The 72089-nt window shown below is 42.3% G+C and overlaps 1 protein-coding gene across 1 annotated transcript; it reads left to right on the forward strand.

Annotated features, from left to right (window-relative positions):
* The first annotated feature begins 13680 nt into the window (after nt 1-13680).
* pdlim4 (PDZ and LIM domain 4) lies at nt 13681-54833 on the forward strand. Its single transcript, XM_084565113.1, has 7 exons — nt 13681-13912; nt 23467-23618; nt 33132-33213; nt 43865-44151; nt 45549-45706; nt 52277-52415; nt 54396-54833. Exons 1-7 carry the CDS (start codon nt 13820-13822, stop codon nt 54598-54600), a joined length of 1116 nt encoding a protein of 371 aa, XP_084421239.1. The 5' UTR covers nt 13681-13819; the 3' UTR covers nt 54601-54833.
* The last annotated feature ends 17256 nt before the right edge of the window (nt 54834-72089 follow it).

Genomic DNA, 72089 nt, shown 5'->3' on the forward strand with positions numbered 1-72089 from the left:
GACCAGGCACCCCCACCCCATAGCAATGACACTCCTTGATGACAGCAGCCATCCCCAGCAGGATGCACCCTGACACAGGCACACACACAACAACGGTTTAGGAACAACTCAAAAAAACATGAAGAACAGCACAAGGTGTTGACCTGGCCTCCAAATTCACTTGATCCCAAACTGATCAAGTATCAAGGCCCCTCCCTTCAACCCATAGTTCCCAAAAGCCCCCCACTAACAAAATCCTGTTGCCAGACACCACAGGACACCCTCAGAAGGCCCATGTCCATTCTCTGATGAGTCACAGCTGTTTTGGATTCACAAAGGAGACCTACATAATATTAGGAAGGTGGCTATAATGTTATGCCTGATCGGTGTATGTCTCACTCGAAGCCTGTAATGTGCTCATAGTGGCTCAGTCGTTAAAGTTCAGCTATTGGCAGGTTGGCTAAAATATTCTCTTTGTCTATTTCTGTTCATGTGTGGATTTCTGGATCCATCAGTTCCCCATTCTGTAAAAAAAACTCTTTGGGAAATAGATTTGACATGAAGAGAGTTGACCTAAATTTGAAGAGTTTCAGAGCTGTTGGGGAACGGTGCTACGGAAACACGCTGTTACTCTTGGCCGGTGCAGGTTACACCACAAAACCCAAACTCAGCTGACCCATTTTAGTCGCTGGCCGTGACTGACTTACTCATTCAAGCGGAAGGAAATCCTGCGGACTCTGTATGGAAGCAAAAGAAGCTCAGAAGAATTAGCATTTTAAAATTTAATAACAATTAAATACTCAATACAGTTTGAAATGCTAGCACAGGTAATTCACAAACTAAATAGTTTTAATTTCAAAATCATCCATTTATTTTTGATTTTTTTAAGTTCTGGTTTTTGTCAGGCATTTAAGATGGGGCAATAAATTCAGAAAAATAGATAAAAATTGCAAAATATTATCACAGTCCAAAGCCTTATTCACATGGGATTAGTATTGGGGCCACAGAGAGGTCCTGGGATAAGATATTTTCTTTGAGAATTTTTTTCTAGTATTGGAAAATATGATAATTAGGGTAATTTTTTCTTCACAAATTATGGACTTGGCAGAGCTGCATGGGACTGAGATCCCAGACAAATTCTTACAAATTACTAGAGGTCCCCAGGAAATACCAATCCTGAAAAAGAGGATGTAGTAATGTAGTAGAATTCTGAATTCAATTATTTATAAGAATTCACATCCTTATACAGCCACATGAACTACATTTTTTACTGGCATCCCTTAAATCCAGCTTGGATGGTTTGTTTAGGGTGATCCACCATGAAAATATCGCCAATAAAAGTTGTAAGCGCGTCTCTACACGGCCTCGCCGTTCTGCTCAGTCAAGCAGTTTTGTCTGAGGCATAAATCAGTCGAAGCCCTAAATCAGCGCCGTAAAAAGTGTGTCTCACAGAGGGATGAACTCAATGATGGACCCTGACAGGGGTATGCGGCATTAAAGGGAAGCAACACGCGATAGTCTGGAAGTCATTATGCAAAGGAGGTTAAACTCTCCCCTCTTTTAGTCTTCATAAAGCCACCAAAGTCCCTGAAGCCCCCAGTAGGCTGTAAACAGGTTCTAAGAGCATTCTTCGGGGATGTCTCAGCAATGTTCGGCTTCCCCTCGGCCAAACAATGCACACACAAATCCTCCAGACATGCAAAGGCTGAAGGTTTTAAAGCGTCCCGGAGAGCATCGGGGAAGTGGCACACAGATGTTAAAAAAGGTGAAGAGATAAGGGGATTTAATTTAGTTTGAGGATGAAAGGATGGTTTATTTTTTAGAGAAAGAATAGATTTAGTACTGTATCTGAATAAAAGTTGTTATTTTTTAGGTAAACCTGCATTGTTGGGGATTTGTGCAAGTGTCTATGGTGTTCTTGTGATTCCAAGATGATACTGTGTTCATCTGAAAACCTCAAATTACACAAAAATGTCTAATTTCTTCCCACACACACAGTTGTGGAGTCAAAATGAAGATGAAATGTCCAGCCCTGGAAACAATTTGTAGTACTGAACACTGATGTTATTTTGTTACCAGCTGAGCCAGTGATTGATTGGAAAGGTGCGCATGGCATCCTTCGCATGCTCGGTTCAGCCACTGGACCACTCGGCAGCCTGCTCTAGTTCAGGTAATGTTTTAGGTGCTTCAGGTAAACAGGCCTTCAAGAAATAAAATGAAACAAAAGCCAGACGCGGGGTCATTTCCTGAGTGTGTCTGTGTGTGAGTAGGCGGGGGTTCGTGAGTCCATGTGTGTGCCGTTTGATAGCCCCTTCTATTTTTCTTTTTTCTCACAACTGCTGTTTGACATTCCTGCACGACGATGAACTGAAGCATTTAAAAAGGATGAAGGGGGAAATGTGGAACTGATAGAAGGTAGAACTGTTTATTCTGTCATATTTACATGAAACTTGTTCGGCATTTGTTTTCTGAAACCTCAAAAATGATTCAATCTGGACATGTTTTTAGTCTGGATGTTTCCAATGGGAAGCCAAGGCTTCTTATCTAAACAAGAACTCCCTCAGTGTTTTTCACTCGCCTGCGCCTCGGAGTGTCTTGCCTCCCTGTCGAAGTGTGTGGTAAAGGTGGGTGTTTAAAAAGCAGCTGCTGACCAGTAGCTGTAATCCGTCCCATATTCCAGAACTCCCCAGGAACCAATACTGTGGTCTTATGATCTGGACGAAGCCCCCGCTAAACTGTTGACTGTATACATCTGTTAAAATCAGAGTTATTTATGAGCCTTGTGGGAAATGGTCTCGCTTCAGCCCAGTTTCCACTACACAACCAAAAAAGGTGAAGCCAGAGTTCAATTACAAACTGGAACGCACAGAGATAAACACACGCAACTACCATCAACAACAATTTAGAAGCAAATTATAATATATTATAAAAATACATTCACATATACTTCATATTGTGCAAAAAGGTGGTACAGTTATTAGCACTGCTGTCTAGCGTCTGGATTAGGATCTGCCAAGATCCTTCTGTATTGAGTTTGCATTTCGTCCTCGTGCTTGCATGTTTTGATTTTTTCTGGGCGCCCCACCTTACTCTTACACTCCAAAGACACGTGCACGTTAGGTCAACTGGCAAGTGTGAATGGTTGCCCAACTTCTCAACGGTGTGTCCCGCCCCAGCTGGGATAGACTCCACCCCCGTTCAACCCTCTGCGGAATAAGTCGTAATAGACGATGGTGGGATACTTTGTCAAAATTGTTTTGTACTTCCTATTGCAATGGATTTCTCATAAATAAATCATTTTGGTACTAAACTACATTCGGCCTGCACATTCAGTTTTATTCTGATTTACTACACTTGTTTACTGACAGATACACTATGAATCTTGGCAACCAGGAAATAGCTAACTATCGGTTACCCATGAAAAGCTCTGGGGTAGTGAGTTTCAAGCCACATAGGAATTCAGCAGTTCAGGAATTCATAAGCATTCAAGCATATCTGTAAGCTGACTGGTTTTTAAATGGTGAAAACCTTCATAAAACGACCAAATTTGGGAGTATAAGCACTGTTTTGGGTGATAGGCCATTGTTGCCATGCCTATGCCTTGAGGGAAACACAAATTGTGTGTGTGTGTTTGTGTGTGTGAACAATTGTCCCTGTAAAAGTCTCTCTCCTCCCTCCCGGTCTTGTTGTTAAGTCTACCATATAATTGCTCGTCTCAAACTCAAGACCAAACTTGTCCAACAAAAGCCTTGATGACCATGTCCTGCTTTGTATCATTTATACATTTTAAGCGCAGGTCAGTGTATTGTGGCGGGGGTTATGTGTCTGCAGAAGTTTGTATTGTACCTGTGTTGAAATCAGACTCTCCCAGTTTGAGCCACCGGATTATTAACCTATCAAGATCAAAAATACCAACTTATATGGTCATAAAATGAGGTTTACAGGGGAAGCTGGCCCAAATTTTGGAAGATGCAGGATCATTTTAGCTTTAAGACAGCTGGATGTCGCACTTTTGGTGTCTGGTACACTTGGATATGTGAGATTTTTCAACCGGTGCCTTGGAAATGCTAAATGGAACTACTCTTTAGCTAAAAACAGGTCGAAATCTCTCCACTTTCAACGTCTAAAGTTGGTGCTCATCCACTGCAGCAAGGCAAAACGTACTAATGATGCGTTTTGAAAAAATACTACAGGAAACACAAGTTTTCCTAGTTCACGTTATAGTAAACACAGTAAAAACATGGTACACTCATTTAGAATTAATTCCCCATGTTACAAGTCTAGCAGTTTTCCAGGCAAACAAGAATACCTTGTATACAGTACAAAGCTAAAGGGAGAACTTTGTAACATTGCCACAACCGACAAAGAAGTTTCCAATTACTTACCACAATTAACAGACGGAGGGATCACAGAGCACTGTGCTCATAAAAATCCCTTAAGACCCATTTACTGCCAGGCTTTGGAGGAACACACGGCTACTGTTAAATACCTCAGGCAATTACGCTTCCGCAGTATGAAATTGTCGAAGAAGTGCTCAAGTGAAGCCAGAAGTATAAATGAAAGTGAAAATTTTGCATTCAACATTTTGCTCGCGACTAATTATCAGATGTGTGCAAGGCTAGATAATACTAGGTAAAAGGGCAAATGCATAGTATTTTTGGTTGTTATTTGGGGGAATGGATAGGCCGTATCGGTAAAAGATCACTCATTTTACATATCTAAGATGTATGCTGTATTTTGGTATTCTATGATTCTATTCTATTGTTTAATGTTGAACTATGCAGTGGCCCATATTGTGTTTTCATTTGTAATATATTGGAGTCAAACGACAGTCTGTTAAAATCCATGTGCCATAATATTCTAATGTTGTAAAGACATCCATTTGATTGCATGATCACATTTTCCTTAAAGGGGAACTACTGTTTTTTACAACCTGGACCTTATTTCTGGCATAAAATACGGTCTTTTACTCACCAATATAACTTTTGTGTAATTTGTATTCCTTCGAGAGATAATTAGATCTGCGTATATCCATGTAGTGGGAGTGACTGGGGCGCCGAAACGCAGCCTCTAAATAATGCATTATCTGCCGCAAAACTCGTTCATTTCACCAATATTTTGTTATCATACGCTAGTGCTATTCCCCGTTGAGTCCGGAATTGGCTGTTATCATCATTCGGGTTCTGTAGATTGACCTACAGACCCCGAATGATGTCTTCTGACCTGGATGATGTCGTCTCTGAGCGACGGTTTGCTTGTTTACCTGTAGCAGTAGCAAATTACAGGTAACAGCTAATTCTGGACTAAACGGGGAATAGCACTAGCGTACGATAACAAAATATTGGTGAAATGAACGAGTTTCGTGGCAGATAATGCATTATTTAGAGACTGCGTTTCGGTGCCCCAGTCACTCCCACTACATGGATATACGCAGATCTAAATATTTCCCGAAGATTAAAATTATATGGGTAAACAACAAAATTTTATGCCAGAAATAAGGTCCAGGTTGTAAAATACAGTTGTTCCCCTTTAATGCTGTATGTGTTCAAATCTGGACAAAGACAGACAGGCAGTAACAGAGGCCAGCCAGACCATCTGGCGTCCACAGTAGTGGCCTTCAGCTCACTCAGTGTTGTATTGTGCACCGTAAATACAAACACAGCAATGAATGTGCTGAACTCGGTTTTGAACAGCTGTCACGTGTACTCGTGGGAAACATTTGTGTGACCTTCCCAGGTTAGAAACAACCAGAACAGAACAAAGAGTGCCTTGTTGTTGCGTTGATCTGCTGTAATATCTGTGTGAGGGGCATTCGGTATTGATTCAGTTAGATCAGGGGATTCCAGAGCCAAACAACAAGGCCTGAATCATCATTTCCATACATTCCAATTCCCTTCATGGCCACCAGCAGGGCTTCAGTTCGCGGTACTAGATGAATTTACTCTCAAAAGGTTTGCTCCTGAGGCAGTCACCTTCCAGATGGAACCAGATGATGACAATCATTTGAATGTCAACATCTGTGTGCATACCTTAATGCTGATTCAGGACTGCTCAGCTGAACTTTGTTCAAACATATCTAACATGGGACTGGTTGCATAAACACTCTGCTCCGACTTAGGTCTGACAAGTAGCCAAACTGCAGACAGAGTGTAGATCAGACTTAATCAGTTGCACTCTGCAGTATATTTTTGAGTGTGTAGGTATAGGGCTTATTCCGTGTTCAGGTAAATTAAGATCTAACTTTTTTAGTTTACTCACATCAGCAAAGTTCATGTTCCTGATTAGCATTGAGAGTCAGTTGCAACCCAATCTCAATGTTTATATACAACATGTTCCGAAGGAAAAGTGATGCCACCTGGATTGTGTTTTGATGTGAGAAACAAATGTAGCTTGTTAACATCTGGTTACTATTGTATGTAATGTATCAGTAACATGTTAATTTTTCCTCTGCAGCAACTTTACAAAGTTTGGCAAATAATTATTAGTTCATTTAACCAGAACTACAAGCAAACTCTTAAACCTGACTACATACGAAACCTGAACTCTATGAGGAGGAACAGTTCTCGGGACTAACTAAGGGTAATGAAACCCTGGGAAGCTTCCATGAGAACTACCCGCCTTCAAGGGCTTTTTTCTATTTCCATTTGCACTGCCAATAGGAACTCTGAGGTGACACAATAGTATAGAAAAATCACTTAATCCTGCTCGACATACAAGGTCCCATGGAGTGCCACGCCAACCAAAAGTAAAGTATTTAATAGACACTATGAAAACAATTTCAAAAACACACCTATGCCTACCAACCACCCTGACATCCCTGTCCAGTCCACCTTAGAACTCTGTTCACTCATTGGCAAAAGTAAAGCTGTGATTTTAAGCTCCAACAAAGGCACACGGTAAATTCCTACAACAACATGCATTGTATTTCATATTACATACAAGTTTGAATTCTCTAAATGCAAGCATCTTAATCTCAATATCCACATATTTCAAAATGTCTGCAGTCCAAACAAAAAAAACCTTGGCTGTTCCACCTGGTGCCTTTGCAAGCATTTATTGTATTTATGGCCATGTTTCTCTTTGTCTCATAGATGTCTCACACATTTGAAGGGAAAATCAATGAGCCCAAAGCACTGTTGAACCAGCCACTTGATAATTGTATTACTTCACAAAGTACCCACTCATTGCAAATTCCTAATGCCACTCCACTGCTGTAGACAAGTTCACTGACTATTCTTGTTACTGGACATGGATTGTTTACAAGAGAGAAGAGCACTGCTTGGGAATTGCTTCAGAACCCTGGTCACAGCATCAGGTTTGCTAATTCCGGTATAATTGCTTGGTGTCAATTAGGGTTTTTGTTTGTGACACTGGAGTGGAAACTATCTATAGCTCATTTGGGTTTCAGTGGGTGGGTTCGGTTGGAAAAGTTTGATGATTCATCCTGGTATGCTTAATTAGATACCCTGTGTGAGAAAAAGTGAGACTTAGAAGGAGATTGAAATGGTCAGAGCAAAGCAAGTGAAAAGAATGCAGAAGAAGTCCCAGTTTCCCCACGATTATATCTAAGTAGTGGAGAAAGTGATCTGATAAGCCACTCAAGAGTGCTTAGCCACATTTTAAGATCTCTAGATTGGCGTTTTTCCTACCAGCAACCCATTTATCGCTGCCTTCTGAAGTAGTTACAAATCATCGTTGAAGGGTAAGTCTGTTCATTAATTTACCATGAGATTTATTCATGTTCAGGCGCACTTGGCTGGGGTGAGGGAAAGGTTACTTCTTCTAAGCTCTATCTTGTCGTGGTTAAAGTAATAACTATTTGGCAAAGACAGGGGCCCACCACTGGTTTGGATAAATAAATAAAATACAACAGAAACACACAAGGGTCTGCTGATTTCGTTTACAACTCTATAAAAACACCACAGTATTGCCTACTCTGCTCTCCACAAGTTATGACTCCACTATGGGTGAATTAGAGACGTCGTTGCACTGCATAATTATCAGGATTATTCTTATTCAGAGAAACTGTGCCACACGTTATCATGTCTTTCAGTGCAACAAAGATGTCTAAACCTCTTGGTCATAGTCTAGCCCTGAGTACCAGTGTTTGTGTTAAAAGCACCTGTCACATCTCAAAGTGGGGATTCTGGGCTCCTAAAAATATATGACACATAGCAAAAAGGCAGCAATTATACTTTTTAAACATTAAAAAACTAACACAAGAATGTGCATGCTAACACTAAGATGGTGAACATGGCTAACATTATATCTGTTAAGCCATAGCACGTTAAACCGAGAATGTGTTAGTGTGCTAACACTAAGATGGTGAACATGGCTAACAGTATATCTAAGCCTTAGCATGTAAAACTGAGAATGTGTTAGCATGGTAACACTAAGATGGAGACCACAGCAATATATGGTTAGAGCACATAACTTTACAGAAGGTTTTGTTTTCAGCTCTGCAAGACGCCCAGTTTTATAGGCATACAAACAGCTTAAGAACGCATGTATCCACATACCATTTACTGTCCATATTCAACCTTCTCATTCATCCTTCTATCCACATGTTTGAAAATGTTGTCCCTCAGCAGTGTTTCATTAAGATCCTATCAAGTGATTGAAATGGTGCAGTGTGTGTATCTATGGCACAGTTTCAGGTAACCTTACACTTTTTTTTTTTTTACTGTTGTCAGTTTCTGGGAATGAAAGTCCAACAGTCCAGTAATAAATCACTTTATATTAAGGAATCAGAGCATACACTGTATTAGAAATAACTCGTAAATCATAATAAAACAGTGAGTGAAGTGATTATTTAACTGTATTTGAAGATCTATTCACATCTGTTTGTTATTCCAACAACGGTAACGGTGCAGCAACACATTATGTATTCACTGGCGGCATCTGGTCAGTGTGTATGTGTGTGGCCAGGGGATCGATAACTGCGGCTGGATGATGGATAATTGCGTTAAGTAAGATTTCTATTCTTTCAACAATTTTCTCACCAGCTTGGCGAAACTAAAGCCACAGCTCTAATGCAGCAATTACTTTGGTCAAAAAATGACTGATGTGAGAAATAAATACATTTGAGCTTAATCTTGATATTTCGTGTGCATACAGTAAACATTCTAGCCACAGTTAATCACATTTATACACAAATGCAAACACATGGTCGTTGGGTTAGGAGCTCACCTAAAAAATGTAAGGTTTTAGGAGTAACTGTGAAAGAAGGGGACTCATACTAGTCTTTGGATAAAGGTACAAGGTATCATCATTGCCATACGATAGCGTTGAGGCTGTGGTGGTCTTGTGCTATGAAATCATCTGTTTTTCATTTCTGACTCAGCAATATTCCAACCACATGAATTACACTTTGTGATTTCCCTACCATACTTTGCTTCCCCATGGGCCGCTCCAGGCACAGCACAGTAAGTGGCACCATTGTTGTGTCATTACCAAGAAACAACCATTTTCAATGTAGGGGAGATGAAGCTACCAAATGTTATGTGAGCTGGTAAACAGTGTACAGACATTGTTCTGTTAATGTAGCAAAAGGCTGTAACCAATCAAGAGCTACAGATTTACCTGCAGCAAATTCATGAACTTCACAAAAATATTAGGGTAGTGTTTCTAAACTCTGCAAATGTAATGAAATGACAAAGTTGTTTTTTTTGTTTGTTTTTAATAAGAATTCACTCATTCATTCATCTTCTGTAACCGCTTGTCCCGTGAAGGGTCGCAGGAGGGCTGTAGCCTATCCCAGCTGTCACTGGGCAAGAGGCGGGGTACACCCTGGACAGATCACCAGTCTATTGCCTACAGCCATTTTAGAATCACTTTAGAATAGATGGTGGCTATGAGCTACTGGCAGCTATGTGACGATGCAAATGTGTGAGCAATTGTGTGAACGAATGGGTATATGTGTCATTGTGACTGTAAAGCACTTTGAGAACCAATAGATAGAAAAACACTATATAAATTTAAGACCATTTACCAACATGCCAAATACCTAGCTAGCTACGCTACGCTTGGACTGCAGCTTATGTTTCCTCTTGGGTGCTCTCCTACTATGTGATATGGTTGGTTCATCTGATTGGAGGAAGTTAGCCCGTGATAGGTGCTGATAGGCAGATGGTTTGTACATTCACCTGCAAAATCTTTTTTCCTGCCATTTTCAAACTGTTTCCAAGGTGGCTCAGTGTAACAAACCATCTGGAGGGTCAGTTTAGCTGGAAACAGGGTTGATGACAACAATGAGAAAAATTAGCTGAAAGGGGCTAAAACGCTCCATAGAGTTAAACGGAACTGACATTTGGTTGTCAAGAAAAATCTCTTGCCCAACATTGAACATTGTGTTTAAAACCACATTTGTATCAGTAAATGTTTTTCCACCTATTACAGGATGTCGTCACTAGATTACTACTAGTGACTGTGAAATCAAGTCTTGTGCAACAAGATGACATAATACTGCCAAACAACAGACAGAAAACCAGACAGAGACAGAAAGCTGATGATTGCATCATTGCTTGTCTCACCTGCTCCACTGTGGTTCTTCTTGGTCACGTAATGCAAATTTAGAGCGCTGATAGATTTAAAAAAAAAAGAAAAAAGAAAAAAGGTAGACGTTGCTGAGTGTATGCCGAATAATGACCATTCAGGGAAAAAGAACAGAGACGGAACCTCTCTGTAGTTTGTCTGAGATTTATTGCAAACAGGCTTTGAAGAAGATGTCAGCCAGTGGATCTCCTCAATAAATCTTCCATGCAGACTATAGGCCTCTAAACCTTTCTTGTTCTTTGGTTAGTCATCCTTTTGATGTAAAGAGGGAAGCAAGTAAAGGAGCAGTCTGAACCTATTTGACCACACCTTCGTAAACATGATTCTTGTCATCGTCTCTAAGTACAAATTACTATTTTTTTGTTTTCTTGAACCTTGAACCTTGTTGTTGTTAAATAAAAGTCGAGCACAGAAGTGAACCACAATGGGATGAAACAAAAAAAAATACTGACAGCTGAGTATGACGTACAGTTTACCCCAAGTCAAATACAGTTTTGATTATTTATCAGTGAGTTTGTGCTTCTTTCTATTCAAAGATCTGAGAACAGATTTCTATGTTTGTGTACACAGAATAGATCCAACTTCTCCCCAGTGAGTATCGAGGGAGATTATCTTACTCATACACTTTCTCCTAAATGTTTTCTTTAGATAAAGCAATCACACCACTTGCATCATTAACAAGCGCATCAGCTCTTCCCAACCCTCTTGTGTGGCGTCCCAACAGCTTAGCCTATTGTGAAAAGTACATGGAAGACATCCAAATCGTTGTCACTCATCCAGTGACGACATACCCAACGCCAAAATCCTGTTCATACCCAGTAAATAGAATAAGTCTGTGTCTGACTCAAACTGACTCAGATTTTCAGACAGAGTTCCACATGTCTGCAGTTGTCTAAAAGACACGTTCCCAGGAATGTCTATGAGATCATCCCCTCTGCAGTAGAAACACTGTACTCTAGTTCACTGACTCACTCATTAACTGGCTGGGGAAATGAGAGAATCAAGAAGTGGATACTAGAATATCTACAGACAAATGGGAGACTTTTTTTTCCACCAGTGCGGCGTCCAAATGACAACACATCTCTGTTGTTACTCCATGATTTTGAAGACTTTGAACAGTGAGTCATTGACTGGCTTTAGTTTTAATCGCATGCCCAGAGTATCCTCCAAGGACCTAAAGGCAAGCACATTTTCTGAATGTCCCCCATCTACATCTATTATTGTTTCTAATTTTAGTCATGACAGTGTGGTTCTAGCAGTGTTCATTTGGTGGTTGACTGTTAACCATGAAATCTGATGAATTTAAAAAAAAAAATCTCACTGGCATGATCATGAATAAATAATTTTTCCATCATCCACACCTGTGCTTTCTGATTAGCGCTAAATGCTAGCATGCTAACACTTAAATAGTGAACACAGTCAACTTTATAACGTACTTTTTAAACATTAGCATGTAACACTGTTCGTTAACATTTGCTGCCTTTAAATGTGGCTGTGACCAGAGAACCTGTGAACGTTTTCCTCTTGTGGTTTTCACAACCTTGTAAGTAGAAATGTTTGGTAAGGTCAGAGGTCAGAAGTTGTGACGCCTTTGCAAACATTTTCAGAAATCATGATGAATGGCAAATTTATATATCACTTATTTAGTGCTATAGTTTACTTCATTATATAATATTACAAAAAATATTGATATTGATATTCTAAACTACCTAATCCATTAATTAGACTACGCCTTTACATTTCCCACATTAATTACCCAGTCGTTAAATTGCTAAACTATTAGCCTAAGTGGCCTGTAGATGACAACAGTCGCCTAGCACCAGTATTTTCTCACAACTTATGGCTAAAGTTGACCACTTGAACGGCAAGTCCTTCGGGTACATGACTTACCATGACGTAACCACAAGCTCAGAAGCTGTATTTGAAGGCATCACTTACACTTTTTAAACATCAGCATACTAACACTGAGACAGTGCTAGCATGCTAACACTTAGATGATGAATGTGGCTAACACTGTATTTGTTCAGCATTAACATGTTGAACTGGGAATGCGTTAGCGTTCTAACACTAAGTTGATGAACAAGGCTAACATTATGTCTGTCAAGCTTTAGCATGTTAAACTGAGCATGTGTTAGCGTGCTACCGTTAACATTTAGCTCAACACACTGCTATGACCAACAACATCCGCAGAGCCAATGCGGTTGCAGACTCTGTTTTACATGCCACTGTTTTTAATAAGCTAAGAAAGGTGTCTTCTATTATTCTTTTTATTCTTCTATTATTTTTAAACTATTTATCTTAATTAGCTACCAAAATTAAGCACATCATTTTGCCATATTAACTTAAAGTACCCAACAGAGCAAATGTAGGCTTTAAATAGCAAATTTCAGGCCATCACATATGGAGGAATACCATTATTATGAAATGTGGATATTACTTATACTTATAACTTATAATACTTAAAATACTGTATCAGCGTAAAAACAGATGTATGACAAATGTATGTTAATCTCCTTTCCTCTCTTTTTCTGTCTTTACCTGGACAGCCTCAAGCAGATGGGTCCCCCCCATATGAGCTGGAAAGGGAGTTTTTTCTTGCCACCGTCATCTTAGTGCTTTGGGGGTTTCAGCCAGGGTTCTATAAAGCGTCTTGAGACAATTTGTATTGTTTTCATTTAATATTATCACGATAAAACTAATAATGCAAATACCATCTGTGAGTAATGTTAAGAAGTTAATTGTTTCTATTATATTAAAATGAAAGAATTAGAGAACAGGCTATTAACAAATAAAGTCCTGATTACAGCCTCACCTGCAGGGTCTTCAGAAGAGCTGAAAAGAAATGAATGAATGACTAGTCTTGAGGAAAAATAGCCTATGAAGCATACACAACACCACCAAACCACTTACAGCTTATAGTAAGGTTTATACAGTAGCATACACCGAGTCCCACATTTACACCTGTCCACAATCAACTAATTTCCCAGGCTCCTTCTCCTTCACGGTTGACATGTCAGCGCACTGAGCGCCGTCCCTCCCACTCCGCAGACCGGCTGAAGGTGGGCAGGACAGCCCGTCCTCCGACGTCAGAGGCGGCTTCGTTATTTAAACTTGAATCAAGAGGGGAGGAAAGTTTTTAGAGCCGGGACAGCGTTGCCTAGCAGCTAGGCGGAGGACTCGGGCCAGTTCCCTATTTTTTTTTACGCGCATATCGAGGACCGTTTCTCCCCTGCTCTCCGTCTGCCTGTCATCTTTCTAGCTGTCTCTTCTTCTTTTAACGCCAAACATGCCCCAGACCGTGACACTAAGGGGACCCTCTCCGTGGGGTTTTCGACTGGTGGGAGGACGGGACTTCAGCACACCGTTAACCGTCTCCAGGGTAGGTAGTAGCCGTGTTGTCTTTTGCGCCTGCGTGTGTTTTCATTCATTGATCCGTGCGAAAAAGCACAGAGAGGGAGCCGGCGCATAAACTTGGCACTTTCCTTCAGTGATTAATTGCAGTGTGAGCCGGGATGTAGGGGAAGTTTGAATCGAGTCACGCTGGAAGTTGCTGTAGTATTTAAAGTTGAAGGTCTGATATCCCTATCGGTAGTAAATATGAGTAGAAACAGGAGCTTTACTCTAAAAGCAGACTGATGGTGCCGTCTAATTTCTGGCAGCCACATTTGCCAGTACTGTTGTGTGAGTCATTGCAATTGGCCGACCATCACTTATTAAGCGTTAAACAGAATCATACTCAACAGAAAGTATGTGTTTATTTCATGGTTTAAAATAATTAAACCACTACATTATGATCCAATTAAGTTGCCACTGAGTTTGCCCTTAATTTATTTTAAAAAACGAAATAATATAATAAAATCTTGTCACATTTTGACCACGCGGCACTAGTGACCTCAGGAGTCACATTATTTTAAACCCTGGACAAAGACACCGTCATTGTGCTCTGCTATGTTGATCAATCATTGTTAATATTGGAAATAGTGGTGCCCACAAGGTTTTGTGAACTTTCCCGACCCTGTCGATATGGGTCAAGAGTCAGTGTGCTGGCAGTGGATCTGGCAGTAGCCAGTAGTTCACCTCAGCCAAGGTAAACACGGTCTGGTCCTGCTGCAGGGCTAACAGCAGGGACGGAGGGGAGGGGGCGAGGCGCTGACATTTGTTTTTCATCAGAGCTCACTGGTGCCGCTGAGGGATTCCAGGTGTTGCGCTCAGCTGTACCGCCAGCTCCAAGCCGACCCCGTAACTACAGGGCTGTAGCACTTCAAACCAGAGGTGTAATTTTTAGATTTACTGCGGGCAATTAACGACTTTAAGAGAAAGAGACGAGCCACCGAAGGTGACCCAAAGTGCTCTCCCCCTCAAAGTTGTGGTGAAATGATGTTTTCACTCGCAGTGTTTGCAAAAGTCTTCAGAGGTGTGCGTCTGTAGGTTTAGGGTTTGGGCATTTTCGCATTGGCGTGACTCACTTGCAAACTTGGCACCTTTTGACTCAGCAAGTCACAGTGGGGGAAAAAAGGAACTAAAATACTGAAAAAAAACTTCAAAAGTCCAGAAATCAGACATAAAAAAAAACTTCCTCTGCTGTTTTCTTTTGGAAGGATCCAGTTTTCTTGGTCTTCATCTTTCAGTTTGTCTTTTTTTGCGGTGTAGTTTCTGTATAGTTTACAGCAGATGCTATTCTCAACACCAGAATTTATTTGGGGTAGGAGCAAGTCTACAATCTATTGTAACCTGCTTTAATCTCTAACTGTTGCTTAGTGCAGCTTAAGTGCATCAGCGCATTTGATAACTTGTTCAGCTAGTTCAATAAAGGTACATCTTATCTCAAACTGGTGTTTCATTGTACCTTATCACTCAGTTTCTCACCATTTCAATCAGTGCATACTTGCATGACTGCCAATATTAAAAAAGCATTCCATGCTCGGGGAAGTCTTTTGTGTGCTGAACGTTGCATAACTCATTGCTGATGGCACGGGTGAAATTAATTGCAGGTTACTCTTTACGGACAGTTACATAAGAAAAATGGCAATAAAATCCAGCGCTCACATGGAGGAGCTGCTTGCAGGAGTAAATGGGGGATTTTTGGCTAATTCCAAACTCTTGGCTTGAAAATTAGACAAGGAAGCAGCTGCTGAGATGCAAGCATATTTGGCAAAATATGTCATGTCAGAGGCGTAAATACACGGGGTCCTGGCAGCGAGCATTAACCAGCTAAAGCCTTTCTTTCTGCTTGCCACCAGCCATTACAAAGCAGTTCTGAGTCCAATTGACGTCATAAGCTCAGACACATCAGCTGACACCACAAATTTTAGTTTTACTGGCGGGACTGGTTGATTGTTAAATCCTGTTATCTGTTTCCTTTGCTGCCTAAGTGAATGAGTAATTACCAAAATAATAAAATAAAAACTGAAACTTTGGAAGGAATCCTCTTTGCCACATGGGAGCTGATCGAATTGGATGCACGATGTGATTCATTGTTGCTGATATACTGGAGCAGCTCCTAAACTCGCAATTCATCACATGCTTGTCGCATTCTTGCTGCGCAGTGCATACCCAAGATGGCCATTAAAATGTGTTGAGCGGTGACATAAAAAAGAGATAGGAAGTGTTTCTAAGAGTGTGTCAGAGAAGGATGGTTTATGCCTCACAGTGGCAAAAAAATGCCTCTTAAGGGGGGATTTTTTATGTACGCCTTGTACAAGTCAAAGTAATCTGAGTGGTGGTGATCTGTTTGCTTGCTTTAGAAGCCTGGACAAGAGAAGAAAAGAACTGAATGTTAATTGTTTTGCAGTATTTCATATATCCCTTCCTTCCTCTTCCATGTCTTTGTGCATATATAAATGTGAGACACCTGCATTTTGAGTTGTAAATACCAGAAAAACAAGTTCTTACGGCAGCAGCTGGTTCTTTGCTTAAGGTGATAATGTTCCAGGATAAGCCCATTACTCCCCTGCCAGCCCATTAGGTCTTGAGCCAGTTAATGACGTGCCTATTAGACTCTGGAAACATTTGCCCTGTTAGTGTGTTTGTGCGCATGCTGGGTCAGGTTGTTAAATGGCTTCGAGTGAATGAGAGAGATTGAGTGGCGGAGAAACGGGAACATAAATAACCAAAAAAAAAAAAAGTAAAAATCACAGTGCGCAGTTAGAGAGGGTGCGTTGAATGTGGCGGCTGTGGCAGAAGCCCTTTTGTACATCGATGTCAAACTCACTTCCACACAGAAGGTGACGCAGGCCACTTGTCAGCCCTGCCAGTTGGCAAACACTGGTGTATCGGACAGGAATTTGCAACTGGATGTTGGGTAAATAAGTTTGAATCACCTCTGACGCCTTTATGTTCACACTGATGCGGCACGGCTTCTGAAAGATGGGCCGATTTTGCACATTCTTTTATTTAATTCTAAAACACTTGTAGTGGACGTAAATGGAAAATGTCCATCACAAATAGGGTGCAGATTCTAAACCCCAAACTCTGCGGTTTCCTACTGGAACTAGTCAGATTTACTTGAAAAATCACTTTAATGAAGAAGAACTTGGATCATCCAGAAGTTTCACCTCTACGTTCTAAGTATGAAGCTTATTTTTGATGAAGTTAAGTGTAGTTTATCTGCTCCACCTGTAGCTTGCTGTATACAGTATACAGTAAGGTGTCAGCTTACACGCCCCTCAGGGTTTTCTTTTTTTGCTTCCATGTGAATGGGAGCAAAGGTCACCCTCCTTATGAGAGTGTGATAAACTGGTGCTGGTAATCTTTGTAGTTTATTTGTGAGTTTAAGAGACACAGAGAAAATCAATCGCACCGATAACATTTCTTGGTCTACGTTCCCACTAATCAACTCCTTCTTCTCGCATTTACCGGAGTTGTGTGTCCACCAGTCTGGCCGAGTTATGTTGTTCGCTTCATAAGAGAATTAAAATCACAAAATGCACATTAAAACGGAGTACATTGGCACGTCAAATGACTTCAGTGTCCTTTGTACCCTTTAATCTCCCGGTGTACATCTGTCCGGGCCACATACCAGACATGGGACACATGACCTAAAGCCACATGGGGTTGTTTCTGGGACACTGCGGGTTATAATAGTCAGCTCTAGTCTTCTCTTTGGCTGCTCTTTTCTCTGGGCTACAATTATAGATGATGCATGTCCACAACAAACCCGGCGAGAGATAACAGATGGTAACTCTCGAGGAATTTCCTGTTTTCGGTGAAGCTGGGGTGTTCTCGAAACGGTAGGGTAAGGGTGGGTTGTTGCTTAGCTCTTCTTGGTTATCCGTATGAAACTGACTTTTGGCGTTAACATGAGAATGATGTGTGAGGGGTTCTGTTGAGATGGGAATTTTTGGACCATAACAAACATCACGAAGGTAATTATAGCTTTACAGAACAACGTCAATGTGAAGGCCACGAGGAAAACAGCAATTTGTAAATAGTCAACACCGGTGCAGTTTACGTCACAGTCTATTCTCAGATTGTAAAGTGAGTCATTTGCTTTCCTTTATAAACTCTCACATGCTGAACAGGATGCAAAATATTTTTATTCACTTATGATCATGTGCAACACGTTGAAGCGTCACATGGTGAAAAGACAAACTTCAAAATTTCAAGAACTCTTTGTGCAACAACCAGTCAGAAATACTACTAAACTGATAACAAATCAGATTTACGGGGACTGCTACACACTTACCAATGACTAATATTGATGCATTGCACTGCGCTCATTTTACTTGTACGTGAATGCATCACAGACAGCCTTTAAGCTGAAGCAACTCTCTCATTTCCCCGTGTTCTCATTAAAGTCAAAGCCCACATGTTTAATCATCAGCTGCAGAATTTCTTATTGGTCTTGGCACACTCGGCCTCTTTGTTTGAGTGTGATTAACACACACCAGTCAGGAACCTCACACCCCACACTGTGTAGAGGCTTTCCAAAGAGTCACCAAGGTCATAACCATGGTTCCTATCACAAGTCCAACAAGAAAACAAAGGCCTCTGACACATTGCCAGGAATTACTCTGTGTGCTGCTGAAACGCGCGACTCAGCGCTCCCGCCCCGGCAGAAAGCGCCTCTGAGGAATCTGTGCATGAGAGCAGTATTTACAAGTGACGAGCTCTTCTTGGCACAAAACTTAAAAATAAACCACCAGTGAGTGTTGATTTAAAGATTCGCAGGTCAAGAGACTTTTGGACGATCAGCTGCGAGTGGCCTTAAAAGATGTCTAGATTAAACATAACTTATGACTCAGCAGCCTTAAATTAAAATTGCTGTAGCTCAATGTGAGCCACATCTTAACCACTAGATTCAGATCAGCCACAACATTAAAACCACTGACAAGAGAAGTAAATAACATTGACCATCTTGTGACTATATAATGTTCTGCTGGGAAACTTTTGGATCTGGCATTGGTGTAGATGTTACTTAGACATGTACTACCCGCCTAGACCAGACCAGGCACCCCCACCCCATAGCAATGACACTCCTTGACGGCAGCAGCCATCCCCAGCAGGATGCAACCTGACACAGGCACACACACAAAAACAGTTTAGGAACAACTAAAAAAACACGAAGAACAGCACAAGGTGTTGACCTGGCCTCCAAATTCACTAGATCCCAAACTGATCAAGTATGTATGGGATGATCCCCTCAACCAATAGGACCCAAAGACCCCCACTAACAACATTCTGTTGCCAGACACCACAGGACACCCTCAGAGGGCCCATGTCCATTCCCTGATGAGTCCCAACTGTTTTGGAGGTGCAAGGAAGACATACACAATATTTGGAAGGTGGTCATAATGAAATGCCTGATTGGTGTATAAATAATTGTGTATTCTGATCTCAAGCTCTTCTCAAACATGCTTCAAATGCACGGTTTAAATGTGGATTTGTTGTTTAGAGGTTGATCTTGATTAAAAAAAAACACTATAAACAATAATGGCATGTCATAGTACCTTGCCCTGAGGCCACTGTCACACTCGAGTGAAAGAGTTCCTGCAGCTTTATCACCAGAGTGTATCCACGCACACACACAAACATTCTTCTTTTCCTTTGCTGTGCTCTCAAACGCACATGCTCCCAGTGAAACCACCATGCCGCGCATATTCACCAAGCCTCAGCATGCCACACGATGACTCCGTGTGACATGAGGCTGCCATTTGCTAACCGCTCTATCTGTTAGCATTTAACTGTGTCGCTGTTTGTGGAGCAGCCCCTTGTGGAAACGGAGCGGCGGTTTCCTTTGCTAAATTACCGGTTCTTGGAGTCGCGTTCCGCGCAATCAGTGTTTCCATCACGGCTGCTTGTCGGTGACTCCATTGCGATGTAAAATGTGCCGTCCAACGCTATCAAAACAATTGCCTCAGCTCCCAACACTCCTGCATGCAGTGTGGTTCACGCATCTGTTACTGCAATGAGCAGTTTGTGAGGCATTAATAAAAGAAATTTTGGGCATGATAATTAATAATTAATATAAATTAAACTGCAACATCATTTACTTTAGTTTCTTTTCTTTTTAACAAATTCCTTGCACATCTGCTGAAGTTTAAAGTAGAGTTACTGGGTGAAAATGACTTAAATTCTTACCATATGACAGTAAGTCACTAAAGTAAGATCATTTTGCATAATTTATTGTCTTTTATTTCCTTCCAAAGAGGTTTGGAAACCACTTTTCACCATTCACAGCAACTTCGGTTCCATTGCAACTCAATTAGCTGCAGTCACACGAACTGTTTGTTTTCAGAAGGTTTCATCGTGTTCGTTTTATTTCACCCAACAAACAGAGAAAGTGGAAATCCTTTGTTACTATAGAAGTGGTTTCATGGGAGAAAGAAGAATAAAGATTGGTATGGCTTGCTTGCCCAGCCTGTAGAAGCATATCTTAATTAGACAATAACACCCATCTTAAAAGCTCTTTAGATTTTGGTCTTTACATTATACTACATGCAGAGTGTAAATATAGCAAATTGCAAATTATGTCTGAACCGCATAACTCTGCATCATCTTTACATTTCCTAGTAGACGGGAATGTTTGTCCTCCAGTGACGACCTCAGTCATGCCATTGTGGTTCTTGGCATACCACTGTGTGTGTGTGTGTGTGTCTTCATGGCCCTGACCCTTAGGTGGTATTACTCACTCTTAGTGTGCGGTGGGGGTGCGCAAACGTCCATCCACTATAACACAACCCAGGCACAAACCCAAGACACACACAGACACGCATTCTCACTGGGGAGGTCGTGCTAAATGACAGGGGGCTCAAACTGTAACCTCCATTTAGCGTCTGTCAGATGAAGCGCTGACAAACAATGTGTTCAGCATTCCAAAAAAGTCTTTAGCCTCTCTTATGCTTCTTTAAATAATAATTTAAAAAAATGGAATCTTTAATTTACAAGATTTAGATTATTGTTTATGTCATATATCTACAAGTGCAGCTGCAGGATAAAGTAAGTTTAGGTGGGTTTGTTTTTCCCAGGAGACTCACACTCACAAGCTTACTCATACTCCCCACAGTGACCTCTCAGTTTACCGGAACTGTGTCAGGGACATAATGGGGGGGAGGTGGTGGGGGGGGTCAGAGGCTGTAAATTAGGAATTCCACATCTGAACCACACGACTCAGCTATTAGTGCTTCATGGAGCGTGAACTTGTGTGCCTTTGCTCTTAAAACCCTCTTCCCGGTTAGCGTGCCTTCTGCTCTTGCGCAAACAGCCATTCACCCTTTTCTTTCGGATTGTGTTTTTCCGAGTCAGTCGTGTCTTTATTTAGCTCGGATTAGCTTACTCCTACCTGTTACGTTATTCAGACGTAAGGGCTCATTGTTCCAGACACAATACATCTCAAGGTTCACCTGTCAAGGCAGTGGGTATTGTCAGGCAGTGGGCGCTCTGGTATTGAGATGAATCCGCTCAAAGAGTGGTACGCTTAAAAACTTCACTAAGAGGAACTCCTTAAATCTGAAATCTAATGATCCCTTCTGTTTTATGCGCTGACGTTGACATTTTAGCCTTTTAATCCTCGACCACGTGCTGAACTCTGAACCAGCCTCGACTGGATTTGTTAAAAAGAAAAAGCATCAAACTTTTATTATGCATTAACAGAAAATAAATTTGCATTGAACAACCTCTAAACAACAGATTCAACCTCTAAAAAGTAAAGATTTGAAGCTTAGATTTTATTATTTATTAAACTGACTGAAAGTGAAGTATCTTGTAATGTGACGATTCTTAAATTGTACTTGAAGATAGTTCCTATTACTGATATGCGAGAAAACGAATGCTGTGTAGCTACTGAAAGAAGCAACTTAAGCTCCTTATAGGCAGTTTAGCCTTCTGCGTCAATTTGACGGCGTAGGCACGGCGTAGGCACGGCGACAGCACGGCGTAGCTGACGTGCACCTTCCTAGAAATGTACGTACGCAGCAATGCAGACCGCAAGAGCTGTGATTGGTAGTAGTGTATTTCCGCTTTAGCATTCCCGGCTGCTTCTCCATCTCTGCAAATTTTTGAATTGATTGTTTTGGATCAATAAAGATGGAACACATCAAGGAAAGGTTAACTGAGGAGGTTCGGCGACACAAACATTTGCACGACTCTTCTTGAAACTGAGAGCTTCAGTCGCCATTGTTAAAAGTGAAGCAGGAAGTAGAAACAAAAGTTAACCCAACTGGCAAAAAAGACACTGCACGGACTAATGTTTGGGTGGCGTTTTTACATAGCGAGCCAGACTGACAAGCAAATAAGTATAAATCGCACTGGTGTTAGGTGCGTAGGTTACGGCGTCTATGTCCCGCAGTACCCTAAATCAGCCTTTAGTGGATGTCACAAAGCCCAAATTTGTTTGCCCCAAAAATTCCCCCAAAAAGCATTGTGACTACAGAAATTGCATCCAGCTGCAGGAAGTCTCTTCACATTTAATGGTTGGAAAAAATACATACACATTAATAGTCGCACATGTCACTGACAACACGTGGAGCACTACAGGGAGAGCGGAGACATCATGACAATTGTTCACATTACATGACATTTTTTTGTTTCCCTGCTATTACGGAATAGCAGCTTGCCAAATGACAGTGACAGGAAATAATTTCTTCTTATTTCTGTGAGCCAAAGCCATATATCAGTCAGAGGCAGGCTCAGAAATAGCTGGGACATTTGTATGTGTGTGTGTAATAATGGAAAATTGATATCACATGTTACTGGGTATGTCCGTGAAGGTGAAACATACCCACTGGGACACCCGCCCTCCGCCCCCGCCTTCTCTCCACCTCAACCTCCCTGTGGGGCTCAAATGTCCGCAAACCGCCGGGTCTCAGGAATGAAAGATCACAGGGAGAAACCTGCTCTGTCCAACCGCTGAAAGAACATCTCCCGAATTAAAGCGGTGCGGACACATGTTTTACAAGATCAAAAACGACAGAGTGACAAATGAGAAGAAAAATAACAGGAGAACATATTGACCAGATGCTTGCAAATCAATCTAACGTTACACAGACACGGTTGTTAAGGTTCAAGGTTCAAACTATATGCAAGCTCTGTTCAAAGTAGCTCCCTCCCAGTCTGCTGAGTGATCATAAAATTGCATCTGGTTAGTTTTTTTACTGAATTTCAAAAGGCCAGGCGTATAAAATGTTCCAGTTATTTCCAGATATTTCACCACCTTCAAAACTCAAACCTCTCACTTCCCAGTGTCACTGTTGCTGGCTTTTGAAAATGTAAACCTAGAGTGCTGCCCAAGGCAATATCTCATAAATCAAAAGAGAGCTGCTTTTGTTGAATTTGGCCCCCGTGTTGACACTCCCACACTCTTTTTCATTTCTTCCTTTTTGTCTTTCTTCGTCGCTGGCAGTTTGACCCCGGCTTATAACAGCTCTTTCTTTTCTTTTCTTGGGTGTGTTTGGACTGCTGTGTGTGTGTGTGTGTGTGTGTGTGTGTTATCTTTAGGTAACACCTGGCAGCAAGGCGGCTCTGGGTGACCTGTCTCCAGGCGACACCATCCTGGCTATCAATGGCGACAGCACGGAGCAGATGACGCACATGGAGGCTCAGAACAGGATCAAAACCTGCACTCAGCAGCTCACACTCAGCGTCAGCAGGTATGGAGAATGTCCTTAACAGAGAAATCCTACGTTATGTCGATGGTGCAGATGGTGGTCGCCCATCAGAAGGCAGAAGCACCACGGGTTTCTCTTTAACTCTCGTCTCTGAACCTGCAAATTCAGGAAGAACAGGGAGATGAAGGCTGATGGATGGGTATACAATGTCAAAGAATTGTGTTTGTACCATTTTGGGTCCTCCAAACAGCCATAATCCATTTTGATGTTTTTGCTGACATGACCAATCAACCTTTTTCACCATCTAGAGATGATGACGGTCTCTCTTTAGAATCATTGCATTGTCCTTGTCTTTGTCTCTGGACAGCATGAAACTTTGTTCTTTCATGGTTGACAAGCAAGAACAATTACAACTTGACCAATTAAAACAAAAATCCTGACGCCCTCTGTCCATTTTTCACCCATAAGGGCCTCTGTGACTGGTTTTGTTTCTTCTCCGGGAGTTTTTTCGGTTTGCAACCTTTACTTCTTCATGACACTACCACAGCCGAGCTTATTCACTCCAAACCAGCTAATGGTTCAGTAGATTTCCACAGGTTTGCTTGAGAAAACCCATATAATGAAGACGTTTTTATCATGTCACACAAACACTCAAGCGAGTTGCTTCTGAAGGCTTGTTGACACACTGCCTATTCAGCTCGGTTTCCATTGGCGATGGCCTGATGGGATTTATAAAGTTCAGAGTAATTGGACAACAGGAAGTAATGAGCATTAGTCAAAGCAATCGTCACCGCTTTGACCCTCGGCGGAGCCCGTTTAGGGATGTTGCTCTGAGGCTCATTAAATGAGTAACTGAGTTGAAAAACTTGACAGATATTTTTACGACTAAGGTCATTTACAGCCTCTCGTCCGTGAACACGCATCGTTTCGGTTTCTGGTCAGTGCATTCAGCCTGGCACACTCTAGTCGTAGCGTCGGATGACAGGTTTATGACGGTTTAAATAATCTTCTCGCTATTCCCATAGAGCGCCGTCAAAATCAATGAGGCCTGTACTAGACACATTGAGTCAGATGGTGACCTTTTCTGATGGAATTAACAGGTCGACATTGCGCGTTTTACCCGTTCATGGCCCTTCGGACTGATTTAACATTTTGTGAGGATGCATGCGTTTGACCTTAAGCAAGGGAGAGGAGCAGCACGTTTCTGACAGCGTAGCGGGGAATGGAAATCATCCATGTAAACGGTTAATGACAGAGGCGGGTGGTTGGGAGGTTGTAACCAAGGAAAAACTGAAATGTAACTTGCTTCCCGCATTTATATTAGATGGTTGCTTTGGGCTGCCAGAGCACTGGAAAGTGCCGAGCGCATCTGGCAAACTCTGAATCCCGTCCTCTCAGATGAAGAACACTGTGCGGTTTCAGAGTCAGTTACAAGTGACAACTGCCAACTGGTGCTTCAGCTCTCTCTCCTTTTAGGGGCAGCAGATGACACGCTCTCTCTCTCTTTCCCATAATGGTTTGGATCGCAAAGTTGACTTCTTGCAACCAGACCAGCCTCCGATAAGAAAAGATTCACTCATGATTCACTCCAAATACAGAAATTCTTTTTTTTTTTCTTTCCCTAAGTTGTATTTGTGTTTTATGGTATGCACTCTAGCATGAAGCAGCCTCCTCTGCCCCCCTCCCTTCCTCATCCATATATCAAGCCGAGCGCCTGAGCGTTAAGTGGTTTGTCCACATAGGGATTGTAAATTTATTTAAGGATACATAAAGTAGCGTTCAGCGCAATAACCGGGGGAGTTCAGAGTCTACAGCTGCAGGAGCACAAAATAAAAAAAAAAGTGCACTCCCACACTTCACTACTTACACCTTAATCTTTCCAAATTTGACTTAAATTTCCCCCGAAGCAGAGAAAACACATTAGAGAACGTAAGGAATAATTTAGTGTGATAAAAAGCAGGAGAGCCCGTTAGGGTGATGGATACTCGGCACAGAACTGAGTCCGTGCTCTGTCTTTATCTGCGTGTTTCGCCACACTGATCGAGATGGATCACTTTTAAAACGACTGATGTGTTAAAATCTGACTACACCCAAGTGGGAAATTTAAGGTTTCCTGTGCATTAGCCCCCCCCCCCCCCCCCCCCCCACACACACACACACACGCACACATTTCAATTTCATTTTTTTTCTTTTTTTCTTTTTGGTTGTAGTTTTAGGAGGACATATTTGGCGTTTGGAAACTCTGGGATCATGACTAGAACTTTTGTTTGTCAGACTAGGGGGCTGAGCAATGATGAATATTCAATTGCGTCAGTAGAAATAAAGGAAAAAATGAAAACTTAAGTCAGCTCTAAATATACATTAAATTAAAATACTGGAGATCACTTCCCATTTTGAAGGCTCTCAGCAGGGATATGTAAGACTCTAAACTAACTTATTTACTTCAAAATGATTCCTCTAAATTATATCCACAAGTAAACTACCAGTCATAGCTATACTGTTCATCAGTCTCTACTTAATTTTCCAATTTAAACTGATGCATTTGGATGCAGGGCCATATAACCAAAGGCCAGACAAGGCTAGCTGCTGGAATGTGACCTTTCCGCAGTATATTGCTTGAATAATTACAATGAACAGCGCTGCTGCCGGACAGGAGGAGGGTAAAGCACGTCCGAGAGATGAGCCGTACGTTTGGCTCCGTTACAGAGTTGAAACGAACCGCTTGCGAGGGGGAGGGTGGATACAGAAAGACGCAGCCCAAGCTGAGGAAAGTAAATGCTTTTAAAATTAATCTCAAAGTTTAAGATTGTATAGTGAAAATACAAGACAGAAGACGAGGGAGGGAAAGAGACGCCTGAAAGATGGTGGGAATTATGAGAAAGAGGAGGAGGAAGAAGAAGGGGAGATGGCAGCGAAGGGGGGAGTTAAAGCCAATTGGAGAAGCGGTGAATCAGAGAGAGCAAGTGAGAATTCCACATGTGCTCATCTCTGCCTAGAAGGCAGTTTTACAGCCAACATTTTCTGGTTTATGCATTGCTAGAGATACAGTTAAGTCGCAGTCAATCTTCGGTTCTCTCCTGTGGATCGAGAACGTACAGCGCCGGGAGTGTTGAAATAATCTTTGAATATTCCTGCAGGGATGCATCTTTTTTCACACCAAGTCAAAGATAAATCAAGGCACCACATGTGTTGTCCAGTTGAGTTGTTTTCAACCAGTAGACATTTCATTCAGTATCCTAAACATCTAGAGCAACTTTTTCCAATGCTGCGCAGGAAATCCTGTGTTAATAAATAGCAACGGTCACTATGACTGATTGCACAAATACAAATACAAGCCTTTAAAATCACACATTTACCAAAAGGAAATCAGGTCACAATTTTGGCTATCACCTCCAAGAAACATACAAAAGTTAAAGGCACCATACAAAAGAAACGGGATAGGCCATCCTAACCCCTAACATGGTAGTCAAATCTCAGCTTGTTGAGGAACGTTCAAGCCTCTGGTTCAAGCTCCCAAAAAGAAAACACGCAACCATTGATTCTGGAGTCTAAAAAAAATAGGGAGTGACTCGATGAACCCGTGCTGACTCACTAAAAAATAATATTTCAGAGGACAGCAGTTCTCAGCACTCATTAAAGGACTATGCCATAAAATACTCCAAACAGTCACAAGAAACGGGAGACCTGTAATTTTCTACTGCTGCCGATGGACAAATATATGAGTCCACACGTCTTCTGTGAACCAAAATTACAGTACACTGGATGCATCTGAGCTTGAGGTCTTGCGTAACACAAGAGTGTTTCTTTGTAATGTGTCCACATTTATGGGTTTCATAATCCACATTTTTCTTCATTACTGTTAAGGACCTTTATTCAGGGCGCTCAGCATCAGAACAACTTTCTGGATAGGTGCCCCGGGAAGCATGGAACGCAAGGGGGAAAAACAAAAATGAGACTGAATTTAGAGAAGACGTCCAAACTGATAAGTTTGTAGACCTGAAACACTTTAGAAACAACTCAGATAACATGAAAAACAGCACAAGGTGTTTGCCTGGCCTCCAAATTCACTAGATCCCAGACTGATCAAGTATCTGTGGGATGATCCACAGATGTCCCTTCCCCTCAAACCAAAGGCCCCCATTAACAACATTCTGCTGCCCAACACCACAGGCATTAGGCAAGTGGTCATAATGTTATGCCTGATTTGTGTAAAAAGCATCACTACAAACAGAAATGACAGCATTCCTATGAAATTTAACGTGGAACAACGTCAGCATTGGTTTTCGCTCATAACAAGTTTATGCCTGGTGTTTGGTCTGGCTCAGGGTCAGTTTATGGTTCCCCCCCACATACGAACCACACATGTGTTCACTGCTATTACTGTGTTCACACTTTCCCAAACAAACCAAACGCATGATGTCAAACACACTATGATCTGAATCAAACAAATGTTGCAGGTGTGAACGTTTCCTTGGTAAAGCCTCTGAAGCTACAGTGTTCCTCGACATGGATTCCTTCGGTCTACAGGCGGAACAACACCGCTCTTCCAAAATGCTTTCCCTCACTCCATGAGCACTATCTAGGGCAAGCTTGGCACTCGATGAAGGTCGTAGCAAATGCTTCACATCACTTTCATACGTGCAAACATTTCTGCAGGCCCCGATGTCTCGGGAAGCATTCTGCAGAAGAAGAAGGCGGAGTCAGAAATGGAAGGTACGGTAAAATCTCCACGGCTGCAGAAAAGTCAAGAGGAAAGATTAGAGATTGAGTGAAGCAGACAAGCAAAAGACAAAAGTAACAAAGAAAAAGGGCAAGACATGGACATAGAAACAAAAGTGTACACTGAGGTCAAGAAATAAACAGAGCTTTCCATTTTCCATCAGACCGCCCTACTGATTCAGGCCTGTCAGCGCTTCGCCGTGAGTTGAAACACCCTGGCTAGTTTTTGTTAGTTCCTGGCATTGGTGTTCAAATGGAGCTGTGTCGTCTCACCGAGGAGGGAAAATGGCTGACGCCCCCTCCGCGCACATGCAACATGCAAGTTCACTTTAATGTGAGAGGACCTGGACCGGCACACTGTGCTCATTGGAGTGTGTCATGTCTGCTTTTCCCGGTCTGTATATCATCAGACCTAAACAGAGCCTGTGAATACATGAACCAGCTGTGGAGGGAAAGCTTCTCCCCCCTTGTTCCTCTCTCCTTCATCCCTTACTTTCTTCATCCCTGACCTCCAAGCCACCCCTCTCCAAACCTAAAATCCCAGTCCGCTAATCCACTTTTCTTTTTATATCTTCATCTTTTTCTCTCCCCCGTTGCTTCCATGGTGCCTTCACCTCCCTGCAGTTTCCCTCCTTATGCCAGAGCTTAATGGAGAAAGCCATGTGGCTGCAGAGGCCTGAGAGACAGATGATGGTGGTTGGGATATGTGTTTCCACTGCTGGTCAGGCTTTTCGGAAAGAGTCGTGCTGGGTTGGCAAGTTAAATGTGCTGAGAAATGACTCATGGTGCCTTCACTGTGTATGTTACTCCAACTGCGTGTCTTGTTCTTGAATTCCCCCCCCCCCAAAAAAAAAGACATTGACATCCCACTGTCGATGAAGATTGAACTGCTGATGGTTTACAGCTTTTAAGGTCAACACAGAGAGGGACATGTTTTCTTCTCTCTGGGGTTTGGCTTTCATTGCAGTACAATAGGGATGAATGGAATTTGTGCTTCTCAGAACAATAAAAAATTGCCATATTCAACACAACGGCTCTCAGAAAGAACTCGGTGGTTATTCAGGATCGTCCGCAGACCTCACTGTAAAGAGTTCTCATTAGAAGAACTTTGTGCAGAAGAAAGAAAGCATCACAAATTTCAAATTCTATTCGTCCGCATTTTATTGGGGGCAGCAGCAAAATTCAGCAGAATTCAATGGAAGGGCATTAAAGACAAATTACAAATGCATATGTTCATATGCAAACGGATTCAAACGTTCTCATGATGGCTTTTTTCAGAGCAGTCTGGTTCAACTCACGCTGACTTTAACTTAACGGAGTGTTTTATACTTTGGTGACATAAAGAGTAAAAGCCAGTTTATGGTACAGTGGTGTCAGTTGGGGCTTCCGACGACGTGCATGGCTTTCGAAGGAACACTTATGTGCAGTCCTCAATGAGCCAAAAAACTGGTCAGTCTAGATAATGGTGCCAAGTTGACAAGTTTAGCCTGAACCAGAAAGGGAACAACAACGTAAAGCCGTAGTAAAACTCACTTTCACTTCTCTCCAAAGGTCTAATCCGGTTTTTGCCGCTGCAGGGGCGAAGATAAAGGAGCAACAACGGTTAAACAAAAACAAGTGTAGCCTACATTTTCAGTTGTTTCATAGCTTTGCACCAGCACACTTATGTTTCTGGACGTGTAGTAGCGAAGGATGACGCTATATTTGATCGCTTCATCCCCAATTAAGGTGATATAATACACATATGCAGTGCGCATGTAGAATGGATACATATCGGAGCCCGGCAGGAGATTAATACACACGGATCATCATCTGGAGTGCAAAACCAAAAGAAGAAACGGGGCAGATGATTTTTGAAGGAATCGGAGACAGAGAAACAAGATCTGCTCCTGCTGTGTCGCTTTGACTCCGCGACCTGTGACTCACTGCTGAGGAATTACACATAAGGCTGCATGGGACCAAAGGAGCACAGGACTCCAGCTGGGACAGAAAACATAAAGAAACCTCCAAAGGAACCATCCAACGCACGCCCCTCCCCTGCCGGCACCGCTGCCTTCTCATGCCTTCATCTCGTCATTGGTCCCGCACTCATTTTATTTTTTTTTGTGGTTATGAATGCAACATCAATGCCGTTTGAGAGACTTTGTAGCAGAGGCTGTGTTTCGGGGTGGAGGGCGTAATCCTCCTTCTCATTTCCCCTCTGTCACTGATCTCGTAAACACCCAGATGTACGTGTTTTTACCCCCCTAAGCTCTGCAGATTGTACCCTCCATAGCTGCTCTTTAAAAAGTGTAATTGTTTTCTCTTTAGGGAGGAAAAATAAACTGTCACATTACAAAATAACATAGAAGCAGTTCCAGCGGTGTCTGACGGATGATCGTGCTGAAAACCGGCCTTTTTCAGACGGGCGTGATCGAGCGAGGCAATGAGGCGAGACTCCGAGTGAACCCTGAAATGATAGGTGATCAGCCACATCTTAATTTGTACTTAGTTTTCAGCCGCTTGTCTCCTCCCGGAACACGGCGATCCTGCGCAGCCAAAGTAAACTCATCCACCACTCTAAAAACCAGAGCTCCCCAATCAGGAAATTAAACCTGTCAGGAGGAGGTCAGACAAGGGAAAATATGACCAAAGGAGAGAGGAGGAAAATCATCGTGACGACCTGAGATTTCCTTCTATTTGCTGTTCCGCTCTCTGTATATTTGCTTTTCCTTATCCATATAATGAACTCGTTTATATTTTGCGTTTTAAACTTTATTTTCATAATTCCGTTCTGCTTATGAAATCAAAAACATGTGGGTTTCACAATTACGTCCTCATGTGCTTTCTCTTTACCATTTGTCTTTTTGGTTTTCGTTTCATTTTTCTGTATTCCTTGTTTGACACTTGTGTATACAACAATAAGGGGAGCTGATGGGCAGAAAGTCCAAGACTGTTGTATGTAGATGCAGACTGAACGTGTCGAGCAGGCTTCTCAGATTATACTCCGGCATTTGGAAACTAGATTTTAAAATAAAACATCCTGTTTTCTATAGCCTTGCAGATTGTGATGATGTTGTTAACGCGTCGGCAAATTTGCGAAGGTATTCCAGGCAAGTTTTACTCATGAGGCAAGATTTATCCTCGGATCAGGCAGACAGACAGATGCAGAGAACTGGAAAAGTAGAAGCAAGACAAACTGGATTACAAAGACAATCGACAGATTAATGAATGTTTGTCTGGTGCACTTATCCCTCCCATATGTTCCCGGGGTAATCCCTCACACGATGACTCAATACTGGCGGTGAAAATAACAATAGAGTCCATTGTCCCGAAGTCTAACTTGTGTGCAGCAGATTGTTTCTTTCGTCCGTGACTATTTATGTTTATTCAGTCCTGGAAGTTGAAGTTGAAGGATGAGGTCTGCTTACAGCCAAGCGTCCAGCTGGGTACCAGTTGTGTTTCAAGTGGAATATTGAAAATTAAATTAAAATGTCAAGCACATAAGGGACATTACTCTTCAGAGTGACATGCTCTCAGTTTCAGAACTCCCCGATTATGGATGCACTTCCAAAATGTCAGCGTCAGATTGGCCACTTCAGACTTTCAATAGGCTGTTTGTGCGGTCACCATCACAACCAAACAAATCTGAAAACATGAAGGCTTTCTATCCCTTAATTGTGAAGTGGATGAAGGGTTTCGTCCTACGCAGTGGCTGCTCATCCGCCAGACACTTGGCGCCTCACAAGGGCGCCCTTGATAGCAACACCTCCGTGGTCCATATCTGAAGCGTTGCCTCAGCGCCGCCAGCGCTGTGCCAGCTGCGGCTCAATGACCTCACCTCTTTAGACATCAGCTCTCCCCCGTGTGGGGTCAACAAATGCGTGCACGCTCCCGTTTAATGGTTTTCAAGTCTCTGCGGATGAATAGGAGGTAGGAGGGTGACGGAAAGCTTGACGTCCTGTTGTTACCCTTTTGGACGTTGGATGCTTTCCCACTTAACAGCCAACGCTATGGCAACCAAAGACCGTTGAACCGAAGAATTCACCTTGCATCTTTCATGTGCAATGAAAATAAAACATAAAACTTGCATTGCAAATGAACTACTATCTGCTTGAGAAATAAGTTGCACACTCTTAGTTTCACCAAAACATTTTACATTGTCTTTTTAAAGGTAGAGATAAATTGTATGGATCATTGCTGCCAGTCGGTCAGTCATGTACTTTTCTGTTAGCTATGCAACTGGAGTCAATTACTAGCAGTCTAAATAGGAGTGGAGACGGCCTCAGATAGCAGTAATTCATTTATGACTACTTTTTGAAGAAAAGAAACTGAAAATGCTGTGGTGTTCTTCCAGTAATAGCTCATGCAGTAGAGTTACAGTCTGATGATGACTGTATCGGTGCATCACAAGGAGGAGTATGGAAAGTATCTTTATCCCATTCGAAATGTAAAACCTGCCAAATGCAGAAATCCCCACACAGACTCTCCCTCGTACTAAAGTCCAGAATACGATTTGTTTTGGCACATAAAGGGGACCCACACTGCTAATATTAGATAACACATTATGTGCATATGGATGTTATGTGACGCTAAAGTCGTCATCTTTCCCAGCTTACAGTCATTCTAAGGGGATTAAAGCAGGCAGCGTGTTAGCTTTCGTTCTTTTTTGGGTGTCTTTTCACACGCCGGAATAATTGTACAGGAGCACTTTGAGTGGAAAAGAAAATCTGTCGGCTCAAAAAAAAAGAAAAGAAAAAAGTCTACGCTTCTCAGCTGAAATGATGGCACGCTTCAGTGCGCGGGTGTTGGATGGCAGCAGGTTTATCTGACTCTCTCATGGGTATTGTCTTTCAGATCGGGATCGGGAGAGAGAGTGTGGTCGCCGACGCTTAGTGAGGATGGCAAGACGAGCCCTTACATGGAGGCCGACTCACAGGTAACCACTGCTTACCTTAAGTCATACGGAGGATCAAAAAAATAAATGAATAAATTAAAAAAAAAAAAACAAAAAAAAACAATGTATGTCATTAAATGCAGTTAAATTAAACCAAACATATAACTAAAAATAAATATAACTTAATTTATAAAAAGAAATTTTTATTGGTCATGGTTACATTTAATTGTCTATTTAATTTTTAAATTTATTTCTTTGTATATTTTTCAGTGTAATTCTGTTTGCATATTTATATGTATATATATATATATATATATATATATATATATATATATTGTAATCATTTACAAATTTTGTAATTTTTTGTATATTTTTTTGTAATTTTTTTGTAATTTTTTTAGGGTTAGGGTTATGTATTTAATTCCATACATATTTATTTGTTGAGATGTTTCACTATTTTCTTTCTTAATTTTGACCCATGGGTGCCCACAGACTTCCTAAGATTCTGCTGCCAACTTATAAATCTATATAACGTATATTCCCCTCCTTAGAATTTAATCAGGCCTTTGAGGATTGGCTCCATTTTTGCAAGCCAGCTAGTCTCTGGTCTTGCAATGATTTATTTATTATTTAACAATAGTCTTGAAAATGATGAAAGTGACACTGTCCCGATATGTCATCTACATAATTATATGTGTTTACCCAGTCCCCTTAAAAGGCAAAGTGGCCGATCATGGTGACTGAGTAACTAGCACATTACTTCTGTCTGATAAAGCCCACTTTAAAAAAATCCACTGCGATGGATTAGTGTCTTTTGCAACCTACCGCTGTAGCCGCCAGAGAGGCTGAGTCACATCTGGGGTCATAACTTTATGGTACAGTTTGCTGGGTGTGAGAACCAAAGCTTCTCGCTCTGTTTAGATTGTAAACAGAATCCATGGAAACGGTCACAACACTCGATCTGTAAACTGCGTGTACACTATCATTCACATGCCTATTAATGAGATAATGCATCCCACTATCCGCTGGAATGGTTCTGAAATAGTATGCTGATTGTTCTCCAGATATACGAGCTGCCAAAAGGACATTCAAGGCATGATGAACTCTAGCAGATGATCTTTCCCAAGTTTTCCAGTCCTGGCAGGATAGCAGGTTTCTGAGCACAGAGAGAAGAGGAGGTGTGTGCCTGTGTGTGTTGTGTGTGAGCGTGTGCGCACACGGGTTATGAGTACGGAGATTGTGCGACTGAAACGGACAGACAATAAGCATATTGTGTCCCAGATATGTGAGAGACGTCCATTTGTCAAGTATTGTGGTAGCCGAGGAGTCTGGGGACTGATGTGCGCGTCTCTCGGCCCTCGTTATGAATCCTCGCCTAAATCGGTGGAACGGACACACAAAAGAGCTGAAGGGAAATCAGTCCGTCCACTCATCAGCCTGTCACCTTACAAGGCAGTACTGTTTTGAGTGGCAGAGGCAAAAGTAAAAGAAGCTATGAAGTTCGTTGCGGTTTCTTGTGGTTCTCATCAGATGATTTCCCAAATGTGCCGTCAGCAGCTGCCCAGGGGACTTTTCCTCTGAGACGACCAATCAATAAATGGATGTGGTGTGTTGTTTCATTTTTGGTGCTATGGGATGCCAAAAAAATAAGTCACTGAAAAAAAAACATTCTCTGACTAGTTTGAAATAAACTGGGGGGAAGTCTTGGACACAGACTAGCAGGGTTTCTTTTTGTGGGCGTGTGTTTATCTAAAAAGAGGAATATTTTTCCTTGTATGCACGTTCATCTCATCCATTAGTCAACATTAGGCCAAAAATAAACGTAATAGAAAAGGCGACACACAGAACTGTATGTAGGTAAACCCTTGACAACACAACAGTGTGCAAGAATCATTACGAATGTGAATCTATGGCTGCTGTAAAAAGTCTAAAGTGCTCAAGACTGAAGTCCATGACACATTGATAAATGACTGTCAGCCCTTAGCCAGTGTCAGGCCATTGGTGAGCATCTTTGGTTTTGCCGGTGCGCCTGTTGACACTAGTTGGACCCCTGTTGTCGGAATTCAGAGGTCACTCCGATTGGCTGATCATCTTAACAAACCTGGCTTCATGGCTAACAGCAGCTAACTGCCCTTTTTTGATTTATGAATCCAGACTGCTGCCCCCTGCCCTTGTGTTGATCGTAGTCTTTTCAGTGTGTTCATAAGTACAACTTTGTTAGTCCAGACACAAGCAACGTCACAGTCAGCCTTTGGAACCAGTAACCGGTTTGGTGTGTCTTTAGCTAAATAAAGAGTGTGATGTGAGGTATGGTTGTGTTAATAGTTTGAAAGTAAGCAGGCTCTCCTTGTCCAGCAAATGGGCAAAAAATCTCTGTGCTGACTTTCATGTCACACAGCAGCGGCTCCCGTCTTGCTTTGATTAACACAAGGAAATACCAAACCTGAGCTCGAGGAACCGTCGGCTTTATACAAACACAGACATGCATGACAGGAGGGTTTTGCTTGTGGGTAATATGAGAGTAGCAAATCTGTCTCTCCCCTGCTCTCTTCTTCAACTCTCTGTGTCTGCGGAACATCTTATCCAGTCCTTCCTAAAAAATTTTCTCTGGCGTCTCGTTTAACGAAGTGAACCTGGACGGCTGGAAACCGCCGAGCCCGGTCCATTTCGGCGTCACGTTCAGGTGAATTCTTCTGCGCGAGGTGAGAGGAAGCGTCCGCTCCCCGAGGTCGCATAAAAGACCAAAGCGCTCTCTTTCTTTGTTTCCTGCCGCGTTCGGCCACGGCTCGAGCACATAACAATGCAGATTGCTCTTGGGACGTGTTGGAAAAGATATGTGCACTGTGACCCGTGTGATGTGATACTGCCGGCCCACACTAGCCGAATCAAATCGCTGGATGACGATGACAGCGCAATCCCTGGTTGTGTTGGCCAAGATTTGAAGCAATGACTTTGAAAACTCACCTTCCACCATAAGATTTGACCTACAGCCTTCATTCTGAGGGAATAGTCGTTTCTTAGCAGGGTGAGAACTTAAACCAAAGGGGCATACCAGGACACTTAAGGTTATGTACCCACAAATTCCTCTGGAAGATGACCACATGTTTTTTTTTCCCACCTACACTTACATTTGTTTGTATTTTTGCTCAACTCGGCCAACTGAGGATATGGCGAGAGGAAAATCACACGACAAAGCATATTTTTTCTTGCACGAACACAACAACATCAGCCGCTGACGGCATCCTTTCCTTCTTATTCATGCACTCCTTCATCCACTGGCCGTGCTGGAAATTCCAGTCTCACTTGTGGGAATGTGCTACTGAGGAGGAAGTGACACATGGGAGCCATGAGGTGTTTCCTTTCACCTTGGGACCACGGGAGATTCTCATAAAAGCCGATGAGGAAATGCTGTATTTTTGGATATACATTATGACTGGATGCTGTGGAGTGATGTGACTGTATTTGCAGAGGCTTTTGGTTTCTTTCTTTTGCTACTTTGGGGGATCCACCGGGATCGCATGATGTTTTTCCAAGGAACTGTGCTCATGTCTTGGCAGGACTGTCTACAGACTACCGGATGTCATACACGGCTTCCTGAAATAGAAATGATTGTGATAAAGAGGGCTGGTAGGGATGAGGTAATAAGAAAGGCGTCTTAACGATAACGCGCCTGTGTAGCTTTGACGAACAAATATCTTGACCCGACACTCCCCTGCATAGCTGTGGGAAGACAAATGAATTGTGATCACATGCGATTTTCCAAATTTCATTCCAAAGAGTGACGCGGACTTGAGTGAGAGGATTTTGAGGCAATATCTGAATTTTAGAAAGTTCAGTGAATCACCTCTTTTTCAATCATCACTGAATCTGCAATGCAGGGCCGCTCTCTTCCAAGCTGACTCAGAGTCGCCACTCTACTTTCAGACGAGGAAAAAACACACAAGCACACGAGTGGGAATTTGTGTTTGTCTTGGCTATAAATAGATTTCTCTGTTAGACTGTAATCCTTCCTCCGAATGCTTAGTTTCTGTTTTATTTGATGCTTCTCATTGGGGCTTTCCAGTTTTCCACAGGCTCCACCATATTCCTAGTTGCTGCGGTACACCGATCTGTATACTGACAGGTGAAGTAAATAACATTTACCACATTGTGACAATTCAATGTTCTGCTGGGAAACTTTTGGCCCTGGCATTCGTGTGGATGTTATTTAGACATGTACCACCCACCTAGACCAGGCCAGGCACCCCCCACAGCATAGTAATGACACTCCTTGATGGCAGCAGAAATCCCCAGCAGGATGTAGCTGCTGCCATCGATATTCATCTTCTGCAGTCCTGAGCTTTGACTGCCTTGTCAATATTTTTTCCATCAAGATATAAAACGAGCCTTACTTTTAAGCCAACTGAACCGAAGAGAGTCTTCAGCAACTCTTGTATTGACAGAGTCATGTGCAATAAAATACGACCCAGAAACCAAATTTCTGTATTTCTTTGAATTAATTTGGTGCAAGGACAATGCAGTGACACTTCCGAACAAATTCCGAATAGCCGGAGAAAAAATCCACCTTTTTCCAATGAGATTGTTAAAGAGAAAATGCCTCTCCGCCTTGTAAATCTCGTCTTACATCTGCGTTTTAACGCTCGGTTGTCAAGTTTTACTCTTGGAACATTTTTTATGCACCAGGAAAGCAATACCATCAGTTACTGACATTTTGGTTTTTCAGAATTCCTTCCCTTAAATTACACGGTGGCAGCTTCAAGTAGGTGGGAATGGTCTATAGTCGGTGATAAAGTCAAACAGCATTTTTTGGCAAGCCGTGTCAGAATGCCGTTCATTGTAGCCAGCCTGTGATTATATTATAGTGATAACCATTGTGGCCGAGCACTATGGCCTTGTGGAAAGAATGAGGCTGAACAATGCGGAAGCTGCAGAGGTCTGGATCACACGTCACTCGAGGCTTCCAGTCTCGGCCCAGGAGCTGGCAGCTGAAACCGAATTCTCCAAGCTAACATTAATAGGGGCTGACAGACAGAGTCCTTGCATGACTTACAGACCACAATTCCCTCTCCGCTTGGAAGAGAATTTTGCTTTTAAAACAAAAGTGTGTGCGTGATTCAGATTTGTTTTATGAATGGAACAAGGCATTTGCTTTCCAACATCTGACATTAAGAGCCATTTGTCTTTTGAGATAGAGTTCAAAAGTTGTAGGAGAGGCATATTCATTCAAAGCAATAATAAATACTCAAACATTGTGGGACCGTGATTGTGCTATAGCTGTAGGGGGTTATCAGGTGGCTTCGGGTCTTCTCACTGGTTGCCAAAACATGTTTGTTGGGTCCACTGCTACTTAATCCCCTGTCTGGAAATCGCAAACCAATGAAGCATTGGTGGAATGTTTTTTTTTTTTTTTCAGCAGCCCCACGGTCATTCACACAGAAGGCTTTTAAGATCACAGACCTTGGACCCCACTCATTTGGTTGTTTGTGTTCACTAATCAGCTGGTAATCCCCAGAAATGTCCAAATCGGTGGATGGGATTTCTTAAAGGAGCCTTCCCTGCTTTGCTTGGCTGCCAGCATACTGAGGAGTGGATTGAGCCACTAAGAGCGCTCTCAGTTTCTAGAGGCAAAGAGTGCAGAGTGACTGCACCTCTTAGAGAATTTAGAAGAACTGTCTTTCTCAGGTTTGTCAGGGATTAAAGTTTCTGGGGTTTTTTTTGGTCTTTAAACCATCGGCCTGGTCTGGTCCAGTCTAAACCAGTGAAATCTGTCTTTGGAGAGACAGAAAGGGGATGTTGTGGAGTATTGTCGATGCACTGTAGGAACTTCATGAGCATTAGGAAGTTTATGGTTGTCTTTGGTAAATAAAATTAAAAGGTAAATACTGTATCTGGGGGCACCCTTTCTCATTCTTTATCGGGGCCAAAACAATTTCTTGGTTTGCCTGTCCTGTTGGCGCGCTCCCGCCTGGGTCGCAGTGATACCGATCCTTCATACGTCATACAGCCCACATCTGTCTATATCAGCTAAAATTATACTTGGATTTATTGAGGAGCTGGGAAAAAGGAAGAGCAGGCTACGCAGGACACAGTTACCCCCAACAGTCATCTTGGGATTAAGTGATCTCTACAAATTTGATGCTAATTTGCACCATTGACCTATAGCAAACCATCCTGACTCAACTCTGAGGGAGCAGAGGGACAGAAAATGGAGGAAGCTAGGGATTCTTTTTCATTCCATCCACTAAAATGTACTTGTTCACTAGTATTGATGCCTTAAAGCTAACAAACTTTACAGCAAAGTAGACTGGATCATTTTTGTACTTCACACATGGTTAGCTTACTTGAAAACTAGTTGTGTTTTTGTAGTTGCTGTCACCTGACATTTCCAGGCAGCATTACCATTCTTCAATTGTCCAAAGAGTCGTACTTTCATACATTATAAACCTACATTCCACTGCTTTGTTAATCTTCCTCGCGACACCCTCCCCATCCCACTCCTGCTCGCTCCTACCTCCCCTCTGGCCCGTCTGTCTTTCCTCGCTGCGAGGCACCCAAGGCCAGGCCCGGGGAGCCATAAAGGGCTGGTTTGTGTTTGGTAAGCGGTGCAGAGCGCCATGTGAAAAGCTTAATTTTGAATGTCCAGGAGGATTAAACTGTGCAGGAGGCAGCTAGAGGAGGAAGTGGGGTGCATGTGTGTGCATTAGCATGAATCTGTGCACTGTGGGTCCAGTGAGCCAGGCCAGCTCTAAGTCATCAGCTGAAGACGCACATATGACTTCAATTAAGGTCCTCCACCTTTCTCCCCCCCTCCTCCTCTCATCTGTCTGCCACTCTCTGCCCAAACTGTAGTTGTGGACTGAGACACCGGAGCGGCCGTCTTCTCCCATTCAAGCTGTTATTAATCAAAGTGACTTTTAGTCAGGTTAATGAATGGGGGGGCTTAAACTCTGTCCTTTCTTTCCTCTTTTCTGTCGTTGGTGCATACACTCACACATGGCCACTCTTCCTGAACCATTAGCCATGCCTGGTTACCATTGAACAACAGTTCAATGAAATCAGATGGCTGCCTGATTTTTACGAGCATAGAGCAGTAGACAATGCTCATAAAACCTTCTTTTAGTTCTTTTTTTCCCCTCCCAACTCTTTGTCTGAGCCAGGAGAAATGCAGTCCAGATCCGAGAGAAGGCGAAAGAATAGCCTTTCTCAAGAAAGTGAAATGAGGAAATAGATGATCTCACAGATGGAGGTTTTCAACAGCCATGTTATACGGCGTGTCTGCTGGAGACGGGCTGAAGCAAGCTGCTCGTTTAAATTTTGAAAAGTTTTGACTATATTGAGAGAACAAGATAAGGTTTGGGCGATAAGACATTCACCAGATTTACGCGAATATCATCCAAAGACAGACTCTACATTAAACCTGCGTTCGGTCCAGTCGTGAAATGAAAGAATAAATCTCTGTAATGAGACAGTTGGCTTGCAGTTGATTTGTGTGATAAAAAAGAAACCAAGCCACAGTACTGTTACAGCAACTTGAAAGCACTTGCAGGTCCTGAAAGTTACCAAACTGGCATTTTTATAAGGCAAGCACCAGATGTGCTGACTAATAAATCTACCATCCGCACTGAGCAAATATGTGTGGAACAGACGTGCATGCCCAGAAAGGAAACGGTGTTACGAGGGGGGAAAAAAGACAAAAGGAATGGTTGGAGAGGGAGGTTGAGTTACACCTGAAACAAACAGACTGAGACATAGAATAAATAAAGAGGCACTTGGTTCTGTGGTTCATCATTTTAAGTTTGACCAAGTGAATTTACTGCACGTTTATAAAGTAATGTTTCCTCCTCTATATTAGATGAAGCATTACAGTGATGCTTTCACTTCATTATATCAACATCTTCATTTCTGTGTGCAACAGAAAGACATTTCATTTTATTCCTTTTTTTTCATTTTTGTCAAAACCTTACAACTATAATACCCATAATGCATCTCAGTATATGATTTTATTAGTCATAAGCCACTGCCCAGATGCAGGAGAGAAGAGACTCAATCTCCACAGACTTTATAGATTATTTCTCCATTCATGAAAACCACACAGGGTTGTATTGTTATATAACATACGCTTCACAATCTTTAACCCTTTTTGAATTACCTGCTAGCTAGGCAGATTCAGGCAAGATGGCGCGGGCTGGTGTCACAACACTGAGCTCCAAAACTGCGAACATTTGCCCGTCTTTATTCAGTCCAGGGATTTTGTACATCTGAAGTCACAAAGGGCTTAATACAACTTCCGTCACATATGCAGTTATACTTCCCAATACCTGACTGAAGTATGAAATCAGCAGAGCTCCTCTTTAAATGACATTTCTGCAGCACACTATTTCTAAATAAACTTTACATAAAGATCAGTGTGCTTCTGCCACCACTTAGGAACCCACATATAACTTGTTTGCTCCTTGTCCTTTTGCCCTTTAGGCTCTTACCTCTGTATATTTGTTCTCCATCTGAATCTAGGCGGTGTGATACAGTACATTAACGTGTGGTTACTTGCCGTGTTTACACAGATTATTGTCTTAAAATGTAATGTCTCGGCTGTCGTGCCACCGCAGCAGCGGGGAACTTAATACACTCTCGGGGATTTTCCTCCACTTACTTCCTTTATTCTCTGAACCCAGGCATGAATGAGCTCGCCTGGCAAAGAAGGTTACTGTCCTGATTGTTATCTGCAGACTTAGCCCTCGTCTGGTTATGAGAAATGAAAAATGAAGACCAAAAAAGACATGTAGGGACAGCGTTTTTGTTCTGAAGAACGTCACCCTTCCAGTTTTGTGTGTGCTCTTAGGGAATTGAAAGATCTTGAATAAATAGATGGGAGGAATAAAGAAAGCAGGGAGCAAAAGATCTCCCACAATTTACAGCAATGTTAAAGAGATAATCATTAAAGTTGTTCATTAAAGTGGACATCTCACTGTCTTAAGCAGCCCCATTGCCACATTCTCAGCTGGCCTCTAGGACGTCTATAGGATTATTTTAATTTAAACGTCCTGAGAATATTCTTTTTTTTTTTTTTTTACAAAACGCCAAGATTAAGGGAAACTTTGACAAAGTCCCCACGAAGTCCACCATCTGTGCAAATATGGCTAAAGATAACGAGTAGAATCTGGTTTGGCCCGTTTGCCTCTGTGGTGAGAATCAGGCTTCAGCGTGTCTGGTTTACTCGAGGAGGCAGCCGCAGAGAGCTGGGTGTTTCTGACATCCTGCCCAAACAGGGTTTGGCTCTCGGGGTGAAGCTGCCTTGACTGCTGACTCCCCTTTCTGCTTCTTTCTCCCGACTTTAACCAAGTATGGCTATCTGCTAGCGTGTTGTTCAGACAGCTCCCGGATTCATCTGTCTCCATTGTCCGAGGTTTTTGCGGAGAGCAGGCAGCGGGGGTGTTCAGTCTCTTGAAAGCCATCTGTCTTAACTGCAGCAGGCAGCGCAATGACAGAGCGCTTTTCCCAAGTTCAAGATGTGGGCTTTTTGGTGTGGAGGAGAGGAGGTCCAGCGTGATGAAAAGTGCTGAGCGCAGACGACACGTGTGTCTTTGCGTGTGTGTCAGTGCATGTGTGGTCTAGTCGAGGGCCGAGGACAGGATGACATCCAGCCGACCCATCTGTTGCGATGACGGGGGTCTTGTCTGGAGAGGCGGTGAACCTCCACCACCTGTGGCTAACGCACTTTAAACTAAAACACACAGGCACACACACCGTCTCTCTCTCTCACACACTCGCACATTCCAGTGGCTCACAGTTAACAACAGTCCCATCCTGCTGCATGGCCGAACTCGTAAACAAGTCACTTCGTTTCATCTGAAATGTTTATAATCTTAAGTTATGATAATTCACAGCCCTGTGGAGTCATTCAAAGCTGCTGCTTATCTCCAGAGTTCAAAGCGTTATCAGAGGCGGTGACATCACCCAAAGTGCTGCAATAAAACTTTATCTGCGAAGTTTAGTGTCTGTGAGACGATCGAGCCGGGCCGTTATCGCTGAGGCGCGCTGATAGCCGCGCTAAACACTGAGCGGCTCGGTGATGTCACTGTAGCGCCTGTGTGCAAATGCACGGAGAGGGCGTTGACCCCGGCATAAACACACTCACTGAGTATACAGTGGTGTGATTGTAGGTGTCTGTGCATCTGTCCTGCATTAGTGCAACAGTTCCAGCGCATCGCTTACTGTATGTGGGGAATCTAGGAATCTAAGACGTCTGCTGCAGCGCTTCAAAAAAGATAATCTTTTGCGTCGTCCACAAACTCTTAAGTAGCCAGGAGTATTTACACCACATGACTTAATTTGTTTGGACAGGGACATCTGCAAGAAATCCAATATGAGCTCCTTCTTAATAAGCCTTAGTATTGGAAAAAGGGAAAAGCAGAAGTGAAGTGGAAAAATCTTTTCGCTGAAACCTCACCACTGCAAAATCTCATTCGGGAACAACCACTCTTGTTGCCTCTGAAGAATTGCGGTTTTATGGCCCGGCCTTTTTTTTAAACTCTCATTTCCTGAACTAAAACATAATGGTTCATTCCGTAATAGGTCCATTATCCTTTTTCTTCTTTCTTACTTATTATTTTTTTTTGTCTTTTACCACTGAATCTAACCTTCTCTGTAACTAAATACTGTAAATGTTCAATATTTCTCGCTTCTGTCTTTTCAGAAGTTTCGTCCCATCACCAGCGGATACGCCAGCAGTTACGGCCGCAAGCCTTCGTACACCCCCGAACCCCAGTCCCCTCAGGCTCCCCGGTCCCCTCAGGCTCCCCAGCCCGTCCACCTGAACAACGGACACTCCAGACCCAACAACGGCCACAGCTACGGCTATGGGAACGGAACCGGGCACGCTCAGTACAACAACCCGGCGGGGCTTTACGCCCACAACGGCAGCAACGGAGACCGGTCCCTGCCGAGCAAGATGGGAGGTCTCAGCCTCAGCGCCACACACAGGTGAGAGGATCACGGCGTGTGTTTGTGTGCTCTGCGCAGATTTTTAGAGAAATGGCACCTAAATCCAACGTCAACTTACAGTTTTGACAGGATAAGTAGACTAGTCTGCAGGGCTTAGGGTTTCTTACCCCCGTTAATGCCGTTACTTTTCTTTCTCCTTCAATGTAACATCTGGAACTAATACCCATGTTTATATTGATTACTTTAAAGTCCAATAAAATTGCCCACTCTATTGGTTTTCTTTTGCTTTACTCGTGAACCCTCATCGGAGCTGTCAACAGCGCAAGACACTCCTAATCGCAATATCTCAAGTAAAACGCAACTTTACAAACTAAAAGGAGACGTTTCCTGTGATGACAAACATTTAAGGGAGTACTGGCTTTCAGAATATCCCTCCAGGTACGTTTTTTTTTCCCCGAGCTGTCCTCGCTGCACAACATCGCTGTGAGAAAATCGCACAAAGAAATAGTAGTTGGTCCCGAGCGGCTGCGTCTAAAAATCCATCAACCTTTCTGCTGTTAAAGCCTCACCAGGTATCCTTGTATACAAAAACGGGCCAGCAGTTTATTATGCTTCGCAGATGCCTGTGTATATGTTCTCACTGTAACAGATGCACACTCAGGAACAGACACACTTAGGACGTCTCATGACCCACCTGCACAGATAGCCATGTGGCCTGGAAAAGCCATTTGTTGTTGTGCATCCCCTCGGCCAATAAATGTGTGTTTAGTCTCCTGGCGAACATCCTCTCCGGCACTCCCAGAGTTCTCCTTCGCTAGACTGTTAATCCTTACTAGGCCCCTGCACACACGCAACACGCAGACAATGATACAGTTAAACACCGTTTTACCACCGTACATTGCCCTGCCGTCACTCACTTTCTCTTCCGTGATCACTATACACCTACCTCACTCAGGAGTCTGCAGATAAACATGCAGTTAAGTGTGTCAGGATATGCACACATCTGTCAGCAGCCCCACTCGCCTCCCTGAATATTTAATTGTCTCAAATGAAGGGGATCCGTCCTGCAAGGTTTGGGGAATAACTTGATGGATGGATGAGCGTGCAGAAACAAGATACTGTGATGAAGACTTCATGTCTATGAAATTGCATGTGGAGTGTAAAGCACACGCCTCAGTTTTGCCCTCCGAAAACAGCGTGTGCTAGCTTAAAGAAAGAAAAATGTTCTTCCACACTTTTGGTCCTTTGCCAGTCAGGAAACAGCAAGCTATTCTTTTGTCTTTTTTAAGTTTCTTTTATTCCAGCATCGATCGCAAAACACATCATGACACAACTAGTACCAATGTTGGAAAAGACCCCTAAATTAAATGCATGTTTTGGTCTCCCGTCTTCTACTCGTCATCTAACTGAATATACCGACCCTCTGCTTCCTCCAGCCCGGAGCCTCCCATGCACTCCCCCGTGAGCCGTAACGGTTTTGACCCACAGTCGGACGTCTACAAGATGCTGCAGGACTACGAGGAGCCCGTCTCTGAACCCAAGCAGTCTGGCTCCTTCAAGTACCTCCAGGGAATCCTGGAAGCTGAGGATGGAGGTAAGGATTTATGTGTTTCAGTGTGTGTAAGCATGTGTGTGTAATGGTTGAGAAAAACAAAACAAAACAAAAAACTAGAACAAAATATGAGCACTGCATTTGGAAAGATGACACATTTTACTGCTGCTGTGGTCCGCGGCAATACACGAAGGTGACGAGGCTGGAGCCACAAATGACTACAGGAAATGAAAGATGGGTCTGCTCAAAGTGTATGTCCAACTAACATTTCAGAATGCATTACTAAACATAGGGCTCAAACCAGCTGATAATTCCCATTTTAGGAGCAGGACACTGTTGATTGTTGGCGTTTTGCTTTTAATAATGTTAAAATGAATAAACTGACTATCAAAATAGGGATTTTTCTCTGGAAAAAAAGCAAAAGTAGTTTTGCACAAACAAGATTCTACATGAGGTTCAGCTACGATACCATATCAGATATTGTGACACACTTGGCTGCTAAAGCAGGCATCAAGCAAGCACCTGGTCATGCCCACGTGCATCTATGCAATCGATGTGGATTGTTGCATTACATCAACAGCATGTGGAAATTACCGAGTAAACATTTCCTCCCGTGCAGATGAGGCTTGTGATTCCAGCCACAGGAACATCTTGCCCGGGCAGTTCCAACTGTTACGGGCTCCTGTGTCTGAGTGGCATAGCTTTCCTTTTATAGGAAAACACTGACGGTTTGAGGTTAAGAGACAGATAGGAAGAGAGAGAAACAGAGACCAGGAAACAGGAGAAAGGTGGAGAGCTTTAAATAGCTCACGTACGGATGAACGCGGGAGGGGATGTTTTGCTAAGGCAATTTACTGCAAAAACAACCTCACAGAGGACAATAAAGCAAGAAATATGGTTTTCCTGTCTGCCTTCTGACCATCCTGCATTCCAGCATTAGAGCAGGAGCCATGTGACGCTGACAGCAGCAGATAAAAGGCTAATCCCTGGAACTAAAACCCTTCCCCTCAAGGTTCCATGTGGCAAAAGTTGAGAACGCGGTAATTGGGAGCCGAGGATTGGTATGTTCGAACGGAAATAACTTAGACCTCTGAGATGTGGACTTAAGACCCGCAAACATGCACAAATCGTCAATGATTAATGTTTTTCTCAAGCTTAGACTAACACTGAGGTGTCCTTGAGAAAAGTCCTTTAATCGCAGTCACAATTATAAAAGTGTTACCAGCTGCAATTGAGTGATATTTATTTTCTTAGTCACCATGTATGCTTTTCTACCGATATATAAAGGCTGTAATATGAGAATACTTTCTCAGAGTCCTCTACGTGACTCTAAATTCCTACTTACTCCCATTAGAGAGCCTGACCTCGACTCAAAGTTTCGTTCAGAGAGAGTTTACAGCTCCGGTTTGACTGATATGGGTTTTGGATGCCAGCGCTGCTACAGATGGTTTTCTTTACAGGGTCCAATGTTGGTTAATATTTGGGAGTAATTTGAGCGTTGGATACTTACTGTGACTAAAATGGACTTATCATTTGTGCCGTTGAAAGGATTTCTCCCAAGTGCAAACAACTCAGAAAGGTAAAATAATAAAATTAATAATAAATGATAAACATCACATCAGTCATGTTTCATATTAGACACACAAATTTAATCCTGGATGTGGAGAAAAAAAAAAAGAGGCAAAGAGGGAGAGACTGCAGAGATAACAAAAAAAAAAAAAAAAAAAAAAAAAGCCCTAATAAGATTTCTTGTCCCGTGGAGATAAACATGTGATTCCAAGAAGCATGGAAAAATTGATTTGTCAAGGAGTGAAGATGATGTTCTTCTTTAAAGGACAAAGTACAAAAAGAAACTATTGGGTTCATCCAAAAAAGGAGTAGACGTCAAAAACAAGAAGAGGTTTGGCTGTTGGTGAAGGAGCTGTGGAATTAACCCGATGGTTTCCACATCTACTTTGGGATTTTAGTGGTCTAGTTTAATACACTGCTAGCAAAATTGGAAAAAACATTCATGTGTTTCTGAGCAGTGGGTTCTGCCAATGTGAGGTAGGGGCACAGTTAGTTATCGGAAGCCATTTTGGATTAGGGCTACTGCACGGACGGTGGCTCTGAGCGGTCAAAACTGCCTTTTTTTTATTGATGATTAAGCACGACTGACACAATTTGGTGTATTTATTTTTAATGAACGCAAACTTGGTGCACACAAACTCATTAAAAAGCAACGCCATATTTGCAACCCAGGCTTGACTGTTAAACAGCTACAAATTATTTGTGGTCTGAACGTATAAAGAAGCCGTTCAAATATCTATAATGTCTGTTTCTCATACGTTTAAATAGAGCAATCCCTGATTTTCTTCCCCTGTAAAAATACCATTATCGTGCGTGGTTATCACGTATCTGAGGCTACCTTTGATGTAGGAGCTGACAGGATAATTCACAGCGCAAGGAGCAATGTAAACGGCTCCTGCAGTGAGGCCTGGAACAGAGCCAAACCAGACTGTTTCCTTAATTTATCGCTTCGTATAACACTCCGAGCAATAACAAGGAGAGAGACAGATGCTAATGACAGACGAAGGAGGCTGGAGGGAGAGAGAATGTAGCACTGCTGATTGGTTAAAGTGATTTAAAGGGACCTCCTTTTGTCTGCTGTCAGTCGTCTTTCAGCTTGGGAGACTGGCAGGCTGATTGACAGGTTAAGCCAGCGATGAAACGGGGAGACAACTCGAGTTTACACTGGGATCCTTTTAAAAGCTACCTGCTGCTTTGTTGATGTCATTTCATCCGTGTGAGATGGCGAAAACCCTGCCACAGATGTTCCCCATATCTTTACCTTGGTGGTTTCTTGTTAATGGCTCAATAAAGAAAAATACAAGACAAATGAACCGCTGAACACGTTTGACGCTCATGTTAAAGGTAAATCATCTCGCCCCTGAATGCATGCCTTCCTGTCAGGCTTTTAAATCACTGCAGTGGCTCCTCTTTTGAAGGCGGGAGCCCCTGCGGAGGCCATGTTGACTTTCAGGGGCTTTTCAAAGTTAAAACAAACAGGAGTGTCAGTTTACCCAGAATTCCACGAAGCTCTACCACAATTGGGTCGCAGTGTGGACGGAAGATGGGTGGAGAGACTGTTAAATACTGGTCTAAAGTTAGGGGGCTTGAGGCAATGTTACAACATCACATTTGGGTACAGATGGTCTTCCCCACTAGAGGAGATTCCCAATGCTGCAATGCATCATTAAAAATACAAAAAGCACTGAAACAAGGACGAAATAAACAAATGAGTTACGTGTACAACCAGGGGCAGTTGATGCGCATAATAATAACAACCTGTTGCATAGACTGTATATAAATATGGACAACACATCCCCACTTCCTTGCATTAGCCAAACTGATGCTATTTTCCCAGGCATCTTGTGACTTTGGAGCCAGAGTCTGCGCAGTACAGTCCAAGAATGGAGCAACTTGTAGTCATCATGATGTCACTTCCTGTATAGCATCAAATAACTAACAAAAATGAAACTTAGCAGAAAAATGAACACTTGAATATGCATCAGTATTTTATTAACTACCAACTATAGTCTATGGTTGCACCTATGTTTTCCTGAATCTCTTACCGGAACAAAGGATGGTCTGGATCTCCTTCAGGCTGCTTTTTGTGTAATTTTTCTGCCACAAATGAGAATGTCGATAAATAGGTGTCTAAAGAGTGGAGCTGTGGAGGAGCAAGTGGTCAACAGCACAGTAGCCAAGACATAAAACATACTTGTCTTTTTGTCTCTTTTACTCTAAATGTGAGCAGAATGTGTATTGATGAAGACTTGAACTGAATAGACATGAAAAAAAAATCATTTGGAAAATGTTTAATGAGGTCATGAGTCAAGTGTGCAGTAGCACGGTTTTCTTATATGCTTCTATACAATCTGACGTCTCCTGCTGGTCTTTAAAAATATAGTTTTAAGGCACTTACTCGGTGGCTTTTCATTCTCGGAGGCTACGTACACATGTTTTTACATTCCATGGTTAAACAAAATAAGCCTTTACATATGAAGTTAACTGTGTATGTTTTGAAATGCGTGCAGAGAAATTGAATTTGTTTAGTACTAGACATGCAATTTCACGACCTTCATTATAGAAAATAAGCCAACTTGATTGAATTAACTTAATCCTTTAACAGTTTAAAAAGGAAACAAACACAGTGCCTATGACCCCTGCAAAACCCCCGTCCTTCGGCCCAATTATTATTTTTTTTATTATCTTATTTTGTACAGTACTTTAAGTATGGAACCCACATTTAAACTGTGGTGCTTCTCAGACAAGTCCCCTGTAATGAAGACATCCTTTATCAGGGCAATGTTGTACTTTCAAAGTACAACGCGTTCAGTTATTCCTGCTGGAATGCTGACACTTATAATTCGCTCAACATTTATGGGAGTTTAATGGATCCATCCCTTGTGAAAACAACTCGAACGTCGATGTAGGTGAACCAGAATCGCATCAGTCGTGTTCATTTTAAATACACGAATTTAGCCCAGGATGTGGAGAGAAAGCAGAGAGGGAGAGACTGCAGGCAGAGAGGACAGAGATGGAAAAACCCTGACAAGGCTTCTCATCCCGTGGGGGTAAACATGTGATTCCAAGTAGCAAGGAGCTTAACCCTTTGACTGTCTCATGGAGACTTTCTTTTGATCAGAAACACAGCTCCAAATCTGGTTTTAAGTTGTCTGAACAACAATGAAAGGTTCTGACTTGGACTTATTAAAAAAATATGTATTTTTGACCCATTTCACCTCATCATTCTTCTCATCTAATTTCAATATGACTGAAATCCTTGGATAAATTAAAACCCACACAAAGCATGGTAAGAAACCAGGCATGGTTTCTAACCTCCTTGAACAGTAGACATCTAGAATAACATTGATTTGCCTTGCCTTAAATTCAGTGTTTTTGAGTTAGGATGCGGGCCAACAGTATGTCTGCTTAATATTAGCCACAGTATAGGGTCAAATGTTAGACAGATAATATGTGTTGTAACTGGGCAACTTATCGCTGCCTGTCAAATAATTCCTTGCCTCTGTCTGTTTAAGAAACCCACATTAGAAGCGAGGCCAGACGAGCGCTCATTCTCTTATCCCTGACACTGGTCTGAATGCGTTTATTACTCAGTCTCACATAAAAAGGTTTTCCATTAGATTGCATCATTAGGTAATAGAGGCATTAATCCAGGGAATAACATACCCAGCTAATGTCAGCTCTTAAACACACCACGGAGCAGTCAGAGGCCAAATTTTATTGAGGGATAGAAAGGGCTTTGAGGCAGGTGCCAGATGAAAGGTAATTACACTGCGGTTATGGGCGGTGAGTAGCCTCTGCTGGCACATCACTGGTGAAGTCATATAGTCGAGTCAAAACCACTGATCTGGCCTGCTGCACTTGGACCCAGTGGAGTGGCTCCGGTTATAAAGTTAAGCCCGTTTCATACATTCCAGACTGGCATGACTAAACGCTTGAACTGATCGCTCATAGTAAAAAAAAAAAGAAGTAGAAGAAGAAGCCATAGGAGGGCAGTTTGATTGCCACCAACATGATTAACAGCTTCTATTGTTTTTTAATAAATAGTCCCAGTGGACTATTACAACATAAATTCCAAGAACTGATTGACATTTTCCATTTTATAAACTATGAATGGCGCAAATGTTGTCGTAACTCACCTTGTGTCATTCACATACAGTCGTGCGAATGGAGCATATTGGTAGGACGGTTGGACGTGTCTGGTCTGGTCGTGTTGACTGATCAGTTCCTGCTGAAAAAGGCTGAATGCAGCACAGGGAACACAGAAAAAGTGAAAATGGCGGTAAATAACCACAAGTTGCCTTTAGCATGAGTATTGAAGTACTCCTGATGGTAAAGTAAAGATCAAGATTGCAGCAGTTGGTGTTGTGTTTACTCTTGGAAGTACAGCGACTATGGCGGACTGGAAGTCTGGGAGGATGGTGATACTTGCATTGAACACTGTACCATCATATAGTACCTTATTGTGTCGGTACTACTGTACCAGGTCTTAGGTTTTTTACCCACAAGCACGTTGGGTGAAATTAGAGAGAGTCGAGAATATGTCAGAGAGTCAGAGAGTGCTTGTTTAAGTCCAACATAGTCCGAAATGGCAGTTGCTAGTGTGGATGTAACTACACTTTGCATGGATACCTGTTGGGGAGGGTCATAAAGAGTCCCAAGGGGTGCAGTGGGGAGCAGAAACTAACCCGTTGTGCCTCCTGTGACGGGAATGTGAGAAAAATGCATTGCTCATCCAGTCGTAGTATCTGGAACTGAAAGGGAATTTCCTGCACTGTTTACACCCTCATGTACTGCTCTCCCCCTTCAATTACCAGATCTGCACTAACTGGAATTTACTACCTCCATAACACAAAAGTATACACACAAATAAAAACTTGGTTACCAGAGTCCCGCCAGAGGAGGTGTTCGTGTTAAGTCGGTGCCTTGAAGTCTTGGAACTCACTGTGCATTCATTTCTCGTTTGTAATGTTTCAGGTTTCTGAATGGTTTGTTGTGCAGGTTCCAACATTTTTACGCTGTGGTTATGTTTGTCATTTCTAGGTGTCTCACCAACAGACAGAATGAGAAACTTAAAGTCTCCAGTCAGGTCTCCAATCCCCAAGCTGGGAAGCCCCATCCCCAGCCCCATGCCTGGTCTCCAGAAGCTACCACAGTGCACGCGCTGCTGTAATGGCATTGTGTAAGTATTGTACAAATCCCGGTTTAAAGTAAACACAAAGAAGAAAAATGACAAGCGATTTATGTGAAGCAAAAATGATTATAGGGATATGAAGGACTTTCCGCAACACCTTAGAAACCACTACGCCTGTGGTCGCGGTGTTTCAGAGCTGACCTATGTGAGATGAGCTCAGGTTCCTCCCCGATTCTGAGGTAAACCAGTTATCTTGCACCGATCGACCTGCACCAACAGGCCTTTCACAAGAACGCTATTCCCATTTGTCATTTTAATGATTAAACAAAGACATCCTCCACACATTTTCCCATGCGCTAATGCTCAATACACACGAACGTTACTGGGCACATACACACAGTCGCTGCATAATTTCACGCACACCTTTTGCCAAAGTAACCGCATGCACCGGTAATCCCCCTCCCAATCCCCATCCCCTCCAATCCCCCCATAAAAGCAGCTGCAGGTAGGTAATGATGTCATATGCTTTCTTTACCTTTAACAAGAGGACATTGTGGGAGCTTGAAGGGCATAAACTGTTATGACCTCAGAGCATTTAACAGCTTTTTTTTTTTTTAAAAAACATGTATAGAGCACTGTGTCAGGAGTTTACCCTGCGAGCCGTGTGGTTACATCGGGTTTAAAAATGAAGCAGGCTTATGACTGAACGGTCTGTGGCCCAGATCCCGAGTCCAGAAAGGAAAATCTTATTGGGAATGAACAGTGAACGCCCTTAACAGCTGCTGTCACTGTGCGACTGAGTGAAGCATTGAACTTGGAAATTTCCCTGATGCCAATCAGTAGCCGCTCAGCAGGATAGATATGCGACTGTACAGCTCCCAGGTGTGACAGTGTGAATGCATGTTCTGTTTACCTGAAGCTCGGGTCGTGTTCTTTGAAAGCCTCCCTGATACATCACAGGTGATGAAACATATTCAAATAGTTGGTTATAAGCGATAAACTGCCGCTTTGCATGGATGATGTAAAGGTGAACGGGTTAAAGGCCGTGAGTCAGTGTAGGAAATTCAACATCATTTACTTCCTTTTAAAGTGCTCTGTTCTGTGCAGGGAGGCGCCTCCATAAAACCTGCTTTCAAGTAGGTGGCGTGCACTTTCCTGTTTGCTTATCGTTATTTCATATATATATATAAAAATTAGTTGTATGATTTTTAGAGAAAGGAAAAAAAGCCAAACAAGTAAATTTACCATTTGTCCTCTAATGAATTAAAAAAGAAAACAGAAAGAGAACTGATGAGACAATAGTTGTTATTTGATTCATATAAAATCAGAAGTTTTATTGTAGAAGAAGTTGTTTACAGCACTTTTTTGTAGTTTTCAGATATATTCAGATTTGACCTTTTCATCCAAGAAACATCCAAAAATATTCTGCTGGACACGTCCCAGGCTGTCGTAATGATCCATGCCTGAGATAGTGGTTGTTACTGGTTGCTGTTTATTAGATTTTTGTTGTTGTTGTTTGAATGTATTTGACTCATTGCACTTTTCCTTTTTAAATCACACTAGTAGAAAGAAGTCTAATATTAACTTAGTATTTTTTTTTTTTTAGACTGCCGAATAAAAGAGTGGTTTATTTTTTAATGTTTTATAACAGATAAAAGAAACAGTCAAATAACAAAACCTTCATGGACCAGAAAGACAGGTTCACATTCAAAGCCAGCTTCCAAGGGAACATATACCAAAAATAAATCTTGACAAGAGGAAATAGGCGGTTGCAGCTTTGTGTCTAGCTTATGAGCAATGTTAAACAACACCGTGTGTCATCACAGAACAAGAACAGAACAATGTGTTACCATTTCCATTTCATGAAATGGAAAAGGAAACACAACATCTCTGGACATGACCTCCACTCACGTCAAAAACGTCTGTCTGTTTCAATGAGTCTCTTTCTGTTGCAGGGTTATTTTTAACATTTTGCATTCACCCACTGTTACATTCATGTTCCACGACTCTCTCAATCTCTCCGTCCAGTGGCACCATCGTAAAGGCCAGGGACAAGCTCTACCATCCCGAGTGCTTCATGTGCGACGACTGCGGCGTCAACCTCAAGCAGAGGGGATACTTCTTTATCGAGGACAGTCTGTACTGTGAGACCCACGCTAAGGCTCGCGTCCAACCCCCAGAGGGCTACGATGTTGTTGCCGTCTACCCCAACTCCAAGGTGGAGTTGGTCTGAGAGGAAGAAGCTGGCTATACTGTAATATAACTGGGAGAAGCGAAATATGGTAGAGCGGGGCTAATGGGTATGCTAGCCTATTCCGGTCGGGGTCTATCGAACCGGGACTGCTAATCTTGGATCAGTTTTGCATTTGGGAGAGCCCGGAGCGCTGATCTCAGATTAGTAATTCCACGCTGACAGACTTGCTATGTGTATCGTACATATGTTGAGAGAAAAAAAAATAATAATAACTGCCCTCATCTCTAAACCAGTGTGTTAAGATTGAATTCAAGATCCAGGAAATATGCTGAATGCTGAAATGCACAGCACTCTCAAAGCGCAGCACAGTCGCAGAGTATCTCATGTCATAATCAAGAAACAAAACCAATGATAAAAGTCAAAAGAAATCTGTCTAATAATCAATTTACCACCAACATAACTAACTCAGGCCTTACAATAACTTTAACACATAAACGTTTCGTGCTGATAGTTGTGTTTGCAGTGGCGAACTGTGCATTGCAGGATTTAGGGGTTGCATCCTCTGGGACTAATTTTTGGATTTTTTTTGATTGTCCACGCAAGCACATTACAAAATGTCCATCTGCATTGTGAGAAGTGACATAAGGTGCAGTGATACATGTTTTCTAATTCTTGGTTGAGGGTTGAAAGGTTTCAGTGTCTTTTTAACTATGCTACAGTTAAACTCATTATACTCATGTCAGATACATTTCTCATTTACATGTATGCAGTTTTACTCTTCAGACTTTCTATGTTGCAAACTGGGGGTGGGGTCTATGTTTGATTACCACTTTTTCTGCTCGGTTTATGAAGCAATAATTCACTGTAAACAGGTCTAGTTAGTTGCAAGTGTGTGTTCTCGGGAGACTGGATTAATACGGGCTCAGATTAGGGCGAGTTTGCAAAGCGATGTTCGCAAAAATTCCATTACACATACATTTTACACAGTTTTCTGCTCTACACAGCGGTATTTTACTTTTTTGCATGCATTTTTTTATTCCGCAAATCTCTTCTGCACTCGCGCAAACTGGAATTTCTCGTGCAGATTTATTTCACAGGTTTGCAAAGGTTAATTTACTTCAGCAAACATCGGAACTGTTAGTGAACTTAATGACCCTAATTTGAGCCCACGGGTTTACCAAACTATAACCTGTTGTTGTAAATGCCTCCATATGCGGCTATGCAAGCACCACCCTCCGACAAGTAAACACATCCTGCGAGACACGTCCTCAAAGCTCCGTGAGAAACTTTAAAAGACGAATCAGCTGCAGTAATCTCCCCCAGATGGGATCACAACAGCCTTAATTTATAAGCAACAAATTCCGAGGAATGAGACTTTAATGATGAAGTAACTAAAGTTAATGCAGGGCTTTGCGAGATATTTTGAGCCGGCGTGATGCGCGTACACACACGATTAACGACTAGCAGTGTGTGTACGGGTGCTCCTGGCTCATGCACCTGACCGAGAGAGGAACTCCCACGCTAAAAGAATTCCTGTTCATAAAAGCAGGAGTGCCTAAAAAAAAATTCTCCAGGTTGACATCAATATGTTCTCCCCCTGTCATGACATTTTTTGAAAAATGGCTATGTGCATTTGAGACAGGAGACACAGACCTCCTCTGTCAACCATAGGAAACTGTTGTAAACTCCACCGCCTACAACATGTGGGAGTAATACTCACTTGGTTTTGTTTTTCTGGACCCACTGCACAGATTCATTCCAGTTCCTCTATGGAAGAGAGGAAAAATCAGAAATTGGAAGTTTGCATAGCTGTATTCCCTTCCTACTATGATTTCTAGATTTCAGGGAGGGGGCAAGAAGGGGCCGAGGATGAGAAATGAGGGGACGGCATGTATTTTCTTTTTCTGACAGAAAAAAGTATGTCATTATTTAGCCATCAGTCTTAGCATATTGCGAATAGTGGTGTGAACTGGGTGGAATAGGGCGTTGTTATTCTTAATTTTGAAATGAGGATGGATTTTGCAGCGCTGATATCCGTCACCGTTCCAGGAATATCAACAGTGATGTGTAGCTGGTGGTATCCCATCCATGCCAAGTAATCTTGTAAATTATGTGAAAATTCACGTTGTCTCTTTGGTCTTGTACATATTTGTTCCATTGTGATCGCTTCAACATGCAGTACATAACTTGTCACTCACGTGCCTTCGCATACTGCCTCTAAAAGATTCCTTTAACACGAATCCTTTTTCATGTATTTAACTTATTGTTCTACCAGCACGTGTTTTTTGTTCTGGATCTTCTCATTTTTGCTCTTTTTTCTAGGTTCTAAATAAATGGAAAAGTGCATTACCATGAAACCGTTGTTCGTGTTCTTTGCAGGATTTAACTGAAGGGGAAAATAAAATAAAAAAAGTTAAAAAAACACAAGGGGCTCAATTCATCTTAGCTTTACACCCTATTTCTGACATGGCAGTTTCCACCAGGCTTTGCAATGAAAAACAATGTGCATGTCGTAACTGAAATACTCAGACATACGCAACGGAGAGGCCTTAACTATGATTATAAAATTGAGCAAGCCACGTTTTAGAACTGTTAATCCTTGTCATAAAAATGGCTCTCTGAAGCACATTGTTATAAGACTAGTAAGTCTTGGACAAGTTTAATGAGATTGATTTCAACAGCGTATCGTGCTATATTTGAGTCCTTATTTATGACCGTGCGCGCAGACAGTATTGGGCGGACGGTGATTAGAAATGCTGCGGGGTACGACAGAATAGCGGAGCAGTAAAACGAGATGAAAGTAAATGACACAAGTCACAAACAGAAAACCAGAATCCTGATTAGAATTTGGAGGGAGTTTAGAGGAGTTTCCATTGTTTCCCTTGTGGAAACAGTACACGGGTGAGCTACGCCGTGATTCACTTTGATTGGACCGAGTCTGACTGGATTGTTCCATCATCAAGTGCTCGTACGGTTTGCTGTTTTGCTGCGGCCAATACAGCACTGACAGACAGGAAAGGGAATCATCATTAATGCAAGATGAATCTTGGTCTCAGTGAGTCTGGTGGTAAATGTATACTCTATAATGCTTTCACAAAACGTATTCACAAAAAATAATAGAAGTTTGATCAGGTTTGTGTTGTACAACCAGATTTTAACCAAGCTAAATCCGTTTCCGTTGCAATTTTTATACGTTACAGAGTAGCTTATTCAACAACCAGAGTGAATGCATGCAATATGTGAGAAACCAGGGTGAGAGATGTCTCAGGATGTCTGTTTAATCAGTGTTAGTGTCACTGATACTGATACTGATACTGAACATTAGCTCCGCCTACTGTCTCTATGAGGCGGGAATGTCTCCACAGACGCCCAGTAGGTAATACTGTAAACACACTTTCATCAGTGCGTCAAAGGCTCAATCACCATTTTGTTACGTCATTCAGCAACAGATGAGTGTCTCTTCAAGCACTGAGATCCGATCTGGGTTATCCCATCGCAAGTCACCAGCTTTAGGTGCGTGTGTTCAGACCTGGCATCAGCTCCAGGCCCGGTCTCAGTATGCAAATAAACCCAGACATCATTTGGAGCCCAGCAGAATATTTTACCAGCTGTTGCCTCTAATGGATCTGTACTGCTGCCCCCGAACAGAGAACACACATTAAGTTATTATTTATTGATCCCCGCCCCGACGTTAGGATTGCCTCTTTAATCAAAAAGTATTGTTTGTTAGCTTTCAGAAACTGACAGTGGCGTATAACATTCACGAGAATCGACCTTAAACTTTAAATGTCCGATAAACCACCTTCCAAAAAAAAAAAAAAAAAAGCGTAATCAAAACAGAGGCAGTCAGAGATACAGAGGGAGAGTCTTTGCTCCATGGAAAGAATTCTGCTTCTCACACATCTATAAACATTTGGTCCACTTTGAAGATAAACACTTCAAGTTGCTCAGAAGCAGAGCTCGCTCCGCTCTGCAGACTGCAGCGTGACCAGTGACCACCTTGTGCAATATCCATCACAGTGTGAGCACTGACAAAGCAGTTCCCTTCAGCCGGGGTCAAATTCTTCACGTTGACCTGTATGGAGAAGGAAAAAGTTAGCTGTAGATATGTTTAAACAAATCAGAATCTAAATACTGTAGCTTTTGTGATGGCGCAACAATAGCCCTGTGTTGTTTGTTGAAATGAAAAAGCCTAATAATGAATTTCCCTATTTTGTGTTCAGTGACAACAACACCTGATATCTCTATTCACTCATCTCATTCTTTATGGAGCATAGCTTTCATTCCAGGTTTGCGGCTCCATACGGTACTAATCTGCTGCCTGTGACAGCCGTGATTTGTAGCGTCTCTCTGGACGAGTGCTCACTCTCAGGCCGTACCTAGACATAAGCGACTGCACATACAGAAGAGCAGCATTCTAGCCATTCCTTCTCAGATATAAATTGAAGACATGCGCCGTAACTCATGAACCCGTACAAGCGGCGCACGGAAACTTCTTTTATTACAGTACAGGGTGTGATCTGAAGCTCTGTAGGAAGAGTGGCCCGTGATGAAAGAGTCTCGAGATAATCTCGAGTTTAACTTCACAATACCGCTGGTATTACAATGGCTATTAAAGGCCTTGCTCGATTCAAATGGCTGACGCAGCAACACAAGCAATTATGTTTGGATTAAAAGGAGGGAATAAAAGTATATGATTTGAACCTTGGAGAATCTGGGTGTGTGTCTGTAGTGTCCTCTCATGTCTGTTTTGTGTATCATTGCTGGGTTTCTCTTCCCGTTACTCAAGGCTCGCTCGCCGCAAAAGTTCATCGTTGGCGGCCTTCGAACATGACTAGAATTTTACAACATAGGCCGTGCGTCGATGGCAAACCGAGCTTCATCTTGATGTATCGCGGACCAATCAGTGTCCCGTGATGACGGTCACTCATAAAAGTGTTATTTATGCTCAGATTGTCCTTACAAACACATCAAGGATCATGTACAACACAAGATAAGATAAGATAGGACTTTATTTATCCCTGTGGGGAAATTAGGGTGTTACTAGGGTGTTACAGCAGCAGGGAACAACAGTACAAGAAAGAAGAACAGTGCAAGCATGCTAACTACGTAGCTAGCAGCACTGACTGCTAGCTAACGTGCGTAGCTTCTCCACTCCTCTGTCCTGCCACGTTATGGTTTGTGTATCGGATTGGTTGAGGACAGTTGATTCACCTGCCAAACTTTTATTTAACTTTCATTTCCAAACTATTTCCATTGATGACTTTTCAGAGGGAACCAAATGGTAACAAGCTGTTTGGCAACATCAAGTTTCCAGTTTCCCTCCATTTTCTAGTTTGTGTAGCTAATAGAGGTTTATTCAGATTTGACATTAGCTTTCAGATTTTTTTGTGATAAAATATATCTATCCATCTATCTATCTATCTATCTATCTATCTATCTATCTATCTATCTATCTATCTATCTATCTATCTAATACTTAATACTTGATACTGAATCAAGTATAAAATCTCATGAAATTGTCATGCGGTCCAACGTAGAAAGATTATTAACAAAGCATTTGTGATTGTTTGTGTAAATTTAAAAAGGACTTTGTTTTGCCTTGTATAAATTAATAAAACACACACACACACAGAGATGGAAAGACACACATTGTGTAAACCCAATTAGTTTGTTTGCAAGGGCTCTTTTTGTTTGTGTATTTGGCTGGAAGCCTCTGGATCCTCTCAGTGTTTCGGTTGGCCTCGCGAAGGGCTGACGCTTGGACCGGGCTTTGCTTTGATTCTCATTAAAAGGGGATTTAGAAGGAGACAGTCACCGATCTTTGAGACACCAAACGGATGACCTCACCGTTACTCAGCTCTCGAATGAGAAGCAAATCCTTGTGCAAAGTCGGACGGCGGCCCCGGACGAGTTGGTGAAAAGAAAGAAAATGGGGGTAATCATTGAGAGGATGCAGCTGGTTCTGAGGCAGAAGCTGTTGTACTCTAAATGTAGCACACGAATCCAGGAATAGGTTTAGTGGGTTTGTTGCAAGAACAGTGGTGCATGAATGGAGGGAACTGGTGGAGACTGGTTGGGAGCTGAGTGGAACTAAATTGGCATGGAGCAAAAAAATGCCGGTTGACAGTGACATGCTAGTGAGTGGAGTGTGTGCCTGAAGGCATGAAGGAAAGACAGAGCAATCAGAAATAGTTGGCTCAGCACACAAGGAAGATCTGAGGGACAAGGAAATCATGATTAGCAAAAACAAAAATCAAGCACTGGAGCGTTTGCCATGACCGTGGGAGACAAAACGATCTGGCTGTGATTGGAAGAGAAACCAGGGAGTGTGCATTGGCAGCGGTGGGCTGACGAACCACAGGTGTGCACTAATACAAACGAGAAAAACGTGGGAACAACAAGGAAACACAAGGAAAAGAGAGGAGGCACTGCCAGGACCATGACAGAGCCAGAGTGGCGGACTTTATTTATTGTCCTCTGCTGCGACCCAAATGGACTTCTCAACCGAGTGAGAGTGTTTTTCACTTCTTAACCCGAACGAAATCTCAGCTATGTTCACGGAGAGGGTTCATAGCCGCCAACTTGCGGCTACTTTTAGCTGAGATGCTCATGTTGAACATTTCACAAGGAATTTAAAAAAAATGACAAAACCATTATGCCGCGAGGAGACGTAACGTGCTTGGAAATACGTGTTTCGAGGTCCAGTTTGATCCGACTATAACACAATCCACTCTGCCACACATGCACAAACAAATGACTTAAGTAGGCTGACATCAGCGTTTAAAAGTCAGTCTGTGTGAGGACTTACTCTATTTCAATGTCAATATTTACTCATGATCGCATTGTTAAATAAGCACAGAATGTGTTTTATGTGGAATGAATATCCTCTGAGATACTGTGTTTACTCTAAAGAATGTGAAGTGCCTCCGTCCAGTTGCCAAGAAGACCGTCGTATGCTCAAATAAAAGTATTGGACATTTAAAATTTCATAGAGACTAGATAAAGGTTTCCCTGCCTCCAGTGAGTCAGAATCAATCCCGGTCGGAGCTCTTACTTCAGGACATTTGGGCAGATAAGGACAGGAAACAGGAAAACTCAGTTAAGCTAAACCAGTCACAACGAGCAGAGCGAAACAGCAGAATGTAAACAGACGCAGCAGCTTTAAGGAAATCTGACCTTTCCTCTGTCCCCCTGTCTGCCTGCCGGCCAGTCTTCCCTTTTATCCCACCTATTTGACATTCTCCTCTGCACTCCCTCTTTACATTTCTTCCTGTCTTTTGAAAATCCTTTTAATGGCACACACAATCACGCACTTTTCTTTACATCCCCCTCTCTCTCTCCGTCCCAACAATACCCTAACAAGAAGCAGCTGCATGTTTCGGCGGATGCCATAGTGACTATATGAAAAGTGCCTCAGTGGTTGGCACAACATGACAAACCCCGAAGGAGGAAGAAGTGCCAGCTCTCGCTCACACACATTCTTTTTATTTCCCCTGCTTTCTCCTCTCTCCTCTTTATGTCTTTCATCCCCAGCCTCCAGGCGTCTTTAACAGAGTGAAAAAAAAATGGCTTTTATTTCCCCAAACAGCTCAGTCTGGACCTCCTCAATCAGACGAGCTCGAGGTTCAATCGTCCGAGGGCTAAGTATAGAGCAAGGAGGGTCATAATTCTTAAAGAGAGACAGTGAGAGGTGGGTCCAGCCTGTCTTACTGGAGTTATTTGCAATGCTGGCTTTGACCACGCAGAGTGAATCACTCAGACACTGACAGCCAGGTTGGCATTCACCTCTTAACTCCAGTAGTAAAAAAAAAGTAGCAATAAACAGTAAAATTCTTCTAAACTAAGTCTTTCAGGAAACTATTTTCTTTGACTAGTTCCATTAACATCTCATAGACCGAAGCAAGAGGTCCAAGACCTCCGAGTTATGGATTGGCTTAACGCGCTGCAATAACAAACACAGATTTTCGATCAAATCCAACACTGCGGACGTAAATCTTGCAGCCATAAATATAACCGCATCTTATCACGGTGGACTTTGGCCTTTTTGTTCTGCACTCCCTTCTGTTTGTTGTTTTTTTTCACCAGCTTGACCAAAGTCAGTGATTGTGAGCTCAGAGGAGTCTAGAAAATAAGCTTCAAGTTTGGCTAGCTAACTAGTTTTTATTTGTGTTTTTTTTTTTTTACTGAGACTTCAGAATAGTGGCTACATCTATAATCTGGTCCCACCCTTCAGCCAGATGCCGGACAAGTGTGCAGCCTTTCATTACAGGTTCAAACAGTCCACTTACAAGTCAGCAATAGGAGCAAAATCAATCCAAGGGATCTTCATATATGCACATCATTTATGCATTGTCATTTTGACGACTGAGAGAGGTGTCTGCCTCGATTAAACTGGATATTATCTTGACTCAAATGGTAATCTTCGAGCAAGCAGGGGTTTTGGACTGAGCTAACCTTTAAATTAGCCTTGCACACTCAAACACAGGCTTATGTAATACACATTGAGACAGGCGTCCTTTCTGCAACTGGTCAACAATGTGAGGTATCACTAAAATAAACCTGTCCTGTTTCATGCTCCAAGATACCATCAGGGTTCTTTGCCCCAGACCTTATTAAAATGCTCCAACTGCTCTAATACCTTGCTAAATATACACCGATCAGGCATAACATTATGATCTAATATCGTGTAGGTCTCCCTTTTGAATCCAAAACAGTTGTGACTCATCAGAGAATGGACATGGGCCTTCTGAGGGTGTCCTGTGGTAACTATGTTGTTAGTGGGGGGGGGGGGGCTTTGGGTCCAATGGGTAGAGGGGAGGAGCCTCTGTGGATCATCCCACAGATACTTGATCTAGTGAATTTGGAAGCCAGGACAACACTTTGTGCTGTTTTTCATGTTTTTTTGAGTTGTTTCTAAACCATTTTTGTGTGTGTGTCTGCATCCTGCTGCATTCTGCGAGGGATGGCTGCTGCCATCAAGGAGTGTCATTGCTATGGGGTGGGGGTGCCTGGTCTGGTCTGGTCTAGGTGGGTGGTACATGTCTAAGTAACATCCACAGGAATCTATGCCAGGTCCGAAAGTTTCCCAGGAGAACATTATATTATCACAAGATGGTCAATGTTATTTACTTCTCCTGTCAGTGGTTTTAATGTTGTGGCTGTTTGGTGTATCTCTTGCTATATCGACATAAAAATGATAGCGCTCTGAAAGAAATATTCTCCCAAAAATTCACAAAAAAAAAATCAATAAAATAATAATAATTTTGGCAGGTTTCATCTATGATCCACACCAGAAGCAGAAGGCTCCAGAAAATATTTTTCAAACCACGATCTGAACAGTTTATTAAAAGAAGCACGCTGAGAACTCCAAAACCATTCCGCTCACACACACACACACATGCTGAGCTCACAGTAATCCATCCCTATGCAAATGACAGGGATTGTGTAATTACAGTTGTGCTAATATGACATAATGTTTGATATATCCCCAGATGTGCGGGGGCTTTCTGCAGACTGACTTGTTGGAACTGCACTATGTCACTTAGACACATGAGCTCATCTCCACATTCGAATTTACGACTCAAAGTTGCAGCTCAAAATTTGACTCATGCGCGCTCAAGAGTGGCGATTTCGCGTTGGTGTCCCAGTTTCGCCGCACTTAATTGAGATTTGCAGCTGGGAAACTGCGTTAACCTACTTGGGGTGCATACTTGGGGATCACTGCCCCGAACCGTGTCACACAACTTGTCAAATATGAAGGAGTGGAACAAATTAAAATTAAAGTGCTTTCTCATTTTAATCTAAAACAAATACAAAAAGCTATTTGGCCTGCGTGTCGTGTGTTACCTTTGGATAAGGAGTCACCGTTAGGGCTCACCAAGTTTTCCAGCTAACAGTGAGTTGCCACTGCAGACCCTGCCCTGAGGAGCTGGCAGCCACCCAGCCGAAAGAATTTCATTAATATTGATTGGTTTCGGGGCAGAGGTTTAATGTTACCTCATCTAAATGTTATTTTGGAGGCCATCCCACGCAACCAAGAAAAATATCTCGAAGGAAGCGCAGCACTTGAAATTCCATTTTAATGTTCTCTGGTGAAATTGCGTAAAGATAACAATATGTTCAGTGTTGCAATCAGGCTGCCATTGGGGTTAGAGATGTGTGATTACTTTAGCAGTCTTGTAAAAAGATATGGGGGGAGATAAGAGGGAATACAATAGGTGAGGCGTTAACTAATGCACAGGGACAAGAGCTTGCAGGTACTTGTGGAATGTAGCGCGAGAAGTTAAAGATCTTAACAAACCACATGCAGGTAAAAACACTGTAAATGATGCTACAGAAAGAAATAAAAAGACATTACTAGATTGTATCCATGTGAAATTGTAGTTTAGAAAAATTAACAGTACAGTAGGCCCATCACATCTTTGGCTGCAAATGTAAATGAATGGAAGCAGGATCTGTGGTCCAGATGTACGAGTCTCTCTCAATGCCCTGAAGAAGATCAGAAAGTCTGTGTATTTTTCTCTTTTCTTCTGAGACAGTGATTGATGACACACATGGGATGTCTTGAACTAATTTATGTTGTGTTGTGAATAAAGTGCCATTTCATTAAGGTAAGCAGCGCACTCGTGAAGAATACAGCCACGCACTCCACACCCTTGCCCGGCATTTCCACGCAAACTTCAGCTCACCTGTTGCTGCAGGTGTTCCCCTCGTGTCACAGTGGATCTAGGAATATCTCAGGTTTATAAATTTTGCTCCGTGCCAGCATGCCTCTCCACCACATGGCCTGAACTGTTACCAATCTGCATCTTACTCCTGACCAATGCAGAACGATGTCAGTGTGGACGTGGAATGTTTAAGTGAACTAAAATGAATTATGAATAGTGTGTGAAACAGTAAAAATGTGACTGCATAGGAATAAAAGAATAGCATTAAAGCAAAATGACCATATAATCTTATGCAACACAGAAGTCACCAGTGACTACATCTTCAGTACCGGATGCAAACTTTTTTAGTCCTTTCTGAACAGACAAAGCTTTTTGCTGTAATTCATATTTATGCTCCCATAATTCTGTGAAGTTTTAATATACACCGATCAGCCACAACATTAAAACCACTGACAGGAGAAGTGAATAACATTGACCATCTTGTGACAATTCAATGTTCTGCTGGGAAACTTTCAGATCTGGCATTCGTTCCTGTGGATGTTACTTAGACATGTAGCACCCACCTGGCACCACCCAGACCAGGCACCCCCACCCCATGGCAGCAGCCATCCCCTGCAGGATGCAGCCTGACAGAGGCACACACACAAAAACGGTTTAGGAACAACTCAAAAAACATGAAAAACAGCACAAGGTGTTGACCTGGCCTCCAAAATCACTCGATCCCAAACTGTTCAAGTATCTGTGGGCTGATCTACAGAGGCCCCTCCCCTCAACCCATTGGACCCAAAGGCCCCCACTAACAACGTCCTGTTGCCAGACACCACAAGACACCCTCAGAAGGCCCATGTCCATTCTCTGATGAGTCACAACTGTTTTGGAGGCACAAGGGAGACCTACACAATATTAGGTCATAATGTTATGCCTGATCACTGTAGAAGATTTTTATTTTATTTTATTTCATTCATACTGCATCCTCTGGTATGCTGCTGTTCATTAAACCCAGTGATCCCTGCTTGGCGTATTGTGTATTGTGGGTGTAGAATAAATGATCATCTTATTTATTTTTCAAAATGAGGCGAAGTGCAGTAAAAAAGAAAAAAACAAACATGTATTTGTTTTAAGCCAATGTTAAGTCTTTCAGATGTCAAATAGAGAAAAGTACAAAAAGTTGTGATGCTGAAAGCGAGTCTGTTTGCTAAAACCCCCTCATGCTGCTCCCATTACTGACAATTATAGTGTAATGGTCGCATTATTCATCCGAAATCATAAAGTCAAGCTTTACCTCAGTTATGAGAAAATAAGTCGCGGTGCACAGCAAACAACAATCGCAACAACAACCTGAGGCTCATAATGAACCACAAAATGCCCCAGAATTAACGCTGTGATTCTGTAGCACTAATCAAATACCTTGCTCTTGGTGAGTATACTAAAATTAGACAATGGAGATGGATAATGGCTCAGTTAAAGCCTGTGGCTGTTGGAAGCATTGTGTGGCGTATAAATCAAAAGTGATCCATCCAGGAAAGGAACAGAATTTTATGCACAGGCCACTAACAAGCATCGTAAGGGGGTTTCAAGGAAATTTGAAAATGTTGTTCTTGACTTTTGTTGTTATCCACTTATCTTGACCAAAATCCCAAACTGCTCGTTACTCACAGAAAAGCATACGACTTTGTTTTATTAAATCAAAACACAAGTGGGCTGCAGTAGAAATGTTTTTAACTTGTGTTTTAATCTCCGTAATGATCCTCTTCTGCTTTTCAAATATGCACATGAAGTAAATGATGGCCAAATGCATCCGTGTCAGCTGCCTCCCCGCCCTTACTGCTGTTTAAAGGTTGAGTCAGGCTTGTATGGTGGCCCATCAAACATCTGACACAGCAGCTTGGTACAGCATTTCCCACAGACACAAGCCAGAGGACTGCCTGTCGGCCAAATGACAGCACTTGTTTGCTTGGCATTTCCATGGTTTCCATGTGCAGCAGTATAAAAGAGGAATGTGCGAGTATGCAGAGGCGCAGCTTGTCAGCAGGCAACTGCTTGGGGCCCTCAGGCCGGTAGTGGGCCCCCAAGGGCTGACAAACTTTAAGCTGCAGCAGTGGCAATGTGCTAAGCTTTCAGTGACAGTAGCAAAACCCCCTAATGGGCCACCACCTGACACAAGTCTGCACAATAAATCCCGTTATACACATTACGGCATAACATTACGACCTCCTTCCTAATATTGTGTAGGTCTCCCTTGTGCTTCCGAAATGGTTGTGACTCATCAGAAAATGGACATGGGCCTTCTTGAGGGTATCCTGTGGTGTGTGGCAACAGCATGTTGTTAGTGTGGGCCTTCGGGTCCTATGGGTTGAGGGGAGGGGCCTCTGTGGATCATCCCACGGATACTTGAACAGTTTGGGATCTAGTGAATTTGGAGGCCAGGTCAACACCTTGTGCTGTTTTTCATGTTTTTTGAGTTGTTCCTAAACCGTTTGTGTGTGTGTGCCTGTGTCCGGCTGCATCCTGCTGGGGATGGCTGCTGCCATGGGGTGGGGGTCCCTGGTCTGGTCTAGGTGGGTGCTACATGTCTAAGTAACATCCACAGGAGCGTATGCCAGGTCTTAAACTTTCCCAGCAGAACACTGAATTGTCACAAGATGGTCAATGTTATTCACTTCTCCTGTCAGAGGTTTTAATGTTGTGGCTGATCGGTGTATATTGTGTGTATGACTCATTTAAATAGTGTGACAAATGTACCCAATTCAAAATGAACAGAAGTTATCCCTCCACACTGAATGCTGGGCTACATTATAGGGGAGGGATGTGAATAAAATGACTTCCACTAGCATCATATCGTTTCATTAGCTCTTCCTTTGACAGTTAACATTAGCTAACTTTGCTAGCAGAGCAGTGAGTCCAGCGCTGTTGTGTAGTGTAAATTTCTGCATAGATAGATAGATTTTTGCCTAGGGAAACCAACTAGACTCACCTCTGGGTGACAAAGTGTACACATATTTGATCATGTGGTTTTGAGCATGCATATTTGGATGTTTGCAGGAGCTTGTGTCGGCTTCTCCAAATGAGTAACGCTGTTTGACCAACTGAGCCACGTAACGTTTCATTCCTCTCCACCGCTCAGACCACTGGGGACATGAGTTCATCCGCTGGCTTGTTTCTATGAAATGACATAATACTTTCCGGCAGGTTCCGCATGTGCGCCAAAGTGGTTCCCCTTCTGGACACTGGGTTGATTGTGTTCAACGCTGGCGACGAATGCTTACTTGACCAATTTAGTCATTTGCTTTTTAGGCTGGGTAATGACCATAATGGGCCAGAAAGCTTTGAAGGTGGTTGTATAAACATTTAGAAACCAAATTAGGTTATAAAACAGTGGTTCCAACAACTTCACGTCAGGACTGATATCGTTTTATTTGATTCAAGTTAGACTCTGAGACTGGGTGTGTGCCATTGTGTTTTCCTACTTCACTCACCAAGGAGCCTTGGTTGGGAGAATAAGCGCCTTCATTATCTGACTGACCATGAGAATTTAACTAACACCAAGGTGGCTACTCCTCATTCCTACAGAGAATAAGGTAACATTAATAACGGCGTTCAATGACCTTGTCTAACTTCCAGCTTCCAGAAGAAACTATTAGCTACTGTGCTCCAAGTGGAAAACAAAAGGAGTGTTGGGAGTGGTTTGGCCTGTTCGATAGGTGGAAAAGTGTCTGATAAGGAAGACTGACGGCAAGAGGAAACGTTCTTGCCACAGCCTTGGCTCATTAAGTGCACATTGTTGGAGCCTGATGGTATCTGGCGGCCAACTCCTGCACCTTGACCTTGGTGCCGTTTATGTGTGGCGGGCCAATCGGCGAGCGGAGTTGGTCGAGAGGTTGCTATGAAAACAAAACAAAGAGGACGACCCGGAGAAGTTACATCTCTCCCTTTAATGCCCCCGGAAGGAAGGATAACTAGTGCATTAACTATTGTGTTCGACAGCAGCCAGGAACAAATTGTTGGCAAACATTTCTCCCTTTGTCATAAAGACGATTTTATGAATTCTGGATTTCATAAAAGGTGGATTTAATTTTACCAGGACCACCACGGCAGACATATTGTTAAGCTGAACAATGGTTATAATTCAGTTCATCTGAGATTTGCAGCTGTCCTACAAACATTGCACAATAAATTACTGCTATTACTAAAATAATAATAGAATCTATCATTATTACTATTATTGTTGACATTTCTTTCACTGGAGATTTTATTGATGGGGTCAGTTCTTGAGCACATGCAAGTTATCTGTGTGAGTGAATCATTTAGCATTCACTTCAATAATAATACAAATTCTCAAGACACTTTACAAAATCTGGTCTGAAACCCTAGCCTTCCCTTTTAACAGAAAGAAACTTTGAGCAGAACCTAGCAGAATCATAGGCAGGTTGGGGAATAGGGGTAGAGAGGAAGAATAGAGAAGAAATTAAATAAGAAATTAGAGGACAGGAGCTCGGTGCCAGAGAATAGAAATTAGACATGTGCCCAGCAGAGTAGGCCTATTGCAGCATAACTAAGGGTTAGTTGGTTCAGTCCAGCCCCAACTATGAGCTTGATCAAAAAGGAAAGTCTTAAGCCTAACCTTAAAAGTAGAGAGGGTGTCTGCCTCCCGAACCCATTGCAGGATTTCATGTGAGACTGATATAAGGGCAGGGGTTGAAACGGAAACTGAAAATAACCCAGGTTGCACTCTCTCCATCTAAACCTGCATGAGCAGCGTCATTATTACTTTGCAAAAACTTTTGTTGCGGTGGTTCTTGGTCTAAAAAAGACAAATCTTTAGTTCTGAGAGAGACATTTCTACTTTTGAATGTGGGCATTCACCAATAATAAAACCAAATGTACAAACAAACTAAACCCGTGACCTTTGTCCTTTTCATTACTGTCAAAATAAACAGTGCTGACCATTTATCCTTAATACTATGATACAGGTCTATACATAAATTGATAAAACAAGTGACAGTTTTTTTTTATTATTTTTTTTTTACAGTCCACAGAAAGTGCAAGGATATTTAATATTTAATCTGAATCTCTCTGATGTCTTTTTTGCTGGACTTTCCATTCAAGAATTTCCAGGAAAAGTTTGGAGATAAATTTACACAAAATGTATCTCTAATTTGACAAATTGTATTTTAATTTTCAGTTAATTTCTCCACAACTTGAAGCCAAATAGAATCGTCCTACATACTGTGTCCTACCTATTATTCTGGTTTTTGTCTTTTATGTTATGTGATGTATTTACATCCTCTGGGTCGTGACCTATGCACACTTCAGTCATGTGACAAGTCTCCAAACCAGGTCTTTATGATTAAAAGTATCCAGTTATTAGTGTCATTATTATCACAAATTGAAATAATGGACCAGCACCAACACACTCTTGTCTGATTAGCCTGCAAAAAAAGTGCATCCATAATGATATGTATATACAGTTTAATTCCAGTAGACTAGCTAAACCCCTGTCCTCCTTAAACAACTGCTAAATATTAAAGCTGAAAGTCACCCTTTCCTTTTTACTGTAACTTATAACAACCTCAAATCCCCAAAAAGTTTTTATATTGTGAAAAAAATCATGGATGAAATCAATATATGAACTTGTATATATCACGTAAGGACGAGAAACAACACTGGACTTAATGTTTTATTCTGATATGTTTTGAAGGGAACATCGCTCTCTGCTGGTCTTATCTCCTGTAAGGCCTGATCAAATGAAGAGAAAATGGAAACTACACAAACAGTTGTTTCTCATGGCTGGGTCAACTGTCCTCTGCCTGTTTATCCATGTTCTTCGTCCTGTTTACTTCACTCAAGGACTCTTGACGTTTTTATGAAATCATCAACTTTGGTGAGGTTCCAGCAGTTTGTCGGTTTCTCTAAACACACAAACGTCTGGACTGACATCTCTAGAAGGCGAGGATGCTGTTACCATGGTTACTGGTTTAGTGGTAAGGTGCCAGTAATACAACAACTGTTTGCTCATGAACCTAAAGGATCATGATATATGTTCGCATCTGCTCAGAGATTTGGATTCATTTTAGTAGATTTGTCCTCTCATCAAGTGAATCACTGAAGTCGGACAGAAAAAAAGAGTTGAGAGTAGTTTGGATAAACATGTGATCTCTGATTAAACTTCTTTGCTTAAAATGAAGATGCAAAGACTTTAACAGAGTCTTGCTTTGTCTGGACCCAATGAACTGGTGGATAAAGTTAGTTTGTAAGATAGTAGTTTTTTTTTTGTTTGGTTGTTTTTTTTTTTACCAATAAGCTTATAGCTCTACCATTTGGCCAAGTTATGTAATTTCAGTTCATAGCTGAAAGAAGTGAATGCTTACTGTGATGCTCTATAATATAAATAAAACTCTGTATTCTGTGTCTTCATGCTCACACAAATCCTCCATCAGGTCTCCAACTGAAAGTTGCCCTGAGCAGCCACTTGCAGTTATTTTTGTAGTTTTGTTATGGTGAACATGGAGCCATCTGGCAGCGTCTGGCTGTGGAGGCCGATCCCGAAAATGTCTCCTTTTTTTTTCATGGAATATTTTTGTGCACTTTGACATGTTTGGACCAATTCTTTATGTGCACTTGCTACTGCCGCGTGTCAACAACACAGATCCAGATCAGGACTGAGAGAGATGATGAGGAGGATTCATTGAACCGCTTGGCTGGCTGAAGTTTGACAGTAAATTCAGATTAATTCTGTCAAGTGTCCACGTCCTTGTCTATGTGTGGGTTAAACAATCACAGTTAGGCTGGGTAAAAATATTCTGTAGCTCCAGTGGCGCTCTTTTAAGTGATTGGTTTGGGTTTAAGGCAAACAGTTGA

The sequence above is a fragment of the Chelon labrosus genome (genome assembly GCF_963514085.1).
Source record: "Chelon labrosus genome assembly, chromosome: 17".
In the NCBI taxonomy this organism is placed as follows: Eukaryota; Metazoa; Chordata; class Actinopteri; order Mugiliformes; family Mugilidae; genus Chelon; species Chelon labrosus.

Coding starts and splice junctions, on each gene's coding strand:
- pdlim4 (XM_084565113.1), top strand. CDS start 13,820: ATGCCCCAGACCGTGACACTAAGGGGACCCTCTCCGTGGGGTTTTCGA. Junction 23,619..33,131: donor CTCACACTCAGCGTCAGCAG/GTATGGAGAATG, acceptor ATTGTCTTTCAG/ATCGGGATCGGGAGAGAGAG. Junction 44,152..45,548: donor AGCCTCAGCGCCACACACAG/GTGAGAGGATCA, acceptor TGCTTCCTCCAG/CCCGGAGCCTCCCATGCACT.